This window comes from Zingiber officinale, chromosome 8A (assembly GCF_018446385.1).
Source record: "Zingiber officinale cultivar Zhangliang chromosome 8A, Zo_v1.1, whole genome shotgun sequence".
In the NCBI taxonomy this organism is placed as follows: Eukaryota; Viridiplantae; Streptophyta; class Magnoliopsida; order Zingiberales; family Zingiberaceae; genus Zingiber; species Zingiber officinale.
The window spans coordinates 45730581-45786840 of record NC_056000.1 but is presented as its reverse complement, the minus strand read 5'-3'; the positions used below and the strand labels follow the sequence as shown (position 1 = coordinate 45786840).

Genomic DNA, 56260 nt, shown 5'->3' with positions numbered 1-56260 from the left:
GTGCAAGTAAAGAAAACTAAAAATCATCTCCATAGAAAATTCCCTAGCAATACCTAGAAGATAGTAAAAAGAATTTAGCTAAGACCATCTAAAGATCACTAACAATCATGAATACAATCCAAACAATAATCAGTAGGTATGGTAGCTTCAATCCAATTGAAAAATTAAACAAGTTGCAATCTCACAAGGGATTTACCTATTCTAGCTCTCACACTCAATCATGTGTATAAGTGGAGCTCACTCAATGCAACTCACAACACTTCACTACCATAAGCTTGCTTATTTTCTACTTCTCCACCACTATAAACATAGCATACATGAATCAAAAGGAATTTATCATGAGTAATTGAAATGGAAGCAAAAGGAGAAATTGAAATGAATGTTGTAGCAAAAGAAAAGACATTAATGAAGAAAATGAGAAGGTAAGAGTATTGGAGGAATATACTTGATGAGTTGACCATTTTGATGTGAAAAGAGATGAATACCATTTGTTTTTATCAATACAAAAGACCAAGCCAAACTCTTCTTCAATTTGATAGCTAACCGAAATTCTTGATACTCTATCTCCACTCTTGATACTCTTTGTTTTGCTATTTTTTTCTTCTGTTTTTCCCACTTCAATTCTGCTTTAATTCTTCAATTTCATCACTTGCAAACTCAAATAATCTCAACTCAATTAATGAAGAAGAATTCCCTCCCCCACACTTAAACTATTGTCCGTCTCGGACAATAGAATCATATCACAACTAGTTGAAACACTTCCACTTCTTAACAACTTTAACCACTGTTTACAATCTTTATTCTGCAGATTCTGTCCCTTTTCTTCCTATGCTTCAGTGGTGTTTAGCATTACAAGATCCTCATAATGCAACAGAAAATTCTCCATTTCTGAACAATACAGCTCCTAGTAGATCTCCAATAAAAATGATAAAGTTTCAAAAACTTGGACAAAGAAATCAGCTTCACAGGAGTACAAGATCTGGCACACAGCAGCCCCTTTGCATATAGAATCCAGCAATAGAAATAGAATTCAGAAATCAGATTCTGCAATTCTTGTCATATACTCCTCATCCTGTCAATTCCTGAAACTTTATAATGCTGATTTCTGTACAGCTGACAGGGACAAATCTCAAAGAACTAAAGGCTAAAACTTGCACGGTTTAACTTAGAAGAGAGTTGGTAGTGCATATTCTGAAATTTGAAATAGATTTCTGCAAACAGAAATCAGTCATTCAGAAAGTCCAATACGACTCAGAAAGTAAACTGTAGATTTCTGACTTTTGATTTCCTGATTTCAGAAAATCCAGATTTAGTCATTCAGCTTTGAAGTAAACTGTAGAAACACCAAGCATTAAATGGATAAAAGATCAAAATTCATTCTGCATACTGTCTCTATTTCTGTTCTTGCAGATCTGAATTTTTAGTTGCCAGAATTCGATTACAGAATCAGAATTCAAACTAAACATGTTTCCTTTCAAAAATCTAGAACTTATCAAAATGTTTCACTGAAAATTTAAAACTGTACAATTGGAATTTGGCTTGAACTGTTGTCCAGTTTTCCTCACTATTTGAACAACTTGATACTTCAAGATTCTGTAAAATTCAGTTTTCAGCTTCCAAGGCAGCAATCTGGACTTAACAAGCTACTTTACTGATCTACTGAAAAACTGAGTAGATTCAGAAAATCAATCCATTGGAGTTGCATATCTCGATTCATGGTAAGCTCGGAAAGGAAAGAACATCAAATGAAAATGTAAAACTGATCAGAAATAGGATTCAACTTCAGGAATTCATATTCTATGAAATTGTTGACCCATATCATGAGAAATAATTTCCAAAGATAAGGATATCAATTAGCAACGAAATGGCAGGTGTTTCTGTAAAGGAAACTTAGCATGAAATAGGTTATTCTTGAATCCTGATACTTTTTTTTATCCAGCTCCCAAACAGCAAAAAAAAATGGTCACTTCATTTCAGATTTCTTTTTTCTCTTCACTTGTAGATGATCCTCACCCTTTAGAATTCCAGTTTCTCTGCTCTTCTACATTTCACAGATTCTTGGACTTAAGTTTCCAGACCCAAGAGTTAAAGCAATTCCAGCTTATCTAATAAACAATTCTGTTAAACAAATCAATTTCATTCAACATTTAATTTCTTGGTAAATCAATTCAATGAGGTGAAAACTCAGCATTCAATTCATTCCAACTCTTAGTTTCAAATTCAGTTTCAATATTCAGGTCAAGGAATATTTCCACAAATACAACTGCTCCAGAATTCTGGATTTCAGATTTCAATCTTCACTTCTTCCATCAAATTGGAATTTTTGCTTGAATCATGGAGAACTCAATTAATCATTTGGCACTGGAGTTGGCACACAAAATGTTGAAGTTGTTGCAGATAGCTCGGACAAGTTTGGTGCAGCTTCAGTAGCAACATTCTGGAAAGAACTTCTCCATTTCTGAATTCTGCACTTACAGATTCTACATTTCTGAAATTTTTTTTACCAGATTTTAGCCTGTGATTTCAAATATTTACTGCTTTTCCTCATTATACATTAAACTTCTTTAAATATTAAACAATGTTTCTGATTCAATCAGCTTCATAAATTCAGCTAGGTCCAGCAACTCACTTCCTCTGCAATTTCCAGAATCAACAAAATTCAGCCTTCTTTCATTTCTGAAATTGTTCAAAAGAGTTGCTGGATTGTAATTTCTTCAAAGCACCATCTTGAAATGCTCCACGAGTGGAATGGTGCTTAACAAATGAATTTCGAATTTTGTTCCATTTTGATAAGATTTCAGTAGTTTCAAGAGTTCATTGTTTCTTCATTTCCAAATCTTCTATTTCCATAACTTGATTCTTCTAGTTTCTGCAAAATTCAGTTTGAAAAGGCATAGAGTGAATTGAGAAACCAATTGTTACTGAAATTAATAGAGTTTCACTTGAGATCTTGTTGATTTTAGGACTGCTAATAAGAATTTGGTACAAACTTGATACATTAGAGTCAAATTACAGATTTCCAAATGCATGCAACTGCTGTATGTCAGTTTCAGAAATCAGAATTTCAGAAATCAAATGTCATCTCAACCAAGACACAGCTGCTGTAAATTCAGTTAACAGAAATGCTACAATCCTTGTTCTGTAAAATTCTGCACTCTCCTTCATTTCTGTTCCTGCAGAATTCTAGTAGCACTGTCAGAATTAAACAACTACAGAATTGTTGCAGAACTTCAAATGTCCAGATCCTGCCTTGTTAAGCAATCCAACTTCCAGAAACATCTTTGTAGAATCCAACACATTAACTTCTTCTTCCAACAATTATCTCCTTGAGTTTGAATGTATCATCATTAAATCCTGAAATTCCAGTTTACTAGATTACAGCTGCAGTGTGCCAAAATTCTATCAGTTTGCAACATTCCAGCAACTGACTTAAATTCAGCAACTCCACCAATAGTAGCTGTGAAGACTCCAAGATGGCTTCAATCTTGAAGAAAAGAGAACACCAGATGTCTTTCACAAGGGATCAAAAGTTTCATTTAGACCTCTCAATAATTATAAATCTGCACACCAAAATTGGCACTCACAACTAAAATCCAATTCACCATTCAACTTCTTAACAAATTCAGTTACCACTTAATGACTTTCAAGTTTTGAAGCATAGAGAAATCAGGAAGGGACAAACACTAACCAACAATGAGTAATAAAAAACTCTACTATAATTCTTCAGTAATTAAGGAGTTTCAGCAAGAGGTTGTTACTCAATAGGCTAGGTTGATACAAAGTTCACTGTTGAAAACAATTCCCATATTTCTGATCCGTTAATATGACTTTCCATTGGGATTTCTTTCTCTTTATTTGAAGGCCAAATACGATTTGTTGCTGCACAATATAGGACTCTACTTGAGTTTCTCCCTGGTTTAAACTTGCTACTAAATTTTGATACATCTTGATACCAAATCACAGCACTTCTCATGTTCTGCAGTTTGGAAATTTGTTGAAACTGAAGTCCAGGAATCAAATTTCTGTAGATTCTCAGTTCTGATTTTTCCATTTCTACAGCACTTCTCATTTCTGAAGTCCAGAAATCTTAAGGTGTGTCTGCAATTTTAAGCTTCAGAATTCAGAATTCAAAATCAAAATTTCCAGAATTAAGGCCTAAGTTTCAGGATTGAGATTCTTAGGTGGCTTCAGCTTAAATCAAATAGAATCCAGCTAAGATGAGAGTATCATTTAGCTCTGGAATGTTAGAAATTTAAATTCAGATTGCTGCTATCCAAAAATAACATAAACATATTGGCACCAAATTCTGCATTTCTGCCACTTCATCAATTCCTGCATAGTTACTGCTATTCAAAATTAGCATGCAGAATTGACACCAAACAGAATTTCAATTTCAAATTCCAGAATTCAGATTTACAGTTTCAATTGTGTCATTCAAAATACCACACTGCCTTAAGCAGTTTGAACACTTAATAATGCTCCAGCAATTTGATTAACTACAGTCTCTGAATTTTAAACCAAAATTCCAGCAACTAGTTGTTTCTGAAATAGAGTTCAAGAAATGCAATCTGTTGCTGCTCAGATGGAGGAATTGCTAACTATACCAACTGCTATAATCCAATTTCAGAAATCAGATTTCAAGAATGCTCACTGATATTGGCACAAAACTTGTATCAAGCACTCTGATTTTAATCATGCAGCTTGCACAGAATCTCAGCAATTCAGCAATCAAATTCAGTTCAACTTCAAGAGTTTGCAACAACTTTCCTAACTACAAGGTTTTTGTTGATTTGTATCTGATTCTGACAGAAACTTAACTTCCAAATTTTCAACTCAACCCAACTCACTGATTAGATTTCCAGTTTCCTGATTACAACTGCTGACAGACTAATTCCTCAATTTCTCCAAGAATTAAACCTTTATCAATGAGCTAGCACATGTACCCATTCAAATATCAGGTTCATGTATTAAGTTTCAGCAACTGGAATTCAATGTGATTTCAGCTCAATGCATTACAACTGAATTTATCTTCTTATCATCCTGCTCTCTTCAATTTCTGCAGCTTTGTCCATCTTTGTATGGTTTTTGCTTCTCCAAAAATCTGAAGACAGGCTTCCAATTTAGCACTGAACAATTTTCTTTGAAATCAGGATACACCAACTGATACTCTTCTAATTTGGATTTTGTTTACCATGTTCCTCACTGCATATATGATTTCTTTGAGAATTCTGATTCTCATTTCTTTGAAAATTCTGCATATATCGATACTCTTCAAATCTAGATTAGCAGCAATTATTTGTGAAGCTATTATAGATCAATGAAATTTCTGGAAGTTGCAACTTGATGTGCCTACTTCGAAAATAATTACAACAAGCTAGAGTTGCTAATCTAGTTAGTTCCTATTCAAAATCAGAATTCAGCTTCTTAAAACCCCAATGATTCAAATCAAAGCAATTCTGATCAGTATCAATTTCAGCATCACCAACTCCTGCACCTTTGGTTTAATACATCAAACTTTTGAACCAACAAAACTAAAGAACAGAATCTTCAATTCCTGCCTTAATTACTGCACATTTTACACATCAAGCATCAATAGGAAAGCATTGAGTCATCCGAAATCTTCCATACCTCTGATTTCATCCAAATCCTTGCATTTCAAATAAACAGTTATAGCAGAAAAGTCTGATTTCAAAAATTAGATTCTACAACAAATGATTTCACAATTCCATAATTTCCAATCAACTTGTATTAGGAACCTCCATGACTTCATAACATATGTATCTTCCCCCACACTTAAATCTTTGTCCATCTTAGCAATCTAACTCATCAAGGATTCAATTAAAACTCTTAATGAAATTATGATAAGCAAAGATAGTCAAGGGTTTGAATGCTAGATGAAATGAAAATGTTTCAAGAAAATTGTGGAGAAAGAAATGGAAAATATGATGGAACAAGAATGACAATATCCTTTATTTCCATGCATACATATGCTATTGTGACTTTGAAAAGAAATTAAGCAAGTTCTAGAGTTCAATTGCTATGAGTACATGCCACACTACAAGAAAATAAAGTGTAGGCTTGAAGTGGTCCTCTCTAGGTATTTTTTATGCAATCAAGCTTAATTGATCAAATTGGAATCCACTACCATTTAACCAATATCATGTAAGAAAAGCATCCAATCATGTCAAATGACCTAAAATTAATGATCAAATTTAAGAGACCTTTACCATCTTAAAAATATTACTTAGAAAATTCCCATGGAAAAATTTTATTCAAATGACATGCTATGTATACCAAACAAAATGAAAAGTATGGAAGAAAATATGGAAATAAAATGCAAAATGTAAAAACAAAGTGTAAATGCAAAGTATTAAACCAAAGAAACGTATAACGAATTTATTAACAAAGCATGAATTAAAATGCAAGAGGAAGCAAAATTAGAACCAACTCCCCTTTCATTTCCCGGTGGTTGAAGAAGGTTTAGAAGTAGTATCCACCCCGGTAGTGGAGTAATCATGATTCCACTTAAATTCTTTTTATTAATCCTTTTTCCCTTCACCATTCTTTCTGGAGGTCTTAATCGGTTCAGTTTTAGCACCCACTCCAGGAGCTTGTGTTCTCCTACAACATCAATAAAAGAAAATACCTCCCGCACGTATGTGGGGTAAAAAGAAAATAGGAGAACATTAGTGTGGGTAGAAAATATTTCAGAATATAGATCACAACTAATAAAATCAATAAATGGTAGCTCAATGAAATTCTCTGAAAAATTACACAAAATACTCACCTTGTCATCTTGAGAGGTACCTGGAGTGGTGTTTGTTACCTCTTTCTCCTCAAATAAATGCTCAGACTCCAGTTCTAGCGAATGTTCAACTTCATGTAGCGATTCTTGGGTGCTTGGCTCCATAGCACAAGTCCCTACACTTACATCCTCTATTCTTGGTGATTCTTGAGGTAATGCTTCCAGTAAGCAATCCCCTACACTTAAATCATCTTCTGCAACAATACCTGCATCTTCAACAACATCTAAAGCAACACTATCAGTAAAATCAGAAATCTGAACTACATCATCATCACAAATAAAATTAGATAAATCTTGTGAATAAATGGGAATAGGGCCAGGCCTGACAAAATCACTACTCTCCATCTCTCCACTGGAGTTCTGTGCTTGTAACTGATTAATGGATGATGCTATCTGATCTAACTGACTCTGTATATTCTGTATCCTTGCAAATTGTTGCTCTTGATGCTCTCTCATTTGTTGCATAACTTCATTGAATTTCCAAACTGACTCTGCAAATTTTTCTTGTACATCCTCGTACCTATTCCATTGCTCCATAGGTAGGTAGTACTGAGGCTGATAAAAATAATTCTCCATCTCATTTCCAAAATACTGATGATATGGATCTATGGTCACATGAATTTCCTGTTCTTACACTGAAACACTAGCAAATAAAATTAGAAGGCTCAGGAACAAATAAAATCAACACATGGATATATAATCATGAAAGCAATCAAACAACAATCCTAAAATTACCAAACATTGCATATTAACGTTTTCCCCGGCAACGGCGCCAAAATTTGGTAATGCCTAAAATCTATATTAAATGTCACAAATAGGCTTATCAAATTAACAATGAATATTCACTGAACCCCTTAATTTCACAATAACGTTGTAGTAACGAGCCCAGGATCGCTCTCGAGGAATCAACAGTATGATGTAATCTAGGATTGTCTTTTTATTCCTATTTTTTGGGGTTTTCTATATAAAAATGGAGTTGGGGGTTTTAAAGCTTTAAATCTAAATCTAACAAATGAAAAGCACAGAAAATAAGAACTAATCTAATGCATAACTAAAACCTACCTATGTGCCAACAATCAAACCTTAACGCATTGTCACTTCTACATTGAGATTAAATCATTGACACACTCTTAAACTAAGAAATGAAATACAAGATGCAAATAAATCTGATCTACAACACCAATTAAAACCCTAGCTTGAATTTAAACTCTAAACACTTAACCAAGCAACAAATTAAAATTAAACTAAGCTTCAACAAGGAAAGAAATGCTAACTACTTGCATAAAAATATAACAAAACATAAAAGTAATCTGTGCTAAGCTATAAAACAGTAACAAAGCTAAATAAACCCTAACCGATCCAACTCACAACCAATCCATACAAGTTTCACACTCTTGCCGTCACACAAGAGTGCCAAAGTCGAGACCACCCAACTTTGGACCTCAATGGAACATCTCAGTGGCATATCAGCTCAAGGAGTGCTCAACTACACCGACGGACCACCCCCGGCGAGCTAAGAACATCCCGGAACTCACTCAAGTGTCGAAAATGCTGGAAATTTGCAAATCTGAAACTCTGGATCGGAATGAGCACTGTGGATTGCGGATGGGCATCGGATGAAGCTCAGGAACGACGGCGGACCACCTCCAAGCGTCTCTGATGGGAATCGGAGTCGCCGATTGGAAGACCACCTCCAAATCGGCGCTGGAACAGAGAAGAACAGAAATGCAAAATTCGCCGGAAGAAACACCCACCGGAGGCTCCAGATGATCGGGATGAGCTGTCGTAGAGATTATCACCGAGGTAGAAGCTTGAGAAGATGATTGGAGAAGAAATCGGGGTCGGAATCCGGAGAAATGCCGCGGGGACGAAGCTGCTGTGCGTGGAGGATTCGATGAAGAAGAAAGGGAACTGTAGCTTCTGTTTTAAATCTGATCCAGATTTGAACGGACGGCTAGGAGCAATTTGGAGCTAAATCAACGGTGAAAGCTTGCCCAAAATCCGATCCGAAGGTACTGATCTTGATCTAGAGTCTGGATCTACCCTCCCTTAGGTCGGATCGATCAGATCATCACTGGATGGCCCAGATCTGCCGATCTTCAATGAACGGCCCAGATTATTCCGGCTGGATCAATGGCTGGGTGAACTCAGATCTGGATCAAAACTTCTGGATCTTCATCAATGGCTTAGATCTGCTCCCCATTAAGTTGGATCGGCCAGATCTTCAACGGATGGTCCAGATCTGTCCTATTCTTGATAAACGGCCCAAATCGACCCAAAGCTTGATCTTGTCTTTTGAACTCCTATTTGAGCCCAATTCCGGTCCAAATAGATCCAAATCTAAGATCCTTTGATGCCTACAAAATAAGAATCAAATATTAGCATCAAATAATACAAAAATAATATAATTTGTAATTAAGTCCAAAATCTATGCAATGCACCAAAATGTAATATAACCATGATTTAAACTATGAAATCAACATCAAAACCATGCATATATGAATCAAAATAATGCAGTAAAATCATGGTTATCAGTGTACTCTTCCGGAGCTCCTCGTCCCTCAGATACACTGAGCTCGTTGACTCAAGTTCCATGCAATCCTTTTCGCTCATTGGGTCTTTTGCTCGACTTCTTGTGTTCCTAAGTTCCTGTACACTTAGACACAAAACATCAAAAACATATAAGACCTAACTTTAAGTCGGTTGATCACATCAAAGTATCTCGAGTACTTACAGAGACAACTCCTCTGCAAGCGGTTTCCAGCTTCTCCTTCACGACATCGATAATGTCGAATCGTTCAAGCATGAGGTTATCTCCGAGTCCTCGGCTTTGCTACTGTTGGTGGAATCCAACAAAATCGAACCATCGCAACCCTGATCGATGCAAACACTTCGATTCGTCAGCAATTCAAATCCCTTACGTTACAATTTGACGAGAGGAGGAGGAGGAGGAGTGTGATTGATCACCCTGACGAAGCAAATCATGGAAGTGCATCTTGAGCAGGTCGGTGCCGACGCCTTCGTCATCTCTGAGGGCATTCTCAATCTCCTCTTTAACAATGACTTCAACGTGAGGACAACTTTGGAAGTAGAAGCCGACTTTGAGCCGAGCATCTACTCTTGTCACGCCACCGGTCCATAAGGCCATGGCGAAGAAGGCCACCAACATCACTCCTTATCTCAACTCCATTTTTACCACCCATCTCTATATGTCCTCACTCGATATTATTTTTTATATAGGAATGAGGAAAAAAAATGAAATATAAAATTACTTAAATTTAGTTATAAGGATATTTTTATCATCTCTTTGACCAAATATAGTAATGAATATTAATTACATTACATTATACTATAAATTTTATTAAATTATAAGATTGATTACATTCATGTATTATGGTTTCAATTTGAAATGATTGTTCATAAGACTATTAGTGAATTTTAATTGCTCCGACATGTTAGCACATTTGGTACATGTATGAGTGATTACTTCAACAAGTAGTCAATTCGGTGCCTGACCTTCTATGTAAATAACTGCTACACTAGAACAAATGGCCCGGTAAAAGTTGGTAAGGAAATTGACTACTTTTTTACTTCCATTAATGAATTTTAATTAAAATTATGGCATCAGCACTTTAGAAAGTTTTTAATAATATAGAAAGTTTAGCAGATTGATTGGTGAATTAATTGACTATTGATTACAAACCTAATAAGTAAATTAAAAATTGATTGATATATTTGTTTTTACAGAATTTGATTGCATATTTATAAATTTATTGATTTTTTTTTTTTTTTTTGCTATAAACTGATCAGTGATTTATTAGAAAATCTGAAATACGCGGAATGAGTAACATGTAACCTACGCCGTTCGATTACAATATATGGTAACCACCACGACCAACCACCGTCACTGCTTCCATCTCCGATCGCGAAGAAGAGAGCAGGGCATCCAATCGAAGCCCGAAGGATTACGAGAGAGAGAAGAGGGAGAAAGGTAGAGGGCGAGAGAACCGAAGCGGCTTGTCGATCTATGGGCGGGTGCTGCTCGGATGTGAAGGGAGGTCAGCAGGCGGTCGGCACTGGGGGTTCCTCCGCCTTGGCGGCGCATGCGACGGCGCAGCAGGAGGCCAATGATGCGGTTGGATACCTTGTTCACTCCCGCGGTCTCCGCGGTCTCTACACTACTCTTGAGGTGGTCCCGCTAACCCTAATCGAAATTTCGCTTGGTTTGTCGTTGGTTTCTTTGTGCTTAATTGGTGATGTTTTGTTTTTTACCGATAGGACTAGGGGCTTAATCCGTTACTATTTAGTAAAAGATTGCTATTTCGAGGTTTCTTTTCGATTACGGTCGAAATGCTTGTATTTATTGACTGTCCGCGTCCAGTGTATCATTTATGCTAGAGTTGGTTTTCTTGCAGAATATTTTGCAATGGTAGCTGATCTTTGATTTCAGAGATTTTCTTTTCTGTACAGGAAAAAGGAACTTTGTTGCCGGAGATGCAATAAAATATAACAGGCAGTTGGAAAGAAATCGGTGTTTAGAGGATTAATTGTAGTTTTAAATTTTGCCTATTTTCCTGATTTGAAAAAAAAAACAACTTTAACCTTGCAGAGAGATAAAAATACAATGTCATTTGCTATTGTAAATCCAGCAACCCGCATTTATTCAAGATTCTGGGGAAATTAAGGATCTTGACCCTGAAAAGTATCATTTGGCATGCCTCAGTAAGCTTGCTCTTTGTGATGGCTTGTATTTCTCATTGATGATGCTACTACCAAAATAACTCAATTTCACATCTTGGAGTCTACTGTCGCATATACGTTCAAAACAGGGGAACAGTATGCTAATGATATGGCCTCGTTGCTCATTCCCTTTGACTTGTTGGATGGGATTTTCTTTTGATCATCTTATTTGTTTTATTTCTTTCAGTTACAGATAAGGGTGATACTTTGGAGCTGAGGGGAATAGCTTTTAATCTGTATTGCATTTACAGTCAAATTTCAATTGCGTGTCATGAGAGAGGGAATTTTATTTAGATGCCATTTAATGTTTGTGCTTGTTTTCCTCTTTGCAAATGGAATAAGAAAAAAAGGCAGTGTGCTCTCTCTGGTTATAGTACATCTGTATTTATTATGAACTGCACCTGAGAGGGTATACAAAAATGACTTTTATGTTATTTACTGTAGAAGATGCCATTTGATTTTCATCTACTTTTGGTTATCCCCATAATTTTTAGGACCATATCTCTTTGTTTTATGATTATCAAAATATTGCCACTTTTGTTGATTATTTCAAGATTTTTCTTAATGCAATTGTTTTAAATATCTAGACTTGAAGTGACAACTGGGTATGAGTTCTGAATTATCTACTTGTACTAGAATTTATACAAACTTAATAAATTTGAACATCTTGCCAAATCCCCATTTTGAATTTTATAGATGTTTTGTGTTGTGTTGAACATTACCAATGATAAAAAGATATGCACTCTGTCCTTTATTAATTAATTCCTCTGATATTGGATAATATGTTTTTGACCTTGTTTATCTCACCGGTCCCTACATTAGCAGAGTAATAATTAGGGAGATATAATTGGAGCTCACTTTATTAGCCATTTAGCTAATATGATTTTTATCTAATAAAAAGGACATACTCCTATTCTTTGTTAGTTTTTCATTGTCCAATCATTCATGGTTATTTGTTATGTTCAATTCTGTGATAATTGGGATAGGTTGCCTATGCTTTTGTCCTTCCATTTTCTGGAAATTGGCAATATTTAACTGAGAATTGTTTTATGCTATTCTTCTTCCATTTATTGCTTTTAACAGGCTTCTTGTTTGCAGCTATCATTATCTGCCTCAAAGTTACGTGACCTTGATGTTCTGTCAAAGGTATGTCTGTTCTGAAATTTTAAATTTATATGCATCACCTTTGATGTCCTAACATAATTTCCCAATAGTTGTTGTCTGTATTTCCTTTATCTGTCAATTTGAGTCCACAATTATTTTTCATGTATGATTCAGTTAATTTTTTTCTTCTTCATAAAATTCACATAGCTGCATAAAAGGAAAATGCACAAACTGAGGAATGATTGAACTATGGGAAGATAGAATAAAAATTGCTTAATTTTTAAAAAATAAGTAATAGGAATGAACAAACATGTTAAAAAATCCCGTTTTTTCTTTTAATACAGGAACCCACACTTCTAGGCCTTTTGGACAAAAAACGCATTTGAGCTTGAGTTACAATTGGAGTTTGGAGTCAATTGAGGTGTATGACTATTTTTTTTTTCTAGGACGAGTAGTTCTTGTTAAGGGGATTGACTCCGATTTCTTATTCTTACCAAAGAACTTGCAAAGAAACTTAATATAGTTGCCAATATAACTAGTAATCACATTTTGTCTAAATTTAATTCACAATCATATATCTTTTTAATTCAATTCACACACATTTTATCTAAATTTAATAAATTTAAATTTATAAATTATCATTTGTTCTTCTTATTTATGTTTTTGTAAGCGGTGCATTTTCAATTTTGTATTACAGAGTGATCCACTTGCCATTCTCCATTTGAAAAGAACAGATGGTATTCTTGAAGAACTTGGGCGTACAGAAGTGATAATGAATAATCTGAGTCCTACTTGGATCACCAAATTTACCATCAATTACCAGTTTGAAATTGTTCAACACTTGGTGTAAGCTTGTTAATCTACTTCCAAACTATTTTTCAAATTCTCCAAGTTTGTTTGCTTCTCAACTGTTTCACATGGCAGTATCAGAGTCTATGATGTGGACACCAAATATCATAATATGCCTGTTAAGGTAATTGCTTTTTACTGAACTTAGATTTTACTAAGAAAACAAAATATATTTTTGGGTTGTACATTTACCGCCATTTGTCTCTGGTTACTTTGTTATTATTTCCTGTTGGCCTTTGATTTTCTTTTATCTCTATTTAATCTGTAGGTTGGTCAACTTTATTGTCATGCTCGACCATCTGTTTTTTCCATCGTTTTTATATGCTATTTTGTACAAGATGGACGTGTGTAATCAATATGAAGGATAAAGTAAAATAATTTAAAGTTAGAAAGCAATTAGGTTTAGCTTCAATGGATGATAAAATGTAATAAAATTGGTTGAGATCATGTGGACATGTTTGAAGACAACTAATAAATTCTATTGTTAAAAGAGTGGAATCTACTAGCGTGGAAGGTGTAAAGGGTGACCAGAGAGAAATTAGTCAATAACATAAAAAAAAAAAAATTAAAGGTGAACTAGTTTAGTTGGTAAGAGCGTTGAAAGTTGTTGCCAACGTCAAATCTTGCCTTTACCCAAATTAGAGCAGCTATATTTTCAAAAAATAAAAAATAAAAAATAAAAATGATTTAATTAATTTGAATATTACAAGTGATATTACCTTGCAAACAGCCTAATGGAGAAATAAGATTACTCCAAATAATTTTGGACAAACTTGGTGATTATGATGTATTTTGTCCAAGAATATCATGATTACCATGATAGAAGATAGAGTATCTTTATGATCCTATGACAATTTCTGTTAGAAGACTTTTTCAATAAATAATAAAATGAATGAAAATTAGTCAAGATGGTGTAGATATGTTCAAAGATGCCTAAGAGAACTTTCACTTAAACAAGTTGAATTGGTTAAAAACCATCAATGCTGGTTAAGCCCGGATGAAAAAGGTTGAGGGATGTGTTAGGTTGCTAGCCAACCTCAAACACAGACGAATGTTCTGGGAATGGATCCATCAAGTTGAATTAGTTGGAGTTAAAGGTTTAGGGATAGAAGTAGACCAACTTTTCAAACTGATTTGAAAAAGATCTTAATGTAACTAGTAATATGGTCTTTAGTTTAATTGAGAGATAAAATCCATATAACCAACTCCATATAGTTGAGACTAACATGAGTTGCTCATGTTTATTTGTTAAAATAGTAGATTTAAGTTTGTCTTTTATTTATAATTCTTGATTATATATCTCCCTTCAGTGAAGACACCATATGTTCTTCTAATTCTACTGAATGAGTTTTTGTTCAGTATTTAATTAGTTCCAACCTTTTGCAGACTATCAATTTGAATGAGCAAGACTATCTTGGAGAAGCTTCTTGTGTTTTGTCAGAGGTTAGAAATTCTTTCCCATTAAAATCTAGTTTTGGTTTGACATTTTTAGTTGGTTCCAGATGACTGACATTTTTCTTTGCATAGTGAACTATTTTCACATTATGGATATAGTAGAATGTAGACTTAAAACTATTTTCATCTATGATTGTTTACAGCTACATGGTAAGGTTTATTCATAACCTGTTTTGTTTGCATAGTGAACTATTTTCACATTATGGATATAGTAGATTGTAGACTTAAACTATTTTCATCTATGATTGTTTACAGCTACATGGTAAGGTTTATTCATAACCTGTTTTGTCATGAGGCATGTAACAAAATATTCTGCCGTTAAACATTTTAATCTATAATACACACATTCTGTACATAGCTTATTTACTGTATATTTGACAGATAGTGACCAAGCCAAGCAGCAGTTTGACTCTAACTCTCCAACAAAAAAGGGGGCCTTCTAGTGTGCGTTCAGGAACCATAACTGTGCATGCTGAGGAGCCAGTTTCTTCCAGGAATGCTTTTGAGATAACATTCCGCTGTTCAAAGTTGGAAAATAAAGATGTTTTCTCTAAAAGTGTATACATTTCAAGGCTTTGATCTACAGATTTGATTAAGTTAATTTTTAGTTCTCACTTTAGCTAACTCTTTCCATTCTTCATATTACAGGATCCATTTTTACGAATATCAAAGGTGGTTGAGAGTGGTATCATTATTCCAGTATGCAAAACAGAAGTTGTCAACAATGACCTGAACCCGATTTGGAAACCTGTGACTCTGCGCATGCAGCAGCTTGGCAGCAAGGCATGCTTCCACACTCGGTTCATAAAATCTGAAAAATGAATTAGCTTTTGTCTTCTTATATTATAAGACCTGACCCAATTGTGATGCATTTTCTCTACAGGAGAATCCATTGATTATTGAATGTTTTGATTTCAATGTCAGTGGCAAGCATGAACAGCTAGGGTAATAAAAATCTGTCTACTTATTATATGTTCTCCTTTGATTATTGAATGTTTTGATTTCAATGTCAGTGGCAAGCATGAACAGCTAGGGTAATAAAAATCTGTCTGCTTATTATATGTGCCTTGTCGGCTCTCTTATTTCATAATCATTCTCTTCTAACAGCACGCTTCAGACTAGTGTGGCAGATATTGAGAAGCTTGCATGGGAAAGAGGTAGTGCAAATTTTTACGCACATTCTCATCACGGTGCCAAAAAGGTGAATCTAGCTTCGTTCTGCTTTCAATAATTTTACTAGGTTGTATGATTTTTATAATCATATTATTATTTATTTGTTTTTGTTTCAGATGCTGAAAGGACAGTTGTTTGTGGATAATTTCATTGAAAAATCTCAATTCAGTTTCTTGGATTATATATCCAGTGGATTTCAGCTTAATTTTATGGTTGCAATTGATTTTACAGGTGTGCAAACCTTGTAAATAAATTTACACGAAACTAGATCAATAAACATACATTATGGCATGCTTGCTCCTTTGCAACTTCAGTTACCATTTAAGTTGCAGAGTTTTCTGCTTTTAAGAGTTCAATATTGCTTTCAGTAGTTACAGAAACGTACATGCTTCTGACTGTTTTATTTATATTTGTTTGTTTAGCTTCAAACGGAGATCCAAGACATACTTCTTCCTTGCATTTTATTGATCCATCTGGACGCTTAAATTCCTACCAGCAGGTGAAATATCTATTTCTTTCCTCATAAATGTTACGCCATTACCTTGTTCGAAAGCCATTTTTTCTAAATCCCCTAACCTGATTTTGCTTCAGGCCATAATAAGTGTTGGGGAGGTCCTGCAGTTCTATGATTCTGATAAGCACTTTCCTGCATGGGGTTTTGGTGGGAGGATATCACATGGATCAGTTTCTCATTGTTTCAACCTTAATGGGAGTCCTGGGGAGAGCGAGGTGAGAGTGCGATAAAGTTCTCTCAAATATATATAATTTTTCATTATCGAACTTAATTTCCTGAAACCATCAGTCTTAACTATATCCCACACTATCAATACATAGATCTAACTATTAGCTTATCAGACTATTAGCTTATTCCTACTCTGATAAGCTAAGTTATATTGGGTTTTGGCTGAAAATTGTCGAATATTTCGTTTTTGAGAAACTGGTTAGATATTATGGTTCACTTGCGCATTGTTTTTATTGCTTTAGGTTTCAGGAGTAGAAGGCATTATGGCGGCCTATGCAATGGCTCTACATAATGTGGCCCTTTCTGGACCAACTCTGTTTGGACCAGTGATCTGTAAAGCTGCAGAAATCGCCACCCAATCCCTATCTATTGGGCAAAACAAGTACTATGCATTGCTTATAATTACGGTAACTACACCCTCTGTCCTATCTTATCATTTTATAAGTCCACAGTTTGCTTTCATTTTATCGATGATGTTTCCTTTGCAGGATGGAGTTATTACTGATTTGCAGGCAACCGTGGATGCTATCGTGAGGGCTTCTGATTTACCCATGTCGATTCTCATTGTTGGAGTAGGAGGTGCTGATTTCAAAGAAATGGAGGTTAGGATGTTGTCATCACATTCATACTTACAATATATTTATATTCCTGTATCGTCGATTGGTTCATCATCTACACCATTATCACAATCGCCTATGGAATTCTATGATCTATCCTTAACACTAACTCAATGCCTTGCACAATGTTGCAAGCAGTTCCTGGATGCTGATAATGGAAAAAGATTAGAGAGCTCCACAGGACGAATAGCTACTCGGGACATCGTCCAGTTTGTTCCTATGCGGGATTTGCAGGGTAAGTAGATGGATATGTGGTATGGAATAAAGAGTTCTAGTCAAGCAGCTATGCAAGTTCAATAATGTTTGTGACATTTAAATCAATAGTTATAACCTAGGCCACAATCAACTTTGAAATGAACTTTTTGTGATTCTCGACAGGTAATCAAGTTTCGGTGGCTCAGTCGCTGCTTGAAGAGCTGCCTGTACAATTTCTATCCTACATGTGGAGCAGGGACATCAAACCATTTAGTTTACGCTCCTAACAAACCTTCTCCGTGCCGCCCATGCAGACACTTTCTCCTTCCTAATCTCTTGTACAGATCTTTACAGTGTTTGCAGTTTGGTTTTCTATCTGCAATTATAATTCAGCCGCTTCACATTTTTAATTGACGAAAGGAAACCTTTGTGTTAATGGTCAATGATCCCGTGCAGGTTTTGGGGAAGAGTTGGGATTGAGTTTATTGTACTTAGTTTTGCTAGAAGTTGTTTTTGCGATTTGAATTCGTGGCTTTAAGATCGCATAGACAATAATTTTACCAAGACATTCGTTCGATATATATTTAATACTTAATGTATAAAAAAACCAATGATAGGTATAATTTGTCATTAGCAAAAGTTTTATTTTTATTATGGTTGGCAAAATTTAAATTTGTTAGGGATTTTATGTATGGCTTCCAAGTTTTGATTTGGTTTGGTTTGTACTTGGATTTAACTAAATTTTAAGGTGCAATATTTGTAAATTCTTAATTATACCCCTAAGAAAATAATTTTAGGGGGTACTAACATTTATTAAGGAAGTATTTGTAAATTTAAATAAAGGCATCCTACTTAATATAACACAAAATAATATTGAGTATGTTATAATGCCATATTTTACTCCCACATTTATTATTTAAAAAAAACTTAAATAAATGGTAATATTAAATGCATGTTTAATTAAATATGTTCGAGAATATTCATTTTGAAAATTAAGAAAAATTATGGAGAGTATTTTTAAAAAGGTATTATATATTAGAGGTATTTGAAATATGGCACCTGTTATTAATAATTAGAATAAGATTAAAATTGACCGAAAAATAGTAAGTTCTTCATTATTCCAATAAAAATAATATTTACAATTATTAAACAACTACCACCACCACCAGAGAGAAGGCGAGAACAAGGAGCCGGCGAACAAGAACATAGAGAGAGAGAGAGAGGAGAAAGGATCCCAAATCTCAGGGAGGTGAAGAGAAGCTATTTCCGGCAGAAGAAATGGAGGAAGCAGAAGGGAGAGGCGGCGGGAGGGAGCGCGGGGAGGAGAGCGTGAAGCTGTTCGTAGGGCAGGTGCCAAGGCACATGACGGAGGAGGAGCTAATGGCTCTGTTCAAGGAGGTCTCCCTCGTTGACGAGGTCAGCGTCATCAAGGACAAGGTCACCAAGGCCTCTCGAGGTTCGCCCCTGCCCTGAGATCTCGCCTCTCTTCTCCTCTCCTCTCCTCTTCTTCCCGTTCATTCGCCGTCGGATTTCTGCGGAAACCTAAATGGCGCGCTGTTCGAATCGCACGACTTTGTGGTCTTATCGCTGTTTCTTTGAGATGATCCGGTTTCGTTATGGTGAAGGTTGCTGCTTCCTGATCTGCCCGTCGCGGGAGGAGGCCGACAAAGCGGTTGCTGAGTGCCACAACAAGCGGACGCTTCCTGGGGTACGGCATTCCTCACCCCGATCTCCTTTGTTTTGCTTCTGTAGCTAGTACATGCTACAGTTGTTGTGGATCTGCATGTTCTCGGTTTTGTCTTTCGTTTGCTGCTGTCTCAGAACTGTTATATTGCTATTTCTAAATGTTCAATTTTGGTTTTTTTTCTTCCATTGAGATCTCGTTCCTGAACTACCAGCCATGTCTGGATCAATTGCATTTCCTTGCGACTACTGATTGATATGCATCTAAACTCATTCTATCCATGGTTGGATTTGTTCAATTGTAGTTATCTGCTGGAAGGTAGATCTTGTGAATGTTGAGATCTGTGTCATTTATAATGGTGATACCTTTTCTCGCACACTATAAGTTCGTTTATTGGAAATACTAAGCAGAAAATTGTTATAAATGAGAGGAAAGGGAAACAGAAGAGCAGAACTAGATCTAATTGCTAAAGGATGATGCCTAATATAGATCAGAATTTGTCATCCTGATTGCAGAACACAATGCATCCACAAAGTTGATCTTGGTCTTGTAGACGTTTGGAACTTAGTTACAAGGGACATCATCTCTACTCGATTTGCATTTCCATGGGGTTTTTTTTTTTCTAAAAACATGGAAGAAAATAGAGACTTGTTTGTCAAATTCTTCTCACAGCAGCATAATCTTGAAGTACATAGCTAGCTGGTAAGAGAATTGCATATGATGATAAACAATAAAATGGCTATTAGTTTGATTCCTCTTCCTGCTTGTACCAAGTTTTCAGCAATTTTGTTTTTAGTTGATGTTGTTCTTCATTCTATTTGTTGATCTTTCCCTCTTTATTTTTGGTGGATTTGCAGTTCTCCATAACTATTCATTATCTCCATAATATTTAGGATAATTTTTGGCTAAAGTGTTTTCTTAGTTTAACTGAGCTGTTTAACTTTGCGCCACAGGCTGCTTCTCCAATGCAAGTAAAGTATGCTGATGGTGAGCTTGAAAGACTAGGTAATAATGCTACTGAGATATACATATTCCACTGATGGAAACATCAAAATCCCTCTACATATTTTTCTTCTTATTTTTCTTGCTTTTTGCCTTTTATTTTAGATTCTAGTTTGAACATTCCATTTTAATACTAAATTTTCTGTGCTTCTTTTTTCACTAGATGGTTTTGAGATTTTTTTTTTCTATTTCTCCACCAGAACACAAGCTTTTCATAGGCATGCTTCCAAAGAATGTGTCTGATGCAGACATTGCAGCATTGTTCTCAAAATACGGTGCTATCAGGGATTTGAAGCTCTTGAGAGGTTCCCAACATACAAATAAAGGTACTATTTGTTATTAAATGCCAAAAAAACATTGCTTTTATTGTTTCCATTCTTTCTTTCACCTTAGGATAAATTTTATTTTGGATTTCTAACTCGATGTTAAATCACACATATCCTGGTTCTTTTGATGTTCTAGGATGCGCTTTCCTGAAATACGAAACAAAAGAACAAGCTTTGGCTGCCCTTGAAGCCTTGAATGGGAAACATAGGATGGAGGTCTGCATTTTTTCAAGTTTATATGCTTCCTGTATATCTCTTAACTTGCAAACAATCTAGTGATTGTACTTGCTTTTAAAGATCTATCTCCTGCAAGGAAGATGTATAGTCAATTGAGTGCACACTTACTACGATTAGGATGCATCACTATTAAAGTTTACACATGGTAGTTGAATCTATCCCAACAAGAAGATTCACCTATTCACTCCCATCACTTTTCACCTTGTCGGCTGTTCTTTCAGTATCCTACCATGTTCTCCTAACCTGGAATTCGATGCTGCACTTATCTGCATGTTTATGAGTACATAATCTTAGCCATGTAACAAAGATGGAACACCAGGATTGACCGTCTTCCACTTTTGCTAGCATCTATAGGGTAGTGATATACTGGAAAGATGCCATCACAGCAAAGGAGATTCACATTGTGTGCACCCTGTCACAATCTCCCAAGTCACTTTCTCTGTTACAGCTAGTTAAGGAGGCTCTCTAGAGTCACTTTCTCTGTTACAACTAGTTAAGGAGGCTCTATTATTATGAATGGAGCACGTCGATAGACTAATGTATCATCATTGGATAACAATACATACATTGAATGGGTAATGGAGAGATATCACGTACTTGGTTCTTGCTCATCTTTTCTTCTTATTCAACTAGGAGCGTGTCAATAATTAGTGTAGTATGGTAGCTTCCATAAATTACGATAAGCTGATTTCACGAATATTTCAGCTAAAACTTTTAAGCAATGAATAGAAATATGAACTTAATGAACTGGAGTTTAAAATTTTAATTTCCATAAATAGTCAATGTGAAAGAGGTTAGTCTTCGTTTCAAAATGGGTTAATCCTTTGATTGTTTAAGTTTAATGCTCAGACTGACTTCCTGTTTTCTGTTTCGGGTAGGATGTTATTCTTTTTCCTTCTGAATGGCTTGCTATGATTCTCAATATCTGGCAGGGATCTAGTGTGCCTTTGGTTGTCAAGTGGGCAGACACAGAGAAGGAAAGGCAAGCTCGACGAGCACAAAAGGCTCCATCACAGGCCTCCGGTATTTCTTATGCCAATTCGATGCAGCATCAATCATTATTTGGAGCTTTACCAATGGGCTACATTCCTGCATACAATGGATATGGGTATCAGGTGTAGCTCTCGTTTGAGTAAAACATGGAAACTTTAAGCTTTATTTTTCTTGATCTTTCTAAAGTATTTTTTGTGGCATTATTTTCAGATTAATCCTTGAATTTAAGAGTTTGTTCTTTCCAAGTAAATCTACTAAAATTTCTAGGTACATGTATAGACATTTTGGCTTGTATTGTACTACGATCAACTGGTGACAGTGAAAGAGGGTTGTGAAATTAGGTTTTCCCCCTTCGGTACCAAGTTGAATGGGATAAAATAATTATGTAGTCTTTAGTCTCTAAGACATAATGCACGGCAAGAATAGGTTAAAAACTAATCTAACATATTGTTAGCTAGACAACAGCCTTTCCTTTTGTTCAATGATGTAAATCTTACTAGGGGCTTATAGAACCTTCACTATGAACATGAATAATAAGTCTCATAGTTGAATAATCTACAAATTATAGAAAAGAACATTCTATCTATGAAGTTTTCTCCTTTAGTCACATCAGAAGATTCTCGCACATTTTACCTCTTTAGGTACTTCCAAAAGGCATTAACAAGGTATCGTGTAGGTATGGTGGCCACCGGCAAACTTGGCTAGGGCCATGCAAGTCGAAGTCAAATGTACTTTCTCTCTGTTCTGTTCATGAAATTTTTTCCTGATTAAGGTTTTGTGCATGAAATATCTTCTACTGCTACTATGAGATAAAAAAAAAAGAACAGGGCAGTAGTTTTTTTTTTTCAATGCGAGCAGGCCAACCACCATTCAGTACTCAGATTTATGAGTTTACTTTGAAACCACTAGTGTACAATAAGAGTTGCTCCTTGGTTTTAAAAACTTATTGTGAGTTCCATGCTGGATATTTTCATCTGGCTCAGCAGTAACAATTCTGCACCAAAGCCATTGATGGTCATACATGAAACATACAGCTGGAATAGCTGTAAATTTGTAGTAGGCTTAATGTGTTGTTTCGATTCTTAAAGTCAAATTTTCTGTTCAACATTCCTTGATGTCACTGTTCTCTATCATTCATGTACATGTCTAGATTAAGAGCAAGCAAAATGCAACTTGTAGACATCTTTACTGTTATTGTTTATGGTTTCTAGATTCATAGATAGTTTTCATCTACGAGGATTTTGTATGATAATCAATATCCTCTTGTTTATTTCTTATTTCATAGCTTGCAAGTTTGTCTAATACTATTCTACATGCGATTTGGCCAAATTACATCCTGATGAGAGGATTTTTTTTTCCCTTTATTGCTTGTCATTTATATTCAGCCAACAGGAAATTATGGACTCATGCAATACCCATTGACTTCAATGCAAAGTCAAGCTGCATTTCATAATATGATTCCACCAGTTAATCAAGCAAATACACTACACGCGATCAGTTCTGATGTTTCTACGACACCTAGGAATTTTAACACAGCACAATCTGGTGGCTTTATAGGCTCACCATATCCTGCCCCTTCGTCAGGTTTTCAGTATCCATTATCATATCAAATTAAAACTAGACATTTGGGCAATTCACACAGCTCTGACCCGCCTGTTAATATGACGATTAATCAAGCAACACCTTCAAGTCCTAGGACTATATCTGGGCGACAGATAGAAGGTTTGTGGAGTTCTCAACCTGAGTTTTGCAATTGTTGCGCTTCTCTCAATTTTATTTAATTGTGCTTATCTCAGTGTTGATCTTTGTTGAACCCTATAGGTCCTCCTGGAGCTAATTTGTTTATATACCATATCCCGCAAGAATATGGAGATCAGGAACTCGCAAATGCCTTTCAGCGATTTGGAAGGGTTTTGAGTGCCAAAGTATTTGTAGACAAAGCAACTGGTGTTAGTAAATGCTTTGGTAAAATGATCTGTGTCCATTATCCACTCTAGTCTTCTACAAATTCCATTTTACATCCTATAAGTTATGTCTTTGGTTGCAGGTTTTGTAAGTTACGACTTACCCACAGCTGCCCAGATCGCTATTGATGCGATGAATGGCTCTCAATTGGGTGGTAAGAAGTTGAAAGTGCAACTTAAGAAGGAAAACAAAAATTTATTAAGTAAACCTTATTGATGGTCTCATACTTTTCGTCGGAGGTTGTGTTCCCAGCAATCTCTGGTCCGTGTTATGTCGCGGAGAGAGGCTCTCGCTGTCTATAGCTCTATATAACATGACACAAGTTGAATGCATGCTAATCAATTCTTCCGATTCCTCATTCAATCATGTCTAAAAGATGAATACTAGTATCTTTAGAAATGGTACATGTTGTGTAATTTACATACACCATTCTTTTTGTATTTATGTACGACTGAATCTCATTTGACGATGAACAATTTAATTCATTTTATCTTTTTTTTTTGTTAGCCTAGAACCACTTTTAGTAAACTAGTTTTTTCTTATTTGTAGCATTTGGACAAATGAAGTGTTCATGTGTTTATTACAGTTCATGCAATTGTTTTCTTAAAAATCTTCTGTGATCTGTATCATTATGTGTCATGCCCCTTGTTTCTCATCTCTAAGAAGCATCAAGTTAATTATGAAGCATATTACAATTTTAGTGATGCAATAGTAAGCAAACCCATGAATTATTATATTATTCTTAAAAAAGGGCAATGACAGACTAACACAATATGAACACACCTCTAAAACATTGCTCTAGGAGTTGGCGGCTTCTCGAGTAAACACCATTCCTGTAAAATCCAACAGCCAACAAATAAAGCTTCTCTCTTGTTTGCAGTGGACCATCTGAACCTTCCAAGGTTGCTGCAAAAAAAGTTAAGGTAGTGTTTAACAATATTAGCAATTGGGTAAAAAACCCACCATTAAATCAAAGATAGATGACAAGACAAGTTAACTAATCAAGGATGCATCATTGGGACACAAGACTGTAAATGTGGAGTGGTTGGCAATCAAATTTTCTCTGTTGCTTCCACTCATCAACGGATCATCAATCCAAGTATTTCTTTTCAACATGAAAGCTTGGTGTGGAATTCATTTGAACCAAAGAAGGCCAAAGTTCTGACTTGGCTGGTTGTAAGAAAACATAACCCACTCCAGAGCCATGTTAAGAAAGAAAGGGGTTCATCTCCAGCATACAAACTGTGCATTGTGCTCCGAGGAAGTTTTGTAAACAAATTAGCAGCCATTTTTGAGTGTCGTGCAGTTGAGTCAGGCTGGAATTTGTTAAATTTGAAGCCGTGTCTCCATGCGAGCAATCATTTTTCAGCAAATGAATGGTTATCCTGGAACTCAAAGTCTTCCAAGCCTGGGTATTATCATTTGGAAAACAAGAAGTGGTATTTGTTTCAGGAATGAACAGTGGAATTTTGATAAGCTCATTTCAGCTTGGATAGATAGAATGCATGATGCTTTGAAGCATCAGAAGCAAAAGGCTGGAACAAACTGTGATTAGAAGAATGTTCATGGAGATGCAGTGAAGATTTGATGGATTTATCTCATTCTTCTCCATCAGTTGTGATTGAGGCGGCATCATCTTTCCATTTGTTTTATTTTGCTGCCATTTTAGTTTAGTGAAAAAGATCTCTCCTTGAGGTGGTAGAGACTGGCTGAATTGTTACAACTCCTGCACCAACAACAACAACACCACCAAAATAAAAGGATAGACGACACGAAACTTACAGTCAAAAAGCAAAACGATTCTATGAGAAAGAAAGACACAATTATGTCAAAGGAATGACTGATAAAGTAACCTTCAAGAACCCAGGAGGCTTTCATTCTTAACTGCTGCTCTCTGCGACCTCTTTCTCACATCCCTGGCATATACAGCGCACTAATCAGTAAAAGCAAACACAAAGGCCCGTTGTATCACGAATTCCAGCGACTTGCTCCTAATTGGTACCATCAATGAGGAAAACAGAAGGAAAAGGAAGATTTAAAGCCGATAATTAGCACGGCGAGGGATTGGGCAGGAGGCGAGCGGAGGGAAGACTCACAGCGATGACGTCGCGCTCGCACCAAGGAATGCTATCGCCGGCGGCATCGAAGAACTCGCGGATCTTGGCATCCATGGCGGTGGGGCGGAATTGAGAGCGATTCCGAGATAGGTCGGCACCAGACAGCCGATCGAAAAGGGAGGCGAGATCGTAACTGAGCTCGTCGGTGGAGTGGATCTCCTCCAACGGGAATTTTAAAATGAAATCCTGTGGACGTGGTAGGATCCGTGCCGTTTCGCGCACAGAGACGAAGATCCAGCCTTTAATCGCTCCTGGCGTTAATCGCATAGAGGCGAGGTTCTTTAAGCGTATTTTAAATAATAAGAAATCAATGGGGGTAAATTTGAATATTTCCCAATTTCTCGTCCAATAAATTGAAGCTTCTCACTTCGTCTTCCGTCGCTTCCTCTTCCTCTTCTTCTCAGGCTCTCCTTTCCCTTCCCTCCCTCTTCCTCTCCCCTAGCCTCCCCGATCCTATCCAGTCTCCATGGAGCACCATCACCTGATCTCTTCCGAACCTCGCGCCGGTCAAGAGGTAACGCCAGATCCTGCGCTCCACAAATCCGTTTCTCTCTCTCTCTCTCTCTCTCACTCTTTTTACTTTTTTTTGGCACTTTTCTTTCATGATTTTTTAGGTTTATCGTTCGATTTATTTATCTCTGCTACGTGTTGCGTAGGTGAAGACTGCGAAGGGGGAAGGGGTAGGTGAGTCTGTCGGATCAGGGGAGGGCTGCGGCGTCTGCGCGATTTGCTTGGACAAGATTGCTCTGCACGAGATGGCGCTTGTAAAAGGTTGCGAGCACGCGTATTGGTTTGTCTGCAACTTTGTAGAGTTCATTAATGTTGTTCGATTCGTCTTTTTTCTTTTACTTGATGAAATGCAGTACCTTTCTTTTGGATACTAATTGAGAATACTAGGCTCTTGGATATCTTTTTTGTATTATGGGGCTAATTGAGAATACTAGGTTTTTTTATATCTTTTATTTCTGTTATGCTGAGAAACCTATTCTTTCTTTACTTAGATGGAGCATCAGGCATTAATACTCTTCTTTAAAATTATTCTTCTCTCATGCTCTTGTACTCAGTAATTCAGATTGTATTTGTTAAATGAAATGGCTGTGTAGTCATATTTATTTCACTGATGGTTTCTACCTTATCTTGGTCTTCAACATGGAGTAGCTACGGAGTCATATTTGTTTGCTCTAACTTGCACAGCTAGTCCGTAAATGGATTGAAATCATTCACACTGTGTTCATCACCTAATATCATCTTGGATCATGAATGCCCATTTAAAATTTTATATCTAGACATCCCTACTGCATCTTGTACATGCCTTGTCATATTCATCACAATCCTTTCTTGAATGAGAATCCAATGTCCAACAACCACATTATTGTTTGATGCTCGAATCCAATGTGCAATAATTTGTAGAATGAAACATCAATGTTTGCTCTTGGCAGTGTGACATGCATTTTGCGGTGGGCAACATACAATGAAATACATACTTGTCCTCAATGTAAGCATCCCTTTGAGTTTCTGAATGTTCATCGCTCGCTTGATGGCAGGTGAGCCATATCTCATCTTTGATTTTGATCCTAAACGATTGATCTGCATATTGCTAATAGGGCCGATGGAGGAATAAAATTCCAAGTATCTGGCTAATATGGTTTTGTCTTTTTGGTTTGATTGTGCAGCATTCAGGATTACATGTTTGAGGAGAGTGTGTGTCTCCTCCTCAGAGCACATTGGTTTGTATCTTCGTCTTCGATTATAAATACTCAAGACGTAGAGCCGCAGGAAGAGAGTTACAATGAGCTAGAAGAACTTCTTCAAACTGAAGTCAACCAAGAACTCGATGATATTGAACAAGATGAAAGTTATTATGTCAGTAAGGCTAGTATTCCTATTGGAAACAGGAGATGGTGGGATAATGGATTTACAAGGACCGGAAGAAAAGAAGCCTGCCCTATTGCTCGTCAATATCATGACGATGCAGCTGAAGTCGGCCCATCTCATGGTTCGAAGAAGGAGATGCCTAAAGACGTCACAGGTAGAAGGGCAAAACGAGCAATGAAACGAGAGGCAGCCAATAAGGCCGCGGTAGAAAGGCATGGAAGCCGTCCTCCTTGAAACTCCACCTACAAAGGTTAGGCCTCACGACTACTTCCTCTTAGAACTCGAGTAGTTATTTTCTGTTTGTGTTGAATAACCCAGCTGCAACTCTTGTACACAAACTTAGGATTGAACTTTTGCAGATAATTGAATGCTAATGATTCAAGTATTTTCATTGTCTCTTTTTGTATACTCCAATAATTACAAGTATATAACATCCTCAACGTTTTTAATTATCAGAATTGTCACTGTAAGAATTAAGAAATAAAATGATTTCTCTCCCTAACTAGAGAAGGTGGTTGTTGAGTTAGAAACTTCTTGTATATGTTGGTCTAACTTTGCAAACACGCCCACTAGCGGCGCGGTGTTGTATGTGCATGCCTCGGTCTGCATATAGTTCATTCGATCATCCTTGAACCTGTCTTTCGAATCAGGACCGCCGACTAGAGCCCCGATGATGATATTGGGGTTCGGATCAGGTCGCGCGTACCAATTATAGTAACCCTGCATGCACCCGATGAAGCCTTTGCTCCTCTTGTAGGACACAATCGAAGCTCCCCTATGATGAACCTTGGTCGGGTACTTGGGCCCGTAGCCGACGAGATAACTGATCCCCAAGGGGTTCGATCCCAGAAGGTAATCGACTTGGGCCTTGGCTTCCCCTCTGAGATCGTCAATCGTGACGATCCCGTTTGGGCAGTGGAGTTGTTGGCCAGCCTTGCTCAGATGGTCTGAGTAGACACTGAGAAGGAAGGCGGCGTTGGCGACGTACTGCATGTTGTTCCATTCGCGAACGAAGAGCATGCCACCGGGCGTGCGATGCACATTGCTACCGTTGTTCTTGTTGAGACAAGAGCAAATGTAGTGCTCAGCCTTGGATCGATATTGCTCAAGAACTCCCCTTTGCTTCTTCGATAAGTTGCCTTCTACCAGAAGCTGAAAAAAAATATTAATTAATTAATTAATTGAAATTTCGTTTCAAGTAGGATCATCAAAATTGACTCTTCAACTATCAAACAAACAAAACACACTAGACTTTTCGATAAGTTGACGAAAACTATGGTAGATGCATCTGCCACGTAGTAATTACATTTTTTTTTAGAGAGTATATTATTATTATTATTATTACTATCATCATCATTAAGGTGTTAAAAAATTGTTGAATGTTATTTTAAAATATATATTTTTTCATCGTCAGAATTTACGGTTGCACTGGTATTACTAACCTTGGAAGCGAGGATCTGAACGCCGGCGAACTTGACGTCCCAGCTGAACTCCGTCATTGCCCACCCTATTCCGCCGAACTCCTCCGCCTTCTCGACCACGTAGTCCACGTACTCCTCCCGGCCCGTGGCCTTGTGCATCCACAGCGCAGCCCACAGCAGCTCGTCCTCGTACCCGCTCCACGAGGGGTAGTACCTCCTCGCCTCCCTCACGCTGCCGTCGTACCTCCCCCGCCTCCCGTCGGCGAACTCGAACAGCTCCCGCGCGTGCCGCAGCAAGATCTCCGCGTACCGAGGATTCTCCCGCCGGAACACCACCGCCGCAGCGGCCATGGCCGCGGCGGTCTCGCCGGCGACGTCCGACCCAGGGTGCTCCGAGTCGATCTTGTACGCCTTCCGCGAAGTGGTCATGTCCTCTGACCTCTGCCAGCAGTAGTGGTCGGTGTCGCCGTCTCCGACCTCGACCCATAGGACCTCGCGCTCCGCGTGGGCCTTGATGAAGTAGTCCGTGCCCCATTTGATGGCTTCCAGCGCGTGGCCGTACTCGCCGGCGGCGGCTATCTGCTCGCCGTATTCCATCACGCTCCAGGAAAGCAGAGTAACCGTGAAAGCCATCGGCAGCCCGAATTTGACGTGGTCTCCGGCGTCGTAGTATCCACCCACGAGATCCACCTGCATTAACCCATCACTTCTCACGAATCAAAATCCGATCTTGACGCTCAAACCAAAATCAAAATCCAAATTTTGATGAAACAGGAAGGTTTAGTACTCCTTGCTGGAGGCCGTCGATGAGGCCGGAATGGCTCCGCCATGTGACGCGCTGGTTGTAAGGGAGGCGGCCGGAGCGCTGGGCCTCGAAGTAGAGCAGGCTCTTCGACAGGGCGTCCTTGTAGTCGAAGGCGGATGCCGTAACCAACAGGAACACGAAGACAACCGCTCTAATCCGCCATCTAAAGTTCATATTTTCCGATCGCCGGCCGCCAGGATCGCCGCCTGAAGCTTGAAAATGCCAAATCCTCTGTCATGGATGGCTGACGAGTGGGTATATATGTGTAAACAGGGATCGAAAGGTCAAGAAAATCCACCTAATTGAGAGAGCAAATAGCATTAGAAAATATGTGTTTTACGGCGTCGACATCGACCAATTCAAATCAATGCGGTCAAAGTAAAGTGCGGTGGTTGATAATTGACGGGATCAACAGACAACAGGTGCCATCGACGACGGAGATCGAGGAGAAGGAGTTGGTGAGCGAGTAGGCATCATCTGACGACGAAACTATCGTGCGGCGTACGCGAAGAGAGGAAACAGGAGGAATTGGAAGAGGTGACCTGGAGAGGAGGAAGGAAGGCTGAAGACGAAAGGCAGAGAACGATTCGTTGCATTTGTCGTGTATTAGGTCGCGACGCGTGATACTGATTCGCGGCGGCGGGAACCACAAGGTCACCGTGGGCAGCCACGTGGTCAGCTCTATTACAGTTTGTTTAGAGCAATCTAAAAGTTAAATATATGTTTTGAGAATTCCTTAATTTTAAATGCATGTGAATGGTTGAATTAGGGCAATGAGGATGTTAGAAAGCAATGGATGAACAAAGGGAAGGGGATGAAGAAGAGTGCGATTAATCGAAATAAATTCTTGTAGTTGGAAAGTATCTTTCACAACTATTAAATTTCTCTAAGTTTGTTTTATACAAGTCAATCCCCTGACGAGTGGATTGATCACTAAAGAAGTCGCAAAGCCACACGACAAGGTTGCGATAGAGAAATACAATATAGCTAAAGACCAACGTATGTGTGCCATGTATCACAGAAATATCGAGTTCGAATCAATCCTTATTGAAAAATGAGGTGCACGAAAACGATGGAAGTGCAACGCGGAGTTAAATTTGGAGGGTTAGTGCTCTTGTGGTAGTTGAGGGAAGAGGACATGTTTGTAGCCATTTGGTAGAGTAGAGCACTGTCGTCAACAGTTCGGCTCCGCAATATCAATTTCCCTTATTTAACCCACTAAGTAAGATGTTTTTCTTTCACCGACTCTATACAATAACAAGATATCAGATGAATGAATTCTTCTTTCGTGACATTATGTAAGTCGAGGAATCGAAAGCATCTACTAATACCCAATTACTTTTATCTTTATGAGCACTAAAACCCTCCTTCTGAGCTTTTCAATTGGCACTTGAAATGCTTTTGAAAAGCTTGAGCTTTGAGTGATCAAGAAGCACTTCATTTGATGTTTCAGTGCATAAGCATCAGAATTAATTCCAATTCTCTTATCATTTAAAAAAAAAAAAAAGAGAAAAAAAACAAAAATTTAAAAAGGTGTTTTTTTTTATTGGAATCATTTTAAAAATTTATTATCAAGGAAAAACTCAAAATAGACATCTAAAATGATAAGCTCATAAAAATAAAAATGGTAGATCATGAATTTATATGTCTATATATACTTAAACTTTTTCCTAAGATTTTTTTCCTATGCAATTCATTACTCTTTAAAAATATAATCTCAAATGATTAAATTATGTGATGTTGGACCTCATCACTTAATTTTATATATTTATTCTTGAGATTTTTCTTTCTATATATAGTTTTTCTTAAATTTAATAGATGAGAAAGAGAAATAAAAATCTATTACCACTCTATTTTTTTAAAAAAAAATCATGATTCTCTGAGTTATAATGCCACTTAAATTATATTAACCTTTAGGTTTCGACTTGACCGATCGAACCAATCGGTCTAGTTTAATTTTGGAAATATGTACTTGAATGACCTCTTCCCTCTCCTCCTCGCATAGGTCTTGCCTAATTCTCTTATTTCGTGACTAAAAAACACACGCCGACTAGAAGCAAATGAGTGCAAGAAACAAATTTTGAAGTGTGGCAAAGTCAAGGCGAGTCTCGTTCTAAGATTCTACTTGGTGTCTTCGGAATCCTATAACTAGGTAAGTAGGTATCTATTAGTGTCCTTTTTGTTTGTTTGGCATCATGAGTTGGCCAAACTTGCACCGCTCGTAATGTTTTTCCTTTTTTACAATTCCTTTTCCTTAAGTCTTTTCCTTTCCTTGTAATTTGCTCTCAATAGTGGACCTTTGCCAAAGAAAAGAAGAGAAACGTAGGCAAACATACAGAAAAAAGAGTGCGATTAGGGTTCATTTGTTTTACTATCTTTAGTTGTTTTTTTACTGTAATTGATGGACGGACACATTTAAAATTATAAAATTTTTAAAAGGTACCCTTAACCTTTAGATTTTCTAATGGGCACACTTATCTTCTATTTAACCCTTCCGTCAACTATTGTGATACTGATTTTAAAAACAACATCATTATCAGGGTTGTAGTCAATGTTGTGAGGAGGGGTATGAGTCGTATGACCGCCCCCCTCTTGATTTTTTTTTTTTTTTAAATAATAGTATATATTTAAAAAGTCTTTGCCTCTATTTTGACCTGTTGATTCATTATTATTCATGGTCGAAAAATTAAAATTAATCACATATTTAAAAAACTATAGCCTTAAGTTATCTATTGATACTACTTTTAAGAGGAAATATTAAAATTAAATATTAAATTTTAAAAATAAAATATATAATAATAAATAAATTAATTAAATGTAGAATACGAAGTGTTAAATTATAATTAGATAAGATTCGAACTAAATCTAAAGGATAGACACGAAGATAATGATTATGACTTGATCAAATTTAAAGTTTAAATTAGTTCGACCGATTTAAAACTTATTTTGGAGAGAACTTTCTCTTTTATTTTTTTTTCTCTCCCTTATCTCCTTATGCACACTCCAGCCCCGTTGTGTCATACGCCATGACTGTGCCATCACTCATTTCTCTTTTTTATTTTTCTCTTCCTCTTCCTCTCCATATCCGTTTCCTTCTCTTCTCTAACGACAATAAACTTATAGTTTTTTTCCTCTTCACTTCCCAAATACAAGAATTTTCTTTTCTTCTCCTTTCTTTTTTTTCAATAAGAAAGAAATGCAACATTAGTTACTGTCCTTTTTTCCCTATTCTAGTATTTTCTAGGGTTTTATTGGTACTATAAGAATGCCCCTAATTTACTTTTCCTTGCTCTTTTTGTGTTGTTGCCAAGCTCATAGAAGATAGTCAATGTTGCTAATAAATTATCTTCTCTTTTATATTTTTTGCAAAAATAATGGTCTTCCTTCTATTTTTTCTAGTGAGCATAGTGTTGGCCCATGTAGACTGGAGGGAAGGGAGGTGAACTGACTATTAAGAAAAATCTTCCTCAAATTTTTAACTCAAATTAGCAGTAATAATATAATTAAAATAAACAACATGAAAATAGAAGAAGAGACGTAGGGCTTATTTAGTTACAACCTAGGTGGTTGTTAATCGAAGGACAAATGAAAGCTCTAAAAATTTCCTTCGGTGAAGGCGGAAAAACATTTTATACTCGTTAATTGCTCAGACTATTGCTAGGAAAAGAATACAGGAGTTTTTTTTATCATTTCCTAGGTCCAGGAGTCTTTTTATAGCTCTGGAAAATCTTATCTGTGGCTTGAAAGCGCCTTCAGTGAGGCACCAAAGGATAAATCTTTATCCTTTGGCAACGGGTAAAATCAACCTGGTCGAAGGCACCTTCCATAGAGCTGGAAGACGCCTTTTGTACTGTTCATTAAAGGCTCCTTCCAGCCATGGAAGACGCCTTCCACAATGAAGGTGTCAAGGCGCGTCCAGCAGCATTTTCAGCATTCTTTTGCTCTCCTGTTTCTCTGATCGCCTGGGTGATGTCCGTCATCCGAAATAGGACTCATCCGAACCTAATTTCCTCTCTTTTCCTCGAGTAGACTTCCTCCCCGGTTTCTCGTCCCTCGAACCGCCGTGTGTGTTCTTCTCATCCGTCGGTGTACTCTTCCGCAACACCTCGTCCCTCGGAAGCACCAAGTCTGTCGACTCTCTCCCGTGCGTCCTTTTCGCTAGCTGCGTCTTCCACTTGACTTCCTGTGTTCCTAAGCTCCTGCACACTTAAACACAAGGGTTAAACATGTTGGGACCGAAAAGTAGCTAAGGGGGGGGGGGGGAATAGTGTAGGACCGTTAGATTCAATAGAGGGGGGGTGAATATCGATTCGAAAATATCGAGTATAAACGCAGCGGAAAAGTAAAATAGACACAATGGTTTTACTTCGTTCGGAGCCTGTGACGACTCCTACTCGAAGGCCCGTGGTCCTTGACCACTTTCGTTGGGCAATCACTAGCAATTCGAAATGATGATTACAAAAGAACCGTACAGGGAATGCTAATGAAAACTGAAAACAAATACCGACAAAAAGGGAAAAGAAAGGAGCGTAGTGTCGGAGCTTTGTTGGCGTCGCACTGAACGTCGAGCAGCAAGACTAGCAGTAGAAGAGTCCTCAGCTTAATTGATTGATACTGAAGCTCCTGCCTGGGGCTTCTTTTATATGCTGTTCCGGGCGCCTGGATTCCTTCCGGGCGCTTGGAATGTGACGTAACTGCTTAAACCGAGATGCTCCACGTGGCGACGACTTGGCTGGATAGAATTCGCCTTCCGGGCGCCCGGATCCCTTCCGGGCGCCCGGATCCCTTCCGGGCCCCCGGACTTCCGGGCCCCCGGACCTCCGGGCGCCCGGACCACCTTGTTCCAGAAAACTCCCTTTTCCTGCAAAACAAAGTTAGTCTGAGGCAAATATACATCCTGTAAGACAGATTGTTAGCACAGTTAAAGTTCAACAGATGGATAAAAAGAGTATGACTTAGATTCCGTCTTTCCGAGACCGGAATCTAGTCACGATCTCGACTTAGACATCCGAAATGGATCTAAGCCGAATCGACGCCTAATGTCCCCTTCCCGGGAACGCGTCCTCACAGTCACTCCCCTCCAGTGACTTACCTTACTTACCTGCACGTCCGACCCGTCTGGACTTCTCGCCAGCTATCCGGTCAGTCCGTCGACCTAGCTGGACTTCTCGCCAAGCGTCCGGTCAGCCCGTCGACCCGCTTGGACTTCTCGCCAGCTATCCGGTCAGCCCGTCGACCTAGCTGGACTTATCCTGCACACTTGATCAGAGTGTTAGATAACAACGAACCTAACTTAACCTGATTTGTCATTCATCAAAACCAGAGTTAGACCGTTAGTGCTAACTGCACCAACAATCTCCCCCTTTTTGATGGAATGACAACCTGGTTAAGTTAGTGATAAATATATGCAGAAATCAAGCATGATTTTCGAGGTTTTTAAGGTTTTAAGTTAGTTTTTCAAGTTGGCATTTAGTTGTTCTACTTAACCACCTAACCCTCCCCCTTTGGCATTCATAAAAAAAAACACAAGGGTGAACAATCATAGTGTAGAGTTACTGTAAAATTCTGAGTTTGGTTCAAGAAAACAATTTTCAAAGTTAATCAAGCTAAATTTGAAAAAATTAAGGCTAATTTGATAAAAGCGAAATTTGGAAAGTTTAATTTTCAATAGTTAACTTTTAAAATCAGGTGTGAAAATTAGGTGGGATTAAACTTCCAAGTTTTTCAAATACTTAGTTAAATTTTAACTCTTTGTAAACTGATGTTCAACCACAAGTTAGTTTTAAAAGGCATTTTTCAAACACATAACATTTTAATTAATTTCTCCCCCTGAACTTGATACTAAAATTTAAACAGCTGTCTAACCAATTAGTTACTAACTAACTATCAGAAAATAGTAGTTTTCACTTGGTTAGTCAGATTAAGTTGATTATAAGCAGTCAGTGTTTGACTTGACTGATGAACTTAATCTGATTACTGTCTGATTTGTATTTAACGTCCAGACTTATGCTGATGCACTGAGATAAGCATCTTAAGTCCAGACAGTTGGCCTATGCATCTCACCCCTTTCTATGTTTGTCAAACACACGCAAGGTAAACCTAAAGTGTTGGTGAGATGCTCAAAAACTAGCCCTATGGGTGCATGCTTTCTATGGATTCCAAGCTAGTCTAAGGCCAAAACTGTTTTTGAAAGTCTAAAAATGGAAGGTTTTGAAAACAAACAAATTTGACTTATAATTTGAAAGAGTGATTTTTGAAAACAATTTTGAAATTTAAAATTCCTAATCTACCGAGATAGAACATAATCAATGTAGGTCTGAAATATCACTAGATAAATCCAAAATATTTTACAAGTAGTGCAGCTACAGAAGTAGGTCATAACTAAAGCTACTGAGATGATGAAGGGGGTGGTCCAGATCCCAAGGATCGAAGAAGTGCCATCAGCTCAATGTGTCGGGTGTCCCCGGCAGCTCGTAACTCGGCAACCTCTCGCCGTAAGTCCCGATGAAAATCAGAGTTCTCCTGCTGGAGACTCGCCATAGCTCTCTCTAGTCCGGTCATACGGTCGGCTAGAGTGCGGGGAGCGCGTCGTGGTGCTCGAGCTGGGGGCGGTGGTGGAGCCGGTGCGGCTTCCTCTGGAAATAGTGCGAGCATGAACTCGTCCACCTGTGCGTCTGGATCTGGCTGGTGCTATGCCCCCCTCCGCCAAAACATAGTCCCGTCATCCCTATCTATCTGGACACCAACTAGGGAGAAGTTCCGAGCCGCTATAACATCGAACTCGGTTATATGGGCAATGTCTTCTCTAGTGACATCAATGTGCAACGAGGACATATAGGCTGTCAGAATGTGACAAAATGGCATGTGGACTCGTCTATCAGTCACGAATCCCGCCGAGTAGATAATGGTGGAGAAGATATGTAGGCTGATGTCAATATCTAACCTATGACTCAGGGCATAGAGTAAGAACGAATGAAATGAGCGCATCACAGCGATGTCCCGAGTAGTCAGTGGTAAAATGCAAAGGACTAACACCCTATAAAGAGCGTAGTCCTGGACTCGAAGTTCTACCGACCTAAACTGTGTCACAGTGGGATCTCGCTCTCCTCCAAAAAAATACGAATAAATCGTATCGAGAGTAATATGTGAGTAGGGATCTCCGAATGGTAGATCCCTGGGAGGATAGCACAAAAAGGAACAAGTAGATGGACGTAACTCTAATAACTCTCGGATAGTAGTAGGGGAAAATATGATATCAGTGCCTGCTGCCCTAGTGGTATAGGTGAGATCGTCTACTTTCACTAGGTTATTGCAAAATTCGGCACACAGACTTATGTTTATTGGATTGATACATTCGACAAGGTTCTTTAAGTTATAGTGGTCTATAACCTCTAAAACGGAGGGACATGACACTAGAAAGAAAGATCTATCTATGCAGGCAGTCCTAATGGCCTTATAGATAGTTGATTCAAATTTAATCCTAAGTTCGTCTGTGGGGAACCTAGGGTCTGTACTAGCATTGGAGGGTCCAGCACCAGTATTTGTTCGTTTCCTACTGTATATATATAATAAAACTGTAACGCCCCGACTCGGGCGGGCCCCACCCGAACCGAACCAGGAACGCTACCTGAATTACCTATCGGGTTGATGACTAGCTCCACAGACCACCGGAGGTCCTTTCAGCGTGCTTTGTCCTCACTCGCACGCACCCTGGAAAACTTCCCAGGAGGTCACCCATCCTCAGATTTCTCCAAGCCAAGCACGCTTAACTTTGGAGTTCTTTGAGTTTGGGCTTCCGAAAAGGAAGGTGCACCTTGGTGATATGGATAGTACCATCTAACCTTTAAGCCATACTTAACCAGAATCTTTAGAACCGGGGTATTACAATCACCCCCACTTAAAGACACAACGTCCTCGTTGTGTAACCACGAATCACACCACAGACAAATCCCAGAATCTCCCTTGCTAGGTGGTGCCCTGGGTGCTCCTGCCACAGGCGCACTCACGGTCGCAAGGTTGCTCTGATACCATCTGTAACGCCCCGACTCGGGCGGGCCCCACCCGAACCGAACCAGGAACGCTACCTGAATTACCTATCGGGTTGATGACTAGCTCCACAGACCACCGGAGGTCCTTTCAGCGTGCTTTGTCCTCACTCGCACGCACCCTGGAAAACTTCCCAGGAGGTCACCCATCCTCAGATTTCTCCAAGCCAAGCACGCTTAACTTTGGAGTTCTTTGAGTTTGGGCTTCCGAAAAGGAAGGTGCACCTTGGTGATATGGATAGTACCATCTAACCTTTAAGCCATACTTAACCAGAATCTTTAGAACCGGGGTATTACAAAAACATTCTAAGAAACAAAATAAGAGACCAAATTCTAATAAAATTTTAGGGAGGGGAAGAATTTTTTACCGAGGAGCCATCGACAAATAAAGATCTGACGACCTCGGTTGAATCGCAAGAGCGTCTTCATCGCAAGAAAATTTTGATATAGAGTACTTTCGCACTGAGGTTCGGAGTGAACCTTGGCAAAAGTGAGAATTAGTGGTGCAAAGATTGGGGGCGCCTGCTGCCCCTTATTTATAGGGGACTCCGGGCGCCCGGATCCCTTCCGGGCGCCCGGGGTTGATTTAGGGCGGGGCGCTCGGATCCCCTTCCGGGCGCCCCGGAGGGGAATACCAGGGGCGCCCGCCCCTGGTTTTTTACTGCATTTTTTTTTAAAAAAATGAGTTTTGAAATTAAAATTAAAGTTAAAATTTTGAAATTAATTTAAGTTTAAAATTTTGAAATTAATTAAAATTAATTTAAAATTTTAAAATTAATTAAAATTAATTTAAGTTTAAGATTAAAATTTTGAAAAAATTTTAACGTTAAAATTAAAATTTTGAAATTAATTTTTAAGTTAAAATTTTAAAATTAATTTTTAAGTTAAAATTGAAATTAATTTTTAAGTTTAAAATTAAAATTTTGAAATTTTTTAACATTAAAATTAAAATTTTGAAATTAATTTTTAAGTTAAAATTTTAAAATTAATTTTTAAGTTAAAATTAAATTTTTGAAATTAATTTTTAAGTTTAAAATTAAAATTTGAAATTAATTTTTAAGTTTAAAATTAAAATTTTGAAATTAATTTAAAATTCAAATTTTGAAATTAATTTTTAAGTTTAAAATTAAAATTTTGAAATTAAGTTAAAATTCAAATTTTGAAATTAATTTTTAAGTTTAAAATTAAAATTTTGAAATTTTTTAACGTTAAAATTAAAATTTTGAAATTAATTTTTAAGTTAAAATTTTAAAATTAATTTTTAAGTTAAAATTAAAATTTTGAAATTAATTTTTAAGTTTAAAATTAAAATTTGAAATTAATTTTTAAGTTTAAAATTAAAATTTTGAAATTAATTTAAAATTCAAAATTTGAAATTAATTTTTAAGTTTAAAATTTAAATTTTGAAATTAAGTTAAAATTCAAATTTTGAAATTAATTTTTAAGTTTAAAATTGAAATTTTGAAATTAATTTTTAAGTTTAAAATTAAAATTTGGAATTAATTTTTAAGTTCAAAATTAAAAATTTTGAAATTAATTTTTAAGTTTAAAATTAAAATTTTGAAATTAATTTTTAAGTTACAATTAAAAATTTTGAAAATTTTTTAACGTTAAAATTAAAATTTTGAAATTAATTTTTAAGTTAAAATTTTAAAATTAATTTTTAAGTTAAAATTAAAATTTTGAAATTAATTTTTAAGTTTAAAATTAAAATTTTGAAATTAAGTTAAAATTCAAATTTTGAAATTAATTTTTAAGTTAAAATTTTAAAATTAATTTTTAAGTTAAAATTAAAATTTGAAATTAGTTTTTAAGTTAAAAATTAAAATTTTGAAATTAAGTTAAAATTCAAATTTTGAAATTAAATTTTAAGTTTAAAATTAAAATTTGAAATTAATTTTTAAGTTTAAAATTAAAAAAATTTTAACTTTAAAATTTAAGCTTTATTCATCTCACTCGATCTATATTATCAATCAGGGGATCCTATGATTTTGTTAGATGAAATTGGTTTGATTACAGAGTTTTGATTTAACTTGTGTTAGATTCAGATTTAGCTTTGGTTTCCACAAATAGGCATTCTTCGGATAAACTTCTAAGCTTGGTGAGTCACATGGACATCATTAGAAGTAACCAACCTTTCGAGGTTTTCCGAATAGTCCTATCCACGGAACTTAGTACTAAATCTTGGTCTAACTGGTTAGGATTCGTTTAAGGGTAGCTTCGGTCAGTTCCACTTGGCCAAATGCACCAGATCGAAGCCATATCTTTCTAGACATGCGATGCCCAAGCTTCCCTAACGTACTATCATCCAAAAACTTCACCAGTACCATGAGTCAAGTTAAACTTGGTCTCTTTTTAACTAATCCTAATTACCCTGCCGGGTTAGTTTGTTTTGGGTTACCCTGTCGGGTAGGTTAGTTTTGGAGGTGCCAGCTATTCTGGAGCCTCCCCCTGAATTATTGGTCATTAATTTAGATTTTGGTTTTAGGTTTGTGTCGATTCTTTTTATAGTTATGGTTAACTTGGTGATAATTTTGTTGATTTTTAAAATGTTTAGATTTTGAATTTGATTTAGATTTGTATTTTGGATTTTGGTTTGGTTTATTCGATTTTATATAATGTATTTTTTCTTTAGGTATATAATATTGATTAAGTCCTACTTGCGTGGTCAGACACGCTTTCGGAACCCAAGCTAGATTGGTTGATTTATATTGGGTTATTAATGATTTGAAGGTTTTATTTGAATTCGACTTATATCCTAGTCCGGTTTTATTATAACATGCTTTTTGATTATTTAGGATTAAGTCTAGATTTTTTGATCTTGTTGTGAATTTTTCTAACATTTCCTTTAAATTGTTAACCTCATTTTTTAATGACAAATTCTCCTCCTCAAGTGTTAGATCTTGAGTTGGATTTGAATTTTTGATTTGTTCCTTGAGATTTTGATTTTCCTCAAGAAGTGATTTGTTTTCATTTTCTACTTTAGTTAATTTACTATTTAAACAAGAAATAATTTTAAAATTTTTTTTGTTTAAATTAAAATATACCTCATTCGAGTCTTCGGAAACGAGTACGGACTCGTGGCTTGTTTCGAGTTCAGACCCGTCTTCATCTTCTGACTCGTCTTCTGTTTCAGCTTCGTGGGCCATCAGTGCGAGGTGGCTCTGATGTTTCTGCTCTTCTTCTTCCTATTCGTCCGAGGAGTCGTCCCACGTTGCTTTGAGTGCCTTCTTTTTGGTTGGCTTCGGTTTGTCGAACTTCAGTTTTGGCCATTCGTTCTTGTAGTGTCCCTTTTTATTGCATCCGTAGCAAGTCACGTTCTTTTGTTCTGAGGGAGAACTGATCTTTTGAAGGTCCTTTTTGCTGAAGCTCCTTTTTCTCCTGGTGAACATTTTTCTTACCAAGTTCACCAGGTGTTCTTCGTCTTCAGAATCTTGATCGGAGTCTTCTCCAAGTTCAGGCTTGCTTTTCTTTTCTTTGGAGGAACCTGAAAATAAGGCTATACCTTTCTCGGCTCCAGCATTAGTTTGTTCGTGTAATTCCAATTCACAGAAAAGTTCATCTAACTTTAACTTAGAGAGATTTTTAGAAATTTTGTAGGCATCCACTATTGATGCCCACAAACTATTACGTGGAAAAGCGTTTAATGCGTACCTTATTAAGTCTCTGTTTTCCATCTGATGGCCTATCGCATGAAGCCCGTTGAGGATGTCCTTGATCCTCGCGTGAAGCTGATTCGCCGTTTCACCTTCCTGCATTTTTATATTAAAAATTTTATTTAAAAGCAAGTCTCGTTTGGTTACCTTGGCGTCGCTCGTTCCCTCGTGCAGCTCGATCAACTTGTCCCACAGCTCTTTAGCGTTCTTGTGTGGACCGACTCTGTTCAGTTCTTCTCTTGTCAATCCGCACTGTAGAGTGTTGATTGCTTTATTTTCGGTTGACGCCTTCTTCTTCAAGTCAGCTGTCCAGTCTTCAGGATCCAGTATATTCCCGGAAGTATCTGCCGGAATCTTGTAGGGTCTCGTAACGCTCATCCATTGGTCGAAGTCTGTTTTGAGGTAAACCTCCATGCGCTTCTTCCAGTATGGAAAGTCGTCCCCGTTGAAGAGTGGAGGTCGTACTGTACTGAATCCTTCTTGTTGGGACATTCTGTGCACAGGTAAATAACCAAAAAATATCCCAAGACTTGGTCTTGGATTAGTAGTGCGGGAAGAGAAAAATAAAAAAAATCTAGATTCGTGTTGCACTAATTTAAGTTAACGATACACCAGTTTTAGAATTAATTGAAAGAGAAAATTCACCCCCTGTCTGATTGGTGGTTGCACCAAATCAGAGCGGTACCGGCTCTGATACCACTTGTAGGACCGTTAGATTCAATAGAGGGGGGGGGGGGGTGAATATCGATTCGAAAATATCAAGTATAAACGTAGCAGAAAAGTAAAATAGACACAATGGTTTTACTTCGTTCGGAGCCTGTGACGACTCCTACTCGAAGGCCCGTGGTCCTTGACCACTTTCGTTGGGCAATCACTAGCAATTCGAAATGATGATTACAAAAGAACCGTACAGGGAATGCTAATGAAAACTGAAAACAAATACCGATAAAAAGGGAAAAGAAAGGAGCGTAGTGTCGGAGCTTTGTTGGCGTCGCACTGAACGTCGAGCAGCAAGACTAGCAGTAGAAGAGTCCTCAGCTTAATTGATTGATACTGAAGCTCCTGCCTGGGGCTTCTTTTATATGCTGTTCCGGGCGCCTGGATTCCTTCCGGGCACCTGGAATGTGACGTAACTGCTTAAACCGAGATGCTCCACGTGGCGACGACTTGGCTGGATAGAATTCGCCTTCCGGGTGCCCGGATCCCTTCCGGGCCCCCGCACCTCCGGGCGCCCGGATCCCCTCCGGGCGCCCGGACCACCTTGTTCCAGAAAACTCTCTTTTCCTGCAAAACAAAGTTAGTTCGAGGCAAATATACATCCTGTAAGATAGATTGTTAGCACAGTTAAAGTTCAACAGATGGATAAAAAGAGTATGACTTAGATTCCGTCTTTCCGAGACCGGAATCTAGTCACGATCTCGACTTAGACATCCGAAATGGATCTAAGCCGGATCGACGCCTAATGTCCCCTTCCCGGGAACGTGTCCTCACAGTCACTCCCCTCCAGTGACTTACCTTACTTACCTGCCAGACGTCCGGTCAGCCCGTCGACCTATCTGGACTTCTCGCCAGCTATCCGGTCAGTCCGTCGACCTAGCTGGACTTCTCGCCAAGCGTCCGGTCAGCCCGTCGACCCGCTTGGACTTCTCGCCAGCTATCCGGTCAGCCCGTCGACCTAGCTGGACTTATCCTGCACACTCGATCAGAGTGTTAGATAACAACGAACCTAACTTAACCTGATTTGTCATTCATCAAAACCAGAGTTAGACCGTTAGTGCTAACTGCACCAACAAATAGTTCATCGCGTGCTCATGGTCGGCGTTGCTTGTTTCATCAAAGATGTGCAGTGAAAATATACAAGAAACAACACACACACCGCTAACAAGTAGATTTACTTGGTATCCACCTCCAAAGGAGGTGACTAGTCCAAGGATCCACGCACACACACACACCTCCACTAATAAACACTTCTTTTCGGTAACTACCGAAGGCGGAGAAGCCCTACAAGACTCTCAATACAGACAGAAAGGGAACAAAAGTATAAGCAAAGCTTACAATGAATACAAGAAACCCTAACCCTAGCTTTCTTGTTCTTGCTTTTGATCCGCCTCTTGACTTGGAAGAACCTCCAAGAACCTTAAAAAATTGGCGATCTGGAGCTTAGAGAGAGCTGTGGAGTTGCTGTCGAGGATCTGAGATGAATCGGTGAAGCGCTGCCGAAGGAATCAAACGCCTGCAGCTTTTATTGATGCTAACGGTCGGATCCCGATCGATTGGATTGCTCCCAATCGATCGGGGAGGCTTTGGATCGATCGGTTGATGGATCTAGAGCGCCTCTGTGCTCTCGGTAAATTGCCTGGATCGATCGGCTGATCGATCCAGGGCTTATCGTGCGAAATCGTAGCTCCCAATCGATCCACTGATCGATTGGGGTATCTGGATCGATCGATCGATCCAGCGCTATTCTGTGCGATCGCGCACTTGTCCCAATCGATCCACTGATCGATTGGGAGGAGGTTGTCGTGAAGACTCGCCCAATCGATCGGCTGATCGATTGGGCATGAGCCAATCGATCGGCTGATCGATCCAGCTCATGATTTCTCCCTAAAATCAAGTCTAAAGCCTCCTAAACCAACATCTGGTCAACCATGACCTGTTGGTTCATCGTGCCTAGCATCCGGTCACCCTTAACATGCTAGAACTCGCTCACCAAGTGTCCGGTCAATCCATTTGATCCACTTGGACTTTTCTCCTCTTGCCAAGTATTCGGTCAATCCCTTGACATACTTGGACTTTCACCAGATGTCTGGCCAACTTTGACCCATCTGGATTTTCCCCGTGCCTGGCTTCACTCACCAGGACTTCTTATCTGCCTGGCTTCACTCACCAGGACTTCCAACTGCCTAGCTTCATTCACTAGGACTTTCACCTGGCTTCACTCACCAGGATTTTCTCACTGCCTAGCTTCACTCACTAGGACTTCCACCTAACTTCACTCACCAGGATTTTCCTACTGCTTAGCTTCACTCACTAGGACTTCCACCTGACTTCACTCGCCAGGATTTTCACTCTGCCTAGCTTCACTCATTAGGTTTTTCACCTGGCTTCACTCACCAGGATTTTCTCTCTGCCTAGCTTCACTCACTAGGTCTTTCACCTGGCTTCACTCACCAGGATTTTCCTTCTGCCTAGCTTCACTCACTAGGACTTTCACCTGGCTTCACTCACTAGGACTTCCTCACTGCCTAGCTTCACTCACTAGGTATTTCCTTCTGCCTGGCTTCACTTACCAGGTCTTTTCAGTCAAGTATCCGGTCAACCTTGACCTACTTGACTCTCCATCACAATCTCCACAAATGGACAATTACACCCGCAATCTCCATGTGTTATCTACATGTATTGTCAAACATGTATTGTCTGTTGGATCGTTGGGCCGGCTAGAAGGGGGGGTTGAATAGCCTGAAAAAAATAAACAGAAAAGATCTTTCTCGAACTTTCAATAGAACACTTGCATAAAGTAAATTAGCAGTAAATAAAAAGCAGAAAGAAGAGGCTCACAACTTGACTTGGTTGCAACCAAGGAGGTTGTTAATCCAAGGAATGAACGTGCACTAAAATATCTCTTTCAGGCGGAGAAGCCTCTTACAGCAGTGAAAGGACAAAAGACAAAAGCTAAACTAGAACAGAAGCGCACAAGTGTTTGGAATGTAAATTTCTGAGTTAATTGAAAGCTTCTGGACCAAGGCTATATTTATAGCCTTGGTCAGGGTGCCTGGAAGAGTTCCGGGCGCCCTGGGGGGGGGATAAATTTTATCCCCCAATGTTCAGATCGAGTTTTGACTCAATCTGGTGAAAATACTGGGTCCGGGCGCCCGGAAGGTTTCCGGGCGCCCCGGGCTACTCCGGGCGCCCCGGACTGTTCCGGGCGCCCCGGATTCCAAAGTCAACAGTCGTTGACTTTTTCGTCCGGGACCTCTTCTCTGGTTCAGTCCCGCCTCGGTCCGGTTCTTCTCCTCCGGAGGAAAAGGGCTCACCCGAACCCAACTTCCGGTCTTCTCGAGCGGGCTTCCCTCCGGCTTCTCGTCCCTTGGAATCGCCGTGTGTTTCCTTCTCGTCCGCCGGTGTACTCATCCGCAGTCTTCGTCCCTCAGACGCACCGCGTGCCGTCCTTCTCGCTAGCTGCGTCTCTTGCTCCCCGAGCAATCTTCCTCTCCAGCTTTCGTCCCTCGGAACCACCGCACGCTTCATTCTCGTCCACTGGGGTACTCTTCCGCAGCACCTCGTCCCTCGGACTGCCGTCCTTCTCGCTAGCTACGTCTTCCGCTCGACTACCTGTGTTCCTAAGCTCCTGCACACTTAGATACAAGGTTAAATACACACAGGACCTAACTTAACTTGTTGATCACACCAAAACAACCTTGGGGTTCCAACAATCTCCCCCTTTTTGGTGTGATCAACCCAAGTTAAGCTAGGGTTAAAATAGAATTAAGTAAATTAACTTAATTTGCAATTTAAGTGCAAAATGATAGAAAAAAAAATTAAATCTATCTACCTCCCCCTAGACTTATACTTTCCCTTCTCCTCCTTTGATCACAAAAAAAGTGGGGTTCCAAGAAAAAACAATCTAAGGGTTTAAAAACTTAGAAAGAATATTTTTTAAAAAAATTTCTAGGTTTTTAAGAAATTTAGAAAATTTTTCTAAGTAATTTAAGCTGAGATTTCTAGTTTCAGGAAAAAGTGTTTTTTTTTTTAAACTTAGGAAGAAATGATTTTGAGAATTTTTCTAAGTAAGAAAAAAAATCCTAACTTAAATTTTTGAGAATTTTTAAGCGCAAAAAAAATGACTTAGGGGAAAAAAAATTCTAAGTAAATTTCTAAAATAAAATGTTTTAAATAACCTTTTTAAAGCACTAATTAATTCTTGTATTAATGCTTTATTAGTAAGTTAATTAAACATTTATTTCAATATTTTGGCTTCCAGGTCGTGGCGAGGCACTATGCCTTTTTGGTTATTGGAGCAACAACCACTTCCTTGACAAAGTCTCATAAGGAAATTCTTTGTTTAATTTTCTCACTTAAAGCGCTAATTTTATAATTTAGTTTAGGCATGTTTTAGGAACCCAATATAGGTTCCACCCTACTGGATTAATTAAAAAGCTTTTAGGGACATATTTTCTTGAAATATTCCTAATTTGTCCCAGGTGATATTTAAAGTACCAATTTAAATTATTAAATTTTCTAAAATTGGTTTTAGATGAACATGCATAGTTTTTGAAGTTATCTACTTGAATTTTCAAATCATCATTTTCAAGTTTCAATTTTTCATTTGCTATTTTTAATTTATCTAATTCTACTAAGGGACAAGACTTAGCTAGAATTACTTTTAAATTTTTATTTTCACTTTGTAATTTGCAGCAATCTTTTGTTAAAAGTTTAACGAACTTAAACATTTTATCGAGAGGAAGAGATCGTACCTGACTTACCTTGTCGATCTCGTTGTCTGTTTCTCCCCCTGAGTTGTTGCTTTCTTCCGACGTGTCTCCCCCTTCATCGATGCTCTCGATGCTCATTTCCGAAGAGCTTGAATCACAGTCGTCGTCTTGATGACTCGCTATCAGTGCGAGTCCGGAGAATGCTTCGACTTCTGATTCGGACGAGGTATCGTCCCACGTCGCCTTCAGGGCCTTTCGTTTTTGGATAGGCTTCTTACCCTTTTCCTTGTCTTTGTTCTTCAGCTTTGGGTAGTTGTCCTTGACATGCCCTTCTTCGTCGCAATGGTAGCAGCGGATCGTTCTTTTCTTTCTACCCTGTGGATGGTTAGTTTTTCTAGAATTGTATAACTTCTTAAATCGTCTTACCATCATTACCATTTCTTCGTCGTCGAGAGAAGATTCCGATTCAGGTTCGTCTCTCGAAGCTTTGAGGGCGACGTTGTTCTTTGGCTCCCTCATTCCTGCACATCTTGACTCATGCACTTCAAATGTTGAAAAAAATTCTTCTAATAAAATTTTTTCTAAGTCCTTCGAAATGTAAAAAGCATCTACTAGTGATGCCCATTTTGAATTTCTAGGGAAGGAATTTAAAGCATACCTGAGCGAATCTTGGTTACTTACCTCTTCTCCGAGATTCGAAAGTCCGATGATGAGCTCCTGTATCCTTGAGTGTAGATGTGCAATTGTTTCACCTTCTTCAAGACGAAGGTTGGTGAGCTGGTTGCGAAGTAAGTCCCGTCTCGCAAGCTTGGCTTCGGATGTTCCTTCGTGTAATTCAAGGAACTTCTCCCAAAGCTCCTTTGCCGAGTTGTAGGTGCCGACATGGTTGACTTCTTGTGGCGGAAGTACGGTTAGCAAATGGAATTCTGCTTTCTTGTTTGCCACGTACTCGGCCTGCTCTTTCTTTGTCCATTGATTTTTCGCTTTTCCCTCGGGAGCTTCAAAACCGAGTTCCATTATTAGTAATAAATCAAAATCGATGCCGAAAAATACCTCCATGTGCTTCTTCCAGCTTGCAAAGTCCCCCTCGAATTTTGGTGGGTGGATGTTAGATCCGGCCATCTCGTTACTTCGTTCGGCGGTTAGTCCTCCTGAAGCGTCTCGACTCTGATACCACTTGTTGGACCGTTGGGCCGGCTAGAAGGAGGGGTTGAATAGCCTGAAAAAAATAAACAGAAAAGACCCTTCTCAAACTTTCAACAGAACACTTGCATAAAGTAAATTAGCAGTAAATAAAAAGCAGAAAGAAGAGGCTCACAACTTGACTTGGTTGCAACCAAGGAGGTTGTTAATCCAAGGAATGAACGTGCATTAAAATATCTCCTTCAGGCGGAGAAGCCTCTTACAGCAGTGAAAGCACAAAAGACAGAAGCTAAACTAGAACAGAAGCGCACAAGTGTTTGGAATGTAAATTTCTGAGTTAATTGAAAGCTTCTGGACTAAGGCTATATTTATAGCCTTGGTCGGGGCGCCTGGAAGGGTTCCGGGCGCCCTGGGGGGGATAAATTTTATTCCCCAACGTTCAGATCGAGTTTTGACTCGATCTGGTGAAAATACTGGGTCCGGGCGCCTGGAAGGGTTCCGGGCGCCCCGGGCTGCTCCGGGCGCCCCGGACTGTTTCGGGCGCCCCGGAGCCCAAAGTCAACAGCCGTTGGCTTTTTCGTCCGGGACCTCTTCTCTGGTTCAGTCCCGCCTCGGTCCGGTTCTTCTCCTCCGGATCCGCTCACTTGGGTGATCTCTGCCATCCGGAAAAGGGCTCACCCGAACCCAACTTCCGGTCTTCTCGAGCGGGCTTCCCTCCGGCTTCTCGTCCCTCGGAATCGCCGCATGTTTCCTTCTCGTCCGCCGGCGTACTCATCCGCAGTCTTCGTCCCTCAGACGCACCGCGTGCCGTCCTTCTCGCTAGCTGCGTCTCTTGCTCCCCGAGCAATCTTTCGCTTCGGCTTTCGTCCCTCGGAACCATCGCACGCTTCCTTCTCGTCCACTGGGGTACTCTTCCGCAGCACCTCGTCTCTCGGACTGCCGTCCTTCTCGCTAGCTGCGTCTTCCGCTCGACTACCTGTGTTCCTAAGCTCCTGCACACTTAGACACAAGGTTAAATACACACAGGACCTAACTTAACTTGTTGATCACACCAAAACAACCTTGGAGTTCCAACATTGTCAACATGTATTGTCAAACCATCAAAACATAAACATTAAGACTCGAGCTTGACCCAATTCAAGCTCAGTCAAACTATGTCAACCTTGACCTGGGGAATATTGCACCAACAATCTCCCCCTTTTTGATGTTTGACAATACCACATTTAAGTTAGGCTAATCTCATAGCCTCAACTCTCTTCATACCACTAGGTAATGAAGACGTAAGTTAAACCCTACATTCTCCCACTAAGAAGGCAAACTCCCTCTTAGATAATGAAGGCCTAACTTAAATCCTACATTCTCCCCCTATTCACACACATCAACAAATTCACTTGTTGAAAAACTCTCCCCTTTGAGACTCTCCTCCTGAAGAGTTACTTATCGTTGTTCACAACTTCACTCGTTGTGATCAACACGATAATGAAGGTCTCATACCCTTCATTATCATCAACCCTACATTCTCCTCCAATGTAGACAAATGTCCAACCTTAAGCATGTTCTTAAACGAAGGTTAAGCACCTTCCAAGGTTTATGCAAAATAGTTTTCATGTCTTTAAAGAGTACCTCCCCATAAAGACATGGTCGTACCTTCTGTCATTGCACCAACAATGACTTGAAATCCCTAAACCTTTAGGAAACCCAAATTTTAGAAGTTTTGAAGTTCAAAAATTCAATATTGAAACCAAACCTCAACCTAAACTTCAATTTAGTATTTTCAACCAATCCATCCTTGTTTTCAATATAAAACACCCTTTTTATGTATACAAATGTATTTTTAAGGGTTTGGAATGGTTACCTAGACTAAACAAGGGTCAAACCACTGAAAATCAGCTTTCCCAGCTGAAATCAGGTTCCCCAATCGATTGGAGTTAGGTCCCAATCGATTTCACTGCCTTGAATCGATCCACTGATCGATTCAGCCAGTCTGGATCGATCGACTGATCAATCCAGCGAACTTCTGCTCGCGAGAATTGTCTTCTCAATCGATCGGCTAATCGATTAAGGCACTCCAATCGATCGGGTGATCGATTGGAGACCTGAAATTGCTGAAATTCAATTTCAGCCAATTTCAGAAACCCCTAGAAAATTCTACAAAATTCCAAAAATCGTAAAAATTTGTGTAGACATTATTTAGGGTATACTCTATCATGTAAAAATAGTTTTCTATGAAAATACATCATATTTTTAAAGATTGACACAAACTTGAAAACTTGCAAAAACTTTAGTGTTTTTTCAAGTTTGTGTCTAACTATTCAATGATGATTACTATCAAAAGATAGTCTTCATCAAGGTTTTCCAAAAGCATTTTAAAATGTTTTTCAAAACCAATATCCCACCATATTCCTTAGGTTTAATGCACATGACTTGTACATTAGCTTTCCCAATGATGGGAAAACACATAACTATGTGTTTTGATGATCTTAAAACTCAAGGAAATGCACTAAATCAACATCTTGAGTTTTGTTCATCATCCTAACATCTCACTTGTATCTAATGTGCACTAAAACACATACAAGTCACCTTATGGGTCTTTGTGAGATGTAAAATTTTGGTTTTGCCCTAGTCTAGGATCATGCATATCTATCTAGGCATTTTGTGGATATTGAACATCCACCTAGGATGTCACTTGTTGATAATTGTTGATAAATGTTATTTGTCCTTAATTTTAAGGAATTAAAAATAATGCATGATATGTTATGGCATACATCAAAATGAAATAGCTTTCAAAAGAAAGATTCCTATAACTACATGATGTATGTATGTCATGACATGGTATTTTTGTGTTTTTCATCATAAGGTATGAATGCAAAAATAATCATGATGTCATGGCATATAATGGGCAAACAATCATGGCGAGGTTTAGCATAAATAAAATACTTAGATTACCTATCTAAGTGTTCTTAAACCTTAGCTAAATTAAAAATTAAACCTAGATTGCCCTCTAAACGTGCTAAGAAAATGCCAAAACCTAAATTGGCATTTCTAGTTCTCTTGATTAACTTATGCCAATTGAAATTAAACTTATTCCTCAAATGTTGGCATATTTTTCTTCCATAAGAGTAACACTAAGAAAATACCAAAATCCCAACTTGGTATTTCTTATATTTTTCCAAATTGTGCCAATTAAGATTAAAAACAATACTTCTCAAGTTTGGCGCATTTTACTCTTTCAAAGAGTAAATCATAAATCCATTTCATTTTCAAAGGTTAATAATAACCTTGAAAATGCTCCTTGAATGTCAATTTATTCAAAGTTGGGTTAACTACCTTCCTTCTTAGAGTTGACACTCTCTAACCCATCTATGGGGTAGAGAAAATGCTTCTAGGAATCCAAAACCTATTGGTGCTCCTTGGATGCTCTAGGTATTCACTAGGGATAACCTCCCTAGATACCTTTCTAGTGACCTTGTTTGACTTCTTTGAAGCTGCCTTGGTCACATTTTCTAGGTCAACTCTAGGGATTGCTTCCCTTGTGACCTTCTTTGTGGACTTTCTTGAACTTCTTAGAAGTCTTAGTCACATTTGTTGTAAAAATACTCTTAGGGATGACTTCCCTAATATTTTTAGCTTGCCCACTAGGCTTAGGGTTGGTTCCATAGCTATATGGAACTCTATGGTAAGAAATTATATCCTTCTTGGTTTTAGGTTTGTATCCCAAACCCTTATGACCATTGGATGACTTTGATATTTCTAGACCTAGGTTTTGACTCTTGGACCCTTGTGTCATATTTGTGATTTTTCTAAGAGTCCTCTCTAATTTATCAAGTCTTGACCTCAAAACTTGATTTTCTTTCCATAATTCTTCAATCTTAGGGTTTTTCACTAAAACCTTGATTTTTCTTCTTCTTAGGCAAATACCTAGAATCCTTAGGGTTTTTTCCTAAATTCCTATCTACCTTTCTAAACCTAGGTCGAGAGGTTTTAGCATGATAAGCTACATGATTTTCCTTAACTTTATCATGCTTCCTATTTTCATGGTAAATAGCATTGAAATGATATAAATTGGAACTATCATGCTTTTTACCATTATTTAAGGGGATATGCTCAATGAATGATACCTTCCTTTTTACCTTGGAGGCTCCCCCTTGAGTTGTGCTTCCTCCTTTGGCTTTGACCACCTTCTTTCCCTTAGGGCATTGACTTCGGTAATGCCCCTTTTGATTGCAAGAGAAATACACAATGTGCTCCTTGCTCTTCTTTGTTCCGGGGATGGTCTCCTTGGGCTTCTCCTTGCCCTTGGGTGCCACTTGGCCCTTCTTCTTGGCCAAGTTGGGACACTTGCTCTTGTATTGCTCATTCATCCTACACTCAAAATATATAATATAATTTTTATTATTAATTGAGATATTTTTACCTTCACATGTAGGGATGACACTTGGTCCTCCATGTGATGTGGATGTAGAGACTTCCTCTTGATCTGATAGTGATGCTCCTCCATTTGATTTATCTTGACTTGTGGAGGTGGAAGCTTCTTCATCCTCTTCTTCTTTTGACCCGGATGTGGAGACTTCTTCTTGCTCCGGGGTCAATGATCTACACTCCCCCTCAATCCTAGAGGTGGAGGCTTCATCATCTTGTACATGGAACAAGGAGCATGCTCCCTCCTTATTCCCTTCATTGCATTCCCTCGAAGATGAAGCTTCTTCTTGGACTTCTTCTTCGGAAGTTGAGCATCTCTCAACTTTGGAGTCCTCCTCTTGGTCTTGCACCAATGAGTCACCCTCTTTGGATTCCTCAAGATTCGGTACAACGGAGGGGATTGTTGGGACTGAAATGTAGCTAGAGGGGGGGGGGGGGGGGGGGAATAGCTCGTCGCGTGCTCGTGGTCAGCGTTGCTTGTTTCTTCAAAGATGTGCAGCGGAAATATACAAGAAACAAACTCACACAACGCTAACAAGGATGGTTTACTTGGTATCCACCTCACAAGAGGTGACTAGTCCAAGGATCCACACCTACTCACGCACCCTCCACTATGAATAACACTCCTTTATGGTAACTACCAAAGGCGGAGAAGCCCTACAAGTTCACACTACAAGAAGCAAGGGAAAGGATACAAAACACAAGCACAAGGCTTACAATGAGTACAAGAACACCCTAACCCTAGCTTTCTTCCTCTTGTAGTAGATCCGCCTCTTGACTTGGAAAAGCCTCCAAGAACTTCAAGAACTGGCGGTGAGAACCTTGTGGAGAAGCTCTGTGATCGCTGGTGAAGAATCGTAGTGAACAGTAGAAGCGATGCCGAAGGAAACGAACGCCTGCGGCTTAAATCGACGCTAACGGTCGAATCTCGATCGATTGGATTGCTCCCAATCGATCGGGGAGACTTTGGATCGATCCACGGATCGATCCAGAGCACCTCTGTGCTCTAAGAATTTGCCTAGATCAATCGGCTGATTGATCCAGGACTTATCGCGACAAAACACACCTTCCCGATCGATCCACTGATCGATTGGGACCTCTAGATCGATCAGCTGATCGATCCAGAGGTGTTCTATGTGCCCGCGACTTCCTCCCAATCGTTCCACTGATCGATTGGGACGAAGGCTTCTCGCGGGGACACCCCAATCGATCGACCGATCGATTTGGCTCCAGCCAATCGATCGGCTGATCGATTCAGCTGCTGGTTTTTGCCCAAAACCAAGTCCTAAAGCCCCCAAACCAACATCCGGTCAATCCATGACCTGTTGGTTCATCATGCCTAGCATCCGGTCACCCTTGACCTGCTAGGACTCCCTCACCAAGTGTCCGATCAATCCCTTTGACCCACTTGGACTTTTCCTCACATGCCAAGTATCCGGTCAATCCCTTTGACCTACTTGGACTTTCACCAGATGTCTGGTCAACCTTGACCCATCTGGATTTCCCAGTGCCAAGCATCCAGTCAATCCTTTGACCTACTTGGACTTCCCAACACCAGATGTCCGATCAGTCTTGATCCATCTGAATTTTCCCCGTGCCTGGCTTCACTCACCAGGACTTCCAACTGCCTAGCTTCACTCACTAGGACTTTCACTTAGCTTCACTCACTAGGATTTTCCTCTGCCTGGCTTCACTCACCAGGACTTCCACCTGGCTTCACTCACCAGGACTTCCAACTGCCTAGCTTCACTCACCAGGACTTCCAACTGCCTAGCTTCACTCACTAGGACTTTCACCTAGCTTCACTCACTAGGATTTTCCTCTACCTGGCTTCACTCACCAGGACTTCCACCTGGCTTCACTCACCAGGACTTCCAACTGCCTAGCTTCACTCACTAGGACTTTCACCTAGCTTCACTCACTAGGATTTTCCTTTGCCTGGCTTCACTCACCAGGACTTCCACCTGACTTCACTCACCAGGATTTTCCTTTTGCCTGGCTTCACTCACCAGGACTTTCATTCTGCCTAGCTTCACTTACTAGGATTTCTCTTCTGCCTGGCTTCACTCACCAGGTCTTTCACCTAGCTTCACTCACTAGGTTTTTCACCTGGCTTCACTCACCAGGATTTCCTTACTGCCTAACATCCCAGTTAGGCCTTCCCAGTTAAGTATCCGGTCAACCTTGACCTACTTGACTCTTCTTCAACCAACCTGATCAGAGGAGAATTGCACCAAACAATCTCCCTAAATGCACAACTGCATTGTCAAACATCGAAACCCAAACCAAGACTCAAGCTTAGTCAACTAGGTCAGCCTTGACCTGAGGGATATTGCACCAACAGGGATCTCATGAATAGTTACCAACTTTCTCCAAAGCTCCTTGGCATCCTTGAATTCTCCAATTTGAGCCAAAATGTGGTTAGGCAATAAGTTGACCAAAAGCTTGGTCACTTTATCATTTGCCTCGCTCCTTTGAATATGCTCTTTACTTCATTTGCTTTTCTTGAGGACTTTTCCCTTGAAGTTCGTTGGAGCTTCGAAGCCTTCCATAAGAGCAAACCATTACTCTATCTCCACCATTAAGAAGTTTTCAATCCTTGATTTCCAAAGATCGAAGCTTGTAGATGTGTACGGTGGAGCCACCTTTGTGTAAAATCCAAGTCCATCTTGGAATTGCATCTTGAAGTTGAGCTTCTTGAATTCTTTAACTTTGATAATTTTTCTCCAACTTCTTCACCCTCTAGCTCTTTTTGTTATGTTTGCCCCTTCCGGCGATGATTTCGGTGAAGAGCGGCCTCGCTCTGATACCACTTGTTGGGACCGAAAAGTAGCTAGAGGGGGGGGTGAATAACTCGTCGCATGCTGGTGGTCGGCGTTGCTTGTTTCTTCACAGATGTGCAGCGGAAATATACAAGCAACAACACACACAACGCTAACAAGTAGATTTACTTGGTATCCACCTCCAAAGGAGGTGACTAGTCCAAGGATCCACGCACACACACACACCTCCACTAATAAACACTCCTTTTTGGTAACTACCGAAGGCGGAGAAGCCCTACAAGACTCTCAATACAGAAAGAAAGGAAAGGGAACAAAAGTATGAGAAAAGCTTACAATGAATACAAGAAATCCTAACCCTAGCTTTCTTGTTCTTGCTTTTGATCCGCCTCTTGACTTGGAAGTGTTGGTGCAACATTCCTCAGGTCAAGGTTGACCTGGTTGACCAAGCTTGAGTTTTGGTTTGGATTTCGATGTTTGACAATGCAAGGTTGATTGAAGAAGAGTCAAGTAGGTCAAGGATGACCGGATACTTGACTGGGAAGTCCTAACTGGGATGTTAGGCAGGAGGAAAATCCTGGTGAGTGAAGCCAGGTGAAAGACCTAGTGAGTGAAGCTAGGCAATTGGGAAGTCCTAGTGAGTGAAGCTAGGCAGGAGAAAAATCCTGGTGAGTGAAGCC

At 38.9% G+C, this 56260-nt stretch overlaps 4 protein-coding genes and 1 long non-coding RNA gene across 10 annotated transcripts; 3 read left to right on the top strand and 2 right to left on the bottom strand.

The window, feature by feature from the left end:
• Positions 1–10654: 10654 nt before the first annotated feature.
• On the top strand, positions 10655–18116 carry LOC122008787 (protein BONZAI 3-like). Of its 3 annotated transcripts, XM_042564628.1 has the most exons (17): positions 10855–10994; positions 11276–11527; positions 12644–12691; positions 13347–13495; positions 13574–13622; positions 14885–14941; positions 15335–15511; positions 15602–15736; positions 15837–15898; positions 16061–16154; positions 16243–16357; positions 16549–16625; positions 16718–16855; positions 17111–17275; positions 17357–17470; positions 17624–17720; positions 17864–18116. In XM_042564628.1, exons 4-17 carry the CDS (start codon positions 13422–13424, stop codon positions 17965–17967), a joined length of 1458 nt encoding a protein of 485 aa, XP_042420562.1. In that variant the 5' UTR covers positions 10855–10994; positions 11276–11527; positions 12644–12691; positions 13347–13421; the 3' UTR covers positions 17968–18116. The 3 variants fall into 3 exon arrangements, with proteins under 3 accessions (XP_042420560.1, XP_042420562.1, XP_042420561.1); XM_042564626.1 differs by lacking the exon at positions 11276–11527 and having other exon boundaries at positions 10655–10994; XM_042564627.1 differs by having other exon boundaries at positions 11276–12691.
• A 727-nt stretch (positions 18117–18843) lies between these two features.
• Positions 18844–24382, top strand: LOC122008784 (RNA-binding protein BRN1-like). The gene is made up of 9 exons (XM_042564623.1): positions 18844–19136; positions 19306–19388; positions 20318–20369; positions 20567–20692; positions 20829–20908; positions 21862–22044; positions 23308–23644; positions 23744–23887; positions 23970–24382. The coding sequence occupies exons 1-9, from the start codon at positions 18959–18961 to the stop codon at positions 24101–24103; spliced, it is 1317 nt and encodes a 438-aa protein (XP_042420557.1). The 5' UTR covers positions 18844–18958; the 3' UTR covers positions 24104–24382.
• Positions 21678–26243, bottom strand: LOC122008786. 3 transcript variants are annotated; one of them, XR_006119376.1, is made up of 5 exons: positions 25984–26243; positions 25741–25803; positions 24671–25613; positions 22556–22666; positions 21678–22018 (listed from the first exon to the last, which is right to left on the bottom strand). It is a non-coding gene; the product is annotated as an uncharacterized LOC122008786 (long non-coding RNA). The 3 variants fall into 3 exon arrangements; XR_006119375.1 differs by lacking the exon at positions 22556–22666 and having other exon boundaries at positions 24671–24793; positions 24886–25613; XR_006119374.1 differs by lacking the exon at positions 22556–22666.
• A 118-nt stretch (positions 26244–26361) lies between these two features.
• On the top strand, positions 26362–28264 carry LOC122008785. Its single transcript, XM_042564624.1, has 4 exons — positions 26362–26518; positions 26661–26794; positions 27444–27548; positions 27678–28264. Exons 1-4 carry the CDS (start codon positions 26471–26473, stop codon positions 28111–28113), a joined length of 723 nt encoding a protein of 240 aa, XP_042420558.1. The 5' UTR covers positions 26362–26470; the 3' UTR covers positions 28114–28264.
• Positions 28265–28291: 27 nt separating this feature from the next.
• Positions 28292–30606, bottom strand: LOC122008781 (endoglucanase 7-like). 2 transcript variants are annotated; one of them, XM_042564621.1, is made up of 4 exons: positions 30404–30606; positions 30088–30311; positions 29322–29990; positions 28292–29031 (listed from the first exon to the last, which is right to left on the bottom strand). In XM_042564621.1, the coding sequence occupies exons 2-4, from the start codon at positions 30277–30279 to the stop codon at positions 28378–28380; spliced, it is 1515 nt and encodes a 504-aa protein (XP_042420555.1). In that variant the 5' UTR covers positions 30280–30311; positions 30404–30606; the 3' UTR covers positions 28292–28377. The 2 variants fall into 2 exon arrangements, with proteins under 2 accessions (XP_042420555.1, XP_042420556.1); XM_042564622.1 differs by lacking the exon at positions 30404–30606 and having other exon boundaries at positions 29322–30006; positions 30088–30221.
• Positions 30607–56260: the final 25654 nt, after the last annotated feature.

What these genes read in the sequence shown, in the direction of transcription:
- LOC122008784 (XM_042564623.1), top strand. Translation starts at nt 18,959, where the DNA reads ATGGAGGAAGCAGAAGGGAGAGGCGGCGGGAGGGAGCGCGGGGAGGAG. An exon ending in ATCTGGGCGACAGATAGAAG is followed by an intron (nt 23,645 to 23,743) that starts GTTTGTGGAGTT and finishes TGAACCCTATAG; the next exon opens with GTCCTCCTGGAGCTAATTTG. An exon ending in TGGTGTTAGTAAATGCTTTG is followed by an intron (nt 23,888 to 23,969) that starts GTAAAATGATCT and finishes CTTTGGTTGCAG; the next exon opens with GTTTTGTAAGTTACGACTTA.
- LOC122008785 (XM_042564624.1), top strand. Translation starts at nt 26,471, where the DNA reads ATGGAGCACCATCACCTGATCTCTTCCGAACCTCGCGCCGGTCAAGAG. An exon ending in GGTTGCGAGCACGCGTATTG is followed by an intron (nt 26,795 to 27,443) that starts GTTTGTCTGCAA and finishes TGCTCTTGGCAG; the next exon opens with TGTGACATGCATTTTGCGGT. An exon ending in CATCGCTCGCTTGATGGCAG is followed by an intron (nt 27,549 to 27,677) that starts GTGAGCCATATC and finishes TTGATTGTGCAG; the next exon opens with CATTCAGGATTACATGTTTG.
- LOC122008787 (XM_042564626.1), top strand. Translation starts at nt 10,833, where the DNA reads ATGGGCGGGTGCTGCTCGGATGTGAAGGGAGGTCAGCAGGCGGTCGGC. An exon ending in GTCTCTACACTACTCTTGAG is followed by an intron (nt 10,995 to 12,643) that starts GTGGTCCCGCTA and finishes TCTTGTTTGCAG; the next exon opens with CTATCATTATCTGCCTCAAA. An exon ending in ATGCATTGCTTATAATTACG is followed by an intron (nt 17,276 to 17,356) that starts GTAACTACACCC and finishes TTTCCTTTGCAG; the next exon opens with GATGGAGTTATTACTGATTT.
- LOC122008781 (XM_042564621.1), bottom strand. Translation starts at nt 30,279, where the DNA reads ATGAACTTTAGATGGCGGATTAGAGCGGTTGTCTTCGTGTTCCTGTTG. An exon ending in TCGACGGCCTCCAGCAAGGA is followed by an intron (nt 29,991 to 30,087) that starts GTACTAAACCTT and finishes GGGTTAATGCAG; the next exon opens with GTGGATCTCGTGGGTGGATA. An exon ending in TTCAGATCCTCGCTTCCAAG is followed by an intron (nt 29,032 to 29,321) that starts GTTAGTAATACC and finishes ATTTTTTTTCAG; the next exon opens with CTTCTGGTAGAAGGCAACTT.